Raw genomic sequence first — 72,089 nt, forward strand, 5'->3', positions numbered from 1 at the left:
GATCCAAGGTGTCGAAAAATATGATATTTCGACGAAGACAAACTTTCAATTACGTGCTGCGTTGATATGGACCATTAACAACCTTTTTGCGTATAGGATATTATTAGGTTGATCCACTCAGAGCCGTCTGGCATGTTCATTTATATAGATGATACAAAGGCATTTTGGTTGACCAATAGTGGTAAGAATTCGTTGTTTGATTGCCATCAAAGATTCCTCAATATGGATCATCCTTCTTGGTGTAACAAAGACTCGTTCAAAAAAGAATAAACTGAACTCCAAGAGGCACCCGCAAAGATGAGTGGTAGACAAGTTTGGCATCGTGTCAGTAGAATCCCAAAGATCATCGAAAATGGGGCAGGTTTGAGATGTCTGGGATATGGCAGGGAGCATAATTGGACTAAATAGAGTATATTTTGGGAGTTACCTTTTTGGAGAGACAACTTGGTTCGACGTTGTCTTGATGTGAAGCACATTGAGAAAAACGTGTTCGATAATATCATGCACACAGTAATGGACGATAAGCAAACAAAGGATAACAATAAGGCAAGGTTAGAGTTGATGGACATTTGTAGGCGACCAGATCTGAACATAGGGAGACTTGATATCGGGCGGTGGGCTAAACCATAGACGATGTTTTCTCTAACAAAGGAATAAAGGCAAAATATTTGTAAGTGGATTAAGGGATTGAGGTTTTCTAATGGTTATGTCTTTAACTTGAGCAAGTGTGCAAACGTGTCACAGAGTAGGCTTGCTAGGTTGAAGAGCTATGATTGTTACATTTTCATGGAGTCTTTGATTCCGGTCGCGTTCAGAGAACTTCTAACCAACATCTGAAAACCCCTCACCGAAATAAGTGAGTTTTTTAGGGAGTTATGTGCTACCAAACTTAACATTAATGATCTCACAGTCATGGACGAGAATATTTCCATCATACTTTATAAGTTAGAGAAGATATTTCCTCCATTCTTTTTGACATTCTGGAATATTTAGCAGTCTACCTACCATTTGAAACATTACTATCTGGGTTGGTTCAATTTCGGTTGATGTACCCATTAAAGGAGGATGGTTGATTCATTTAAGCGCACCGTGAAGAACAGGGTTCGATTTGAGGGCATCATCTGTGAAGCATTAGCTAAGAAAACATTTGTATTTTGCTCATTCTATTTTCCGCCTCATATTGAGTCATGTTGAACAAGGGTTGCAAGAAACGATGAGAGAGGAAAATCATCATCGGGTGGAAAACATACCCAATCTTTGCTCTGGAAGGAGCTGCAATAGGTGCAGACAGTGATTATTGGTTAGAGCAGAAGGAGATCGATGCCGTACATCTGCATGTGTTGCTTAACTGTGACCAGATTTCACCATACTTCATGTAAATTTATTAAATACTCATAAATATTGCAATAATTAACATTCTAACTTCTTAATGTAATCAAAACTTCTTTATCCTACTCTATAATATAGGTTATTTCAAGTGGAAAATTCTGATACATCATTGAACAACTTTTCACATTAGTTTAGAGAATATGTCAGCGTACATCTATCTCACACAATAGATTTAGAACTATTTGCGCTTAGTTAGAGCCCTAAGGCCACTAGCTACCCGAGATACAATGTTAATGGATATCAGTTCCATACCTTACAGTGGTTGATAAGGAAGAAAACAAATAACACCGAATTTTGGGTTTGTGGAGATTCAGATGGTGGTCATTCTGATTAGTTTAGTATGTTACACAACAAAATTGAATTAGAATATTTTTGCCGCACTACGTACAAGGTGTGTGTGTTTAAATGTGAATGGTATGATCCTAGCTCATGACAAGGAACACGAAAGCACAGGGACCATGATATTATCGAAGTTAATTTAACTAGGAAATATAGGCACTACGATATTTTTTACTTTACTTCAAAATGCATGACAGATATACTTTTTGCCTTACCCGGGTTCATGCAAGTCTAGTTGGGTGGTTGCGGTTACGACTAAACCAAGAGGCCGCATCGAGTCTGATGATATGATAGAGGGTTAGGAACCTTACTAAATTGATGACCCAACTCCTTTGGAAATAGTGCTTGATACTGTTGAGCTGATCTCCCTTAGATCTACTGTAATGGATGATGACATCATTGACTTTGGACTACATACGAATGCACTTCGACCAGAGGATAATGATCTTCAAGAAGAAGATGGGGTCGATGGCGATGAAGAAGAGGAAGACAAGTTCAATGATAATCAGGAAACTACATTAGAAGAGGAGGATGATGAACCAGAGGAAGAAGATGATGAATCTGATTAGGGTTAATGTAAACATAGTTCTGTTATATGTATTTCTTTAAGAAACTTTGCGTATTTGTAATATATGTTTTGGTGAATGTAAACATAGTTCTGTGAATGTAATATAGTTAGCATTGTTTTAGATATTTCAGTTTCCATCATTCGGTATTTGTAATTTAATTTTTTCGTACTTCACATCAGGTTTGAAGCACTATTTCAATTGTTAAATATTGGGACACACTAGAAATGGAAAGGAAAAGATAATTAAAAAAAAAATAAAAACTCTACAGTCAGAATTACCATCAGAATATTTCGACGGTAACATTATTTTTGAAAAAAACTTTACATCACATTTCCGTCGGTTTTACCGTTGGATGAATCCGCGGGTAATATGGCGGAAAAACAAAGAACTGGGGCAAAATGTTACCGTCGGATTATTCATCAAGATCTGTTTTTGTATTCACCATATTTCGTTATGACGGTAATTACCGTTGGATGAAAAAATCTGACGGTAACCATTTACCTGTAATGTTTATACTAGCTGATGATTTTTGACGATAAATCTGACGATACTCAATATTTTTCTTGTAGTGAAAGGTAACATTGTAAAATAATTATACCTGGGTGTAACATTGGTAACATGAATGTTGCAAAATTGATAGAAATAAACCCCAGATTCTTCCAGAATACCTTTGTTACACACATAAACAGAGGTCTACCAAGGACCATGCTCAACTATCTCTGCAATTTTTGCAAGCACAACAAAAGTTCCGCCCTAAAAAAATTACCAAGAGTACAAAGTAACCATGTTATGACCAAACACAATAGTATTTACAAAATAAAACTAAAATAGTAGAAAGAAATAATAACACAAATAAAAATGATCAAAGACTAAAGGATTAACATGGTTTCAAAACACAGTAGTATTTGCAAAATAAAACTAAAATAGTAAAAAAAATAACACAAAAAAAAATATCAAAGAATAAAGGAGAAAAAAGGATTAACATAGTTCCCACCCTGTTGTTATCGTCAAGCGACTTCACAGTACATCTAGGTGTCAACTTCATAAAGTCTTCTTTCATCCCAACATTTTTTCCAGAACCAACAATACCAATGGGTTGAGATGCACTAATCCGTTTGGAATAGAACTATTAACAGATAGAACAACAAATAAAATATCTAAAAAATGGCAAAAAAAAAATGAAGACCATAGGACAAATGAACTTATATACCTCTTCCGAAAAGATGCCACCTCTAGGATGTCAAGATTGAATCCAAGCTTTGATGCAACATAACATTCTAAAGTTGTAAAACCCTAAAAATTAATAAAAAATAATTAACTAATTAATTAATTATGAGAAAAAAACTTAGGAAATTAAATTTATAAGTTGAAGAAGAAAAAATATTTAAAATACGAATTTAAATACTAATTTTAAAGATTTTAGCTCGAAACCGGACTAACGGGTTGAACTGGTTGAATTGGGCCCGTATTGGACCCAAGGTTCCTACTTATATATATATATATATATATATATATATATATATATATACAGCCTTCTCTTCCTTTGTTTCATAAAGAAACCCACTAAAGAGAAGAAGCAAAGCATCAAACCTAACCACAATTCCAATTCAATTTTCGATCCCTCGTAACTTTCAATATGGAGCTCCGATCGCCGCACCGTTTGCGGACATGCGACTGTCTCGCCAAGCTCTTCAAATCCATCTGAATAAAGTGGTAAGAAATTTGAATTTCTCACCCAGTTCTCCACCTATTTCATTTTTGTGATTTTGGTTTATGGGTGTTGAGAATTTCGGTGTTTTGATGGTTTAGAGTCGAACTAGCTTGGGGGTAGTCATTGGGTTTCATCCAATTATTTAGGGCGTAAAGGTAAGGAACCGCTGAACCATTTGTTAATTAGTAAACTAGTGAAACCTTGCATTGATTATAGTGAACTTTTGTGAAATTAGATTGAATTTCATGTTGATTTGGAGCCAAATTGGTGAAATGGGACAAAATTATGGTGGTTGAAGTTTGTTGAGTTGATTTGGAGATTTAGAAGCTTGTGGACAATGGATTTTGTAGTGCTTTGTGGCTTAGGGAGGAATTGGCCAAGGTATGGTTTTGGTTTCCAGTAGTTAATACTTAATGTTGCGTGAAAACTTAGGTTAATTACCATAAGATAGGCTTAAATGCTTTGAATTGTTGGATTTAGTGGATCAAAATTGTATAAATGTGAAGTTGATGATGATTGATGAATTTGGTGGAAATATATATGAAAATTGTTTGAATGAATTGATGAATTTAGGTGTTGAAGTAATTGTGAATTAGATAACGAGTTTGTTATATTTTGTAGGAATAATTGGTGTTGAATTGGTTATGATTTGGTTGGTTTTAGATTGAAAATTTTTGAAAACTAGAGGATTTGAACTTTTGGTAAAAAATAAATTTTTGACCAACTTCGGCGGGTCATAACTTGGCTCCCCGACCTTCAAATCTTGTGAAACTTATTTTGAATAAAAATTGGGTCTGAGAAGTTTATAACGTTTTAAAAATAGACTAAAAATGATTTTTAACGAGTAAGTTATGTGCATTTGAAGTTTCGTATGAAAAATTAAATTTTCGAACTTAACAACTTTTTGGCAAAATTGATATGGTTGCATATGCGACAGTGTCATGCGTATGCAAGTATTGGGCTTTGGCAACACACTCGCGTACGCGGCATGTATCGTGCGTATGCTGGACTCTTTCTTTGCCCACTATACTCGCGTACGCGGACAGTGGATGCGTACGCGAAACTCTCTTTTTACAAATTCTCGCGTACGCGGTAGGTGGCTTGCGTATGCATGATCCCTGTTTTGTTGAAAAGTGCAATTTTTGAGTTTTTAACCATTTCTCTAGCTTTCCAAACCACTGTAATCTCTGTTTTAGGTCTGATAGCTAGTGTTAGATTACAAGAGAAGAGCAAACCCATTAAGGGAGTTAGTTGATATTGAGGAAGAGTTGTGAAGTGAATAACTGAATTAACGATGCATGGATAATGTTGTATGAGATGTGAATAAGGAAGATAACGATAATGATGAATTGTGATGATGATATTGATGATTGATATTGATGATATGAAAGATCCATTTGGCTTATGCATTTAAACTATCTGAGACACGAGTTTTCTTGGGTAGATGCAGTGGCTTGTCACCACTTGCTCCAGGTTGAGACTCGATACTCTGTTGACCCTCCATCATAAGATGTGATCGGGCACTTTAACTCTCCGGATTTCCCCCGATGAGATGATGAATGAATGAATATATATATGCATAGACTATTGGAAATGCGTGCACACAAGGACTGTCCAAGGTTTGCTATTGGACTGTCCAAGGTTTGCTATTGGACATGTCGGGTTTGGCTGAATAATCGACAGATGAGACTCATCGGCCATAAAGCAGGCATGCATCATATGTACTTGTATGTTTTGTTTGAGAATGCATATGTTTTGGTTTGCCTAGTTGCTTAACTGTAATTAACTGCTACCTGGTCTATTTGCTGTAACTACTATCTATACTTGTGCTTTTCTTGTCTGTTTTGCCTGTATTTGTTTCTGAGAGATCCCTCTAGCGGGTGGAGGAGGTGCTGAGGGTTGTTCTACTTAGATTTTATAGGATTAGAACCCTTATGTATAATCACCATATTTTTGGTTTTGTGAAAATTTAGGATACAAATATGGGTTGTTGGAGTTTTCGAATGCCTCTGGCTTTCTGGGACATTATTTATTATCTATATGGGCACCTTTACCATACTGAGAACTCTCAGTTCTCATTCCATACATATATTATTGTATATGTATATAACTAGTATTCTCCATCTTGTACATAACTTATATTTTATCTTTCTTAGAGGTTGAATTCAGAGATACATGATTTATATTTTTGTCTTTTGGATATATTTGGGTTATATTTATGTATATCTATACTTTGGCCAGCCTTTTCTTTGTAGGTCGAATTAAGAGCTTTGTACTTGTATCTTTTTGGAACTCCATATATATATGTACATTATCTTTACTATATGCTGTTATCTATCCCTTTTACGCTTAACCGTTTCAAGTGCGATGCATTTTCTGTTTGTTTTGTTCAACTTTTTCTTCAAGACTCCTAGTTAAACTTCTTTTCATATATGTCTATGTACGTATTTTTACTTTTAAAGGTCATAATACTCCACCACCTCTAATTTACGAACTTAAGCGTAAAGCTCTGTATGGTAAGGTATTACAAAAGTCCAACTTTATCTGAAAATAGAAATTACAAACATTGGTTACACGAATCTAGCATTAAAACCCAAGAAAATCAGATAAATCTACCAAAAGAAAGCATGGTACATTATACGAACCTCTAGAAACTTTAACTTTGGCAAGTTGCAAAAGGGCAACTAGCTGTTCAGCATACCTAGAAGACAGAGATCAATTAATTTTATCAACATATTTACTAAAGAAGGCACGTCGTATCCTACAACTAAAAACAAACAACAAAACCACCAACATTCTTAGAAACTGGACTATAAAAAGGCACAAAAAAATATAGCTATAAGACAAGGAGACAGAAATGATAAAAGAATAACTCATTTTCAGCAAGCTCCATCACAGCTATTTTCAGGTTCTTTCCATCCTTATCATATTCTTTCTCCTCAAACATAGACATCAACAGACCCAACACATCTAAAAGAAATAGAAAAAATAGTATTAGAAAATAATGATAACAAAGTGAGATTCTATAAATTATAACAAAATGAAACTGGATTCATTTTGCACCAGAAAAAAAATAAGGAAATAGCATAATATACCAACTAAGAAATCGGAATCTTCCTTGGTCTCCAACAATTCAGTGAAGGGAATGATTGTAAGGCCAAGTTTTGGGATAAAATTAGATATATCAACCCTGACAGTGGTCCGAAACTAGAAAATCAGCTTGAACTGATGCTTAGTGGCCCTATATGATCCTTGATTTGGAAGAGCTTTATGACATATACTTGACCCTTAGACAACATTTCTTTGTACCTATGAATTGTAGGCTGCCTAATAGTAGCTTGTATCTTTTACCCCTGTCAATCCACAAAACAAATTGTATCAAATTGGACATCACCGACCAAGGAAATAAAATGTATAATTCATACACATTAAATGAGATAACAGTAAAAAAAAAGTGGTATTATTCACCTTAACTTCCTCAAAAGCTTCTTCTCCCAAGCCAGGACCTACTCTACAATGGAAGAAGGGGCAAGTAAAAAAAAAATCTAAATAACATCAAAGTAAAACTCAAGTGGTGTACAATTATATATATAAGGATATACCCCATTCACAACATCAGTGCTTATTATACAAATGGCATCTGGTTATTAAGCTAAAACACATAATTTTAATTAGAAGAAAAAAAATTAAAGGCACAAAGCTAAACCTAACTATAAATTTCTTTCTGTACAAAAATTCAGAAAAAGAAAAATGTTCATTATACTTATCAAATCAACACAGACCTCATATAGAAATAACAATCCTCTTTATTTACCACCACTGAAATAGAAAAAAAAATCATTGAATCAAGAAATAAAGAAATGAAGAAAAGAGAGCAAGGCCCACAAACAATAACAAAAAAATAACTATAAAGATATAGAAGATATCAATAACCAATATAAAATTTTTATACATAATGTCAACACTACAAAAAAAATCATGAAATAGCACAACAAACAGCTAAAGACAAATATCCAACACTTTCAATTTTAGACCAACTCATTATATTCATAGTTTTCAGATAAAAAAAGGCGCACCCTAATTATTTTATCTAATTTACGCTAAAAGACGGGTCAGATAAAAAAAAATACAATAGAGTAATCAATATCAAAACAAAAACTAATCGTACTTACTCAGTGTCACCTTTGTTGAATTCGCCTTTCCATTTTGCACCTTTCGTGATGGGAACTACAATTAAAGCAATCAGGTTATTTTTCTAAGCATAAAATCAACAGAAACAACAAAAATCACGAACAATTACTAACTATTGAAAATAAATACAAAACACCCAAAAAAATAAACAATCACCACTAGAAAAAAAAACTAATAGCACTCAAATATAGGATGTGTCAGATTGGCAGTTGAACCGACAAGTGATATCACAACCAATAGGACATGCATTTATCATGTGCATCTTCTAAGTGTTTGCTTGCTTTGCTTACCTACATTCAATGCCTAAATGTATAACGTGCTTACTTGCTTCCAGAATTACTTGCTATAAGTGTATATTACCTGTGTTTTACTTGCTTGCAATTATCTGCATTTTCTGCTGGGATTGAAGAGGTTCGGTAGGCAGAGGCGATGGGATCACATGGAGGATAGGATGGTGAAGTGGTGCACGAAATAGTGATCATCAATGGCGCCAACAACTTGGTACGCACAATTGTAATCTAAACTCTTTATCACAACTTCGCACAACTAACCAGCAAGTGTACTGGGTCGTCCAAGTAATAAACCTTACGTGAGTAAGAGTCGATCCCACAGAGATTGTCGGCCTGAAGCAAGCTATGGTCACCTTGTAAATCTCAGTCAGGCGAATTCAAATGGTTATGGTGAATTGATAATAAAAACATAAATAAAATATAAACTGGGATAGAGATATTTATGTAATTTATTGGTGAAAATTTCAGATAAGCGTATAGAGATGCTTTCGTTCCTCCTGAACCTCTGCTTTCTTGCTGTCTTCATCCAATCATTCCTACTCCTTTCCATGGCAAGCTTTATGTAGGGCATCACCGTTGTCAATGGCTACATCCCATCCTCTCTGTGAAAATGGTCCAATCGCTGTCACTGCATGGCTAATCATCTGTCGGTTCTCGATCATATTGGAGTAGGATTTACTATCCTTTTGCGTCTGTCACTACGTCCAGCACTCGTGAGTTTGAAGCTCGTCACAACCATCCCTTCCCAGATCCTACTCAGAATACCACAGACAAGGTTTAGACTTTTTGGATCTCAGGAATGGCTGTCCATGGGTTCTAACTTATACCACGAAGATTCTAATATCTTGGACTCGGTCCTCTATATTAGATATCTAAGAGATATTCATTCTAGCTTGTTTGCATGTAGAACGAAAGTGTTTGTCAAGCACGCGTTCATAAGTGAGAATGATGATGAGCGTCATATAATCATCACATTCATCATGTTCTTGGATGCGAATGGATATCTTAGAATAGGAATAAGCTTGAATTGAATAGAAAAACAATAGTACTTTGCATTAATTCATGAGGAACAGCAGAGCTCCACACCTTAATCTATGGTGTGTAGAAAATATACCGTTGAAAATACATAAGTGATGAAGGTCCAGGCATGGCCGAATGGCCAGCCCCCATAAAGGTCTAAGATAGCATAAAACAGATCAAAGATCTGATCCGAAGATCTAAATACAATAGTAAAAAGTCCTATTTATACTAAACTTGTTACTAGGGTTTACAAAAATGAGTAAATGATGCAGAAATCTACTTCTGGGGCCCACTTGGTGTGTGCTTGGGCTGTGCATTGAGATTTACACAGGTAGAGGCTTCTCTTGGAGTTGAACGCCAGTTTGTAACCTATTTCTGGCGTTTAACTCCACTTTGCAACCTGTTTCTGGTGTTTAACTCCAGAATACAGCATGGAACTGGCATTGAATGCCAGTTTGCGTCGTCTAAACTCGGGTAAAATATGAACTATTATATATTTCTGGAAAGCCCTGGATGTCTACTTTCAAACGCAATTGAGATCGCGCCATTTGGAGTTCTGTAGCTCCAGAAAATCCACTTTGAGTGCAGAGAGATATGAATCCAACAGCATCTGCAGTCCTTCTTCAACCTCTGAATCTGATTTTTGCTCAAGTCCCTCAATTTCAGCCAGAAAATACCTGAAATTACAGAAAAACACACAAACTCATAGTAAAGTCCAGAAATGTGAATTTTAATTAAAAACTAATAAAAATATACTAAAAACTAACTAAATTATACTGAAAACTATGTAAAAACAATGCCAAAAAGCGTATAAATTATCCGCTCATCACAACACCAAACTTAAATTGTTGCTTGTCCCCAAGCAAATGAAAATCAAATAGGATGAAAAGAAGAGAATATACTATAAATTCCAAAATATCAATGAAACTTAGCTCCAATCAGATGAGCGGGACTTGTAGCTTTTTGCCTCTTGAATAGTTTTGGCATCTCACTTTATCCATTGCAGTTCAGAATGATTGGCATCTATAGAAACTTAGAATTCAGATAGTGTTACTGATTCTCCTAGTTTAGTATTTTGATTCTTGAACACAGCTACTTTATGAGTCTTGGCCGTGGCCCTAAGCACTTTGTTTTCCAGTATTACCACCGGATACATAAATGCCACAGACACATAACTGGGTGAACCTTTTCAGATTGTGACTCAGCTTTGCTAAAGTCCCCAATTAGAGGTGTCTAGGGTTCTTAAGCACATTCTGTTTTTGCTTTGGACCTCGACTTTAACCACTCAGTCTCAAGTTTTCACTTGACACCTTCACGCCACAAGCACATGGTTAGGGACAGCTTGGTTTAGCTACTTAGGCCAGGATTTTATTCCTTTAGGCCCTCCTATCCACTGATGCTCAAAGCCTTGGATCCTTTTTATTTACCCTTGCCTTTTTGGTTTTAAGGGCTATTGGCTTTTTCTGCTTGCTTTTTCTTTTTCTTTTTCTCTTTTTTTTTCGCATTTATTTTCTGCAAGCTTTTGTATTCACTGCTTTTTCTTGCTTCAAGAATCATTTTTATGATTTTTCAGATTATCAAATAACATGTCTCCTTTTTCCTTATTCTTCAAGAGCCAACATATTTAACATTCATACACATCAACTTCAAAAGACATATGCACTGTTCAAGCATTCATTCAGAAAACAAAAAGTATTGTCACCACATCAAAATAATTAAACTAGTTTCAAGGATGAATTCGAAACCATGTACTTCTTGTTCTTTTGTAATTAAAACATTTTTCATTCAAGAGAGGTGATGGATTCATATTCATAACTTTAAGGCATAGACACTTAGACACTAATGATCATGTAGTAAAGGCACAAACATAAATAACACATAAGGCTCAAAAACCGAAAAACAGAAAATAAATAGATAAGGAGATTAAGGAATGAGTCCACCTTAGTGAGGGTGGCGTCTTCCTCTCCTTGAAGAACCAATGGTGCTCTTGAGCTCCTCTATGTCTCTTCCTTGTCTTTTTTGCTCCTCCTTCATAGCTCTTTGATCTTCTCTAATTTCATGGAGGATGATGGAGTGCTCTTGATGCTCCACCCTTAGTTGTCCCATGTTGGAACTTAATTCTCCTAGAGAAGTGTTGATTTGCTCTCAATAATTCTGTGGAGGAAAGTGCATTCCCTGAGGCATCTCAGGGATTTCATGGTGAGGAATTTCCTCATACTCTTGTTGAGGTCCATGATCTCTTGTTTGCTCCATCCTTTTCTTAGTGATGGGCTTGTCCTCTTCAATGAGGATGTCTCCGGCCTTAGGTGCCATAAATGGTTATGGAAAAACAAAAAAGTAATGCTTTTTCCACACCAAACTTAAAATGGTTGCTCGTCCTCGAGCAAAAGAAGAAAGAAAGGATGAGAAGAAGAAGAAATGGAGAAGATGGAAGTGTGTGAATGGTATTTGTGGAAGAGAGTTATGAAAAGGTGTGAAGAGGAGAGAAGAAGTGGTGGGGATCCTGTGGGGTCCACAGATCCAGTTGGGCCAAGGACTTAACATCCCTGCTCCAATTAGGCGTGTAAAACGCCTTTGCTGTGCAATCCTGGCGTTTAATGCCAGACTGCTGCCTGTTTCTGGCATTAAACGCCCAAATGTAGCTTGTTTCTGGCGTTTAACGCCAGGCATATGCTTGTTTCTGGCGTTAAACGCCAGCTTGGTGCCTGTTTCTGTCGTTAAACGCCAGACAGATGCTTGTTTCTGGCGTTTAAACGCCAGACAGATGCTTGTTTCTGGCGTTTAAACGCCAGACTACTCTCCTCCAGTGTGTGCTATTTTCAATGCTATTTTTCATTCTGTTTTTGATTTTTCAGTAGTTTTTGTGACTTCACATGATCATCAACCTAATAAAACACGAAATAACAAAAAGAAAATAAAATAGATATGATTAAATAACATTGGGTTGCCTCCCAACAAGCGCTTTTTTAATGTCAATAGCTTGACAGTGAGCTCTCATGGAGCCTCAAAGATAATCAGAGCAAGGTTGGAACCTCCCAACAGCAAACTTAGAGTTTGGGTGTAGGGGTTCAACACCAAACTTAGAGTTTGACTGTGGGGGCTTTGGTTGACTCTGCAGTGAGAGAAGCTTTTCATGCTTCCTCTCCATGGTTACAGAAGGAGATCCTTGAGTTTCAAACACAAGGTTGTCCTCATTCAGTTGGAGGATCAATTCTCCTCTGTCCACATCAATCACAGCTCTTGCTGTGGCTAGGAAGGGTCTTCCAAGGATGATGGATTCATCCTCATCCTTCCCAGTGTCTAGGATTATGAAATTAGCAGCGATGTAAAGGCCTTCAACCTTTACTAACACGTCCTCTACTTGGCCAAAAGCCTATTTTCTTGAGTTGTCTGCCATCTCTAATGAGATTCTAGCAGCTTGCACCTAAAAGATCCCAAGTTTCTCCATTACGGAGAGTGGCATTAAGTTTATTCCTGACCCCAGGTCACACAGATCTTTCTCAAAGTTCATGGTGCCTATGTTACAGGGAATTAGGAATTTACCAGGATCCTGTTTCTTTTGAGGTAATTTCTGCCTATCCAATGCATTCAGTTCATTGGTGAGCAAAGGAGGTTCATCTTCCCAAGTCTCATTACCAAATAATTTGGCATTCAGCTTCATGATTTCACCAATGTACTTGGCAACTTGCTCTTCAGTAATGTCTTCATTCTCTTCAGAAGAAGAGTACTCATCAGAGCTCATGAAGGGCAGAAGGAGGTTCAATAGAATCTCTATGGTCTCTAGATGAGCCTCAGATTCCTTTAGGTCCTCATTGAGGAACCCCTTATTGATCATTGAGCGTCCCAGGAGGTCTTCCTCACTGGGATTCGCATCCTCTCCTTCCCTTGTAGGTTCGGCCATGATGGTTAAATCTATGGCCTTGCACTCTCTCTTTGGATTCTCTTCTGTATTGCTTGGGAGAGTACTATGAGGGATTTCAGTGACTCTTTTACTCAGCTAGCCCACTTGTGCCTCCAAATTTCTAATGGAGGACCTTGTTTCATTCATGAAACTCAAAGTGGCCTTAGATAGATCAGAGACTATATTTGCCAAGCTAGATGGATTCTGCTCAGAATTCTCTATCTGTTGCTGAGTGGATGATGGAAAAGGTTTACTATTGTTAAACCTGTTTCTTCCACCATTATTAAAGCCTTGTTGAGGCTTTTGTTGATCCTTCCATGAGAAATTTGGATGATTTCTCCATGAGGGATTATAGGTGTTTCTATAGGGTTCACCCATGTAATTCACCTCTGCTATTGCAGGGTTCTCAGGATCATAAGCTTCTTCTTCAGAAGAGGCCTCTTTAGTACTGTTGGATGATTCCTTCAATCCATTCAGACTCTGAGAGATCATATTGACTTGCTGAGTCAATATTTTATTCTGAGCCAATATGGCGTTCAGAGTATCAATTTCAAGAACTCCCTTCTTTTGAGGCGTCCCATTACTTACAGGATTCCTCTCAGAAGTGTACATGAACTGGTTATTAGCAACCATGTCAATGAGTTCTTGAGCTTCTGCAGACGTTTTCTTTAGGTGAATGGATCCACCTGCAGAATGGTCCAATGACATTTTAGATAATTCAGACAGACCATCATAGAATATATCCAGGATGGTCCATTCTGAAAGCATGTCAGAAGGACACTTGTTGGTCAGTTCCTTGTATCTCTCCCAAGCTTCATAGAGGGATTCACCTTCCTTTTGTCTGAAGGTTTGAATATCCACTCTAAGCTTGCTAAGCTTTTGAGGAGGAAAGAACTTGGCTAAGAAAGCCGTGACCAGCTTATCCCAAGAGTTCAGGCTGTCTTTAGGTTGAGAGTCCAACCATATTCTAGCTTTGTCTCTTACAGCAAATGGGAAAAGCATAAGCCTGTAGACCTTGGGATCAACCCCATTGGTCTTAACAGTATCATAGATCTGCAAGAATTCAGTTAAGAACTGAAAAGGATCTTCGGATGGAAGTCCATAAAACTTGCAATTCTGTTGCATCAGAGCAACTAATTGAGGTTTCAGCTCAAAATTATTTGCTCCAATGGCAGGGATTGAGATGCTTCTTCCATGTAAATTGGAATTAGGTTCCGTAAAGTCACCAAGCATCTTCCTTGCATTGTTATTATTTTCGGCCATTCCTCCTTCTTTTTCGAAAATTTTTGTCAGATTTTCTCCAGAGAGTTGTGCTTTAGCTTCCCTTAGCTTCCTCTTTAGAGTTCTTTCAGGTTCAGGATCAGCTTCAACAAGAATGTTCTTGTCCTTGTTCCTGCTCATATGTAAAAGAAGAGAACAGAAAATATGGAATCCTCTATGTCACAGTATAGAGATTCCTTTATGTGAGTAGAAGAAGAAGAGAAATTCGAACACAGAAAGAGAGAGAGGGTTCAAATTTTTAAGAAGAAGAGAAGTGTTAATAGATAAATAAATAATTAGAAGGAGATGAAAGAGAAGAATTTTCGAAAAATAAACTAAAATAAAAAATATTTTTGTTTTTAATTTAAAATAAAAATTAGAATTCAAAAATTAAGAAAGGAAAATTGAATCAAATTAAATTAAATTTAAAACAATTAGTTAATTTAAAAAGGAATTTTGAAAAAGAGGAAGGTGATTTTTGAAAATTAGAGAGAGAATTAGTTAGGTAGTTTTGAAAAAGATAAGAATCAAACAAAAAGATAAGATTGATTGAAAAAGATTTGAAACTTAATTTTTGAAAAGATAAGAAGTTAGAAAAGAAGTTAGAAAATATTTTGAAATTGATTTTGAAAAAGATGCGATTGAAACTTATTTTGAAAAAGATTTGAAAAGGAAATTTAAAAAGATTTGATTTTGAAAATTAAAGTTGATTACTTGACTAACAAGAAACTAAAAAGATATGATTCTAGAGTTTAAAGATTGAACCTTTCTTACTAGGCAAGTAACAAACTTAAAATTTTTTTTGAATCAATCACATTAATTGTTAGCATAAATTTCGAAAATATGAAACAAAATAAGAAAAACATTTTTGAAAATTATTTTGAAATTGTCGAAAATCATAAAAGAAAAATGAGGAAGATTTGATTTTTTAAAAAGATTTGAAAAAGATAGAATTTTTTAAATTGAAAATTTGATTTGACTCATAAGAAACAACTAGATTTTAAAGTTTTTGAAAAAGTCAACTCAAATTTTCGAATTTTATGAGATGAAAAAGGGAAAGATATTTTTTTAGATTTTTGAATTTTTAATAAGGAAAGAGAAAAACATCAAAAAGACTCAAGACATAAAAATTTTGGATCAAAACAAAGAAAACATGCAAGAACACTTTGAATGCAAAGATGAACACCAAGAACACTTTGAAGATCATGATGAACATCAAGTATGTATTTTTGAAAAAATTTTTAAGAAAAGAAAAACATGCAAGACACCCAACTTAAAAATTTTTATTCTCTAGACACTAATAATTCAAGAATGCATATGAAAAACAAGAAAAGACACAAAACAAGAAAATATGAAGATTAAACAAGAAGTCTTGTCAAGAACAACTTGAAGATCATGAAGAACAAATGCATGAGTTTTCGAAAATTTTAAGAAAAATTAAAAAGATGCAATTAACACCAAACTTAAAATTTGACACAAGACTCAAACAAGAAACACAATATTTTTGGTTTTTATGATTTTATTAATTTTTTCTCTTGGATTTTTTTCGAAAATTATTTTCAGAAGAATAAAAAAGAAGGAAATTTTTTTTGTATTTTTCGAAAATAAGAAATAAAAGCTTAAAATTAAAATAAAATTACCTAATGTGAGCAACAAGATGAACCGTCAGTTGTCCAAACTCGAACAATCCCCGGCAACGGCGCCAAAAACTTGGTGCACGAAATTGTGATCATTAATGGTGCCAACAACTTGGTACGCACAATTGTAATCTCAACTCTTTATCACAACTTCGCACAACTAACCAACAAGTGCACTGGGTCGTCCAAGTAATAAACCTTATGTGAGTAAGGGTCGATCCCACTGAGATTGTCAGCCTGAAGCAAGCTATGGTCACCTTGTAAATCTCAGTCAGGCGGATTCAAATGGTTATGGTGAATTGATAATAAAAACATAAATAAAATATAAACTAGGATAGAGATACTTATGTAATTTATTGGTGAGAATTTCAGATAAGCGTATAGAGATGCTTTCGTTCCTCCTGAACCTCTACTTTCTTGCTGTCTTCATCCAATCATTCCTACTCCTTTCCATGGCAAGCTTTATGTAGGGCATCACCGTTGTCAATGGCTACATCCCATCCTCTCTGTGAAAATGGTCCAATGCGCTGTCACTGCATGGCTAATCATCTGTCGGTTCTCGATCATACTGGAATAGGATTTACTATCCTTTTGCGTCTGTCGCTACGCCCAGCACTCGCGAGTTTGAAGCTCGTCACAGCCATCCCTTCCCAGATCCTACTCGAAATACCACATACAAGGTTTAGACTTTCCGGATCTCAGGAATGGCTGTCCATGGGTTCTAACTTCTACCACGAAGATTCTAATATCTTGGACTCGGTCCTCTGTATTAGATATCTAAGAGATATTCATTCTAGCTTGTTTGCATGTAGAACGGAAGTGTTTGTCAGGCACGCATTTATAAGTGAGAATGATGATGAGCGTCACATAATCATCACATTCATCATGTTCTTGGGTGCGAATGGATATCTTAGAATAGGAATAAGCTTGAATTGAATAGAAAAACAATAGTACTTTGCATTAATTCATGAGGAACAGCAGAGCTCCACACCTTAATCTATGGTGTGTAGAAACTCTACCGTTGAAAATACATAAGTGATGAAGGTCAAAGAATGGCCGAATGGCCAGCCCCCATAAAGGTCTAAGATAGCATAAAACTGATCAAAGATCTGATCCGAAGATCTAAATACAATAGTAAAAAGTCCAATTTATACTAAACTAGTTACTAGGGTTTACAGAAATGAGTAAATGATGCAGAAATCCACTTCTGGGGCCCACTTGGTGTGTGCTTGGGCTAAGCATTGAGCTTTACACGTGTCGAGGCTTCTCTTGGAGTTGAACGCCAGTTTGTAACCTGTTTCTGGCGTTTAACTCCACTTTGCAACCTGTTTCTGGCGTTTAACTCCAGAATGCAGCATGAAACTGGCATTAAACGCTAGTTTGCGTCATCTAAACTCGGGCAAAGTATGGACTATTATATATTGCTGGAAAGCCCTGGATGTCTAATTTCCAACGCAATTAAGAGCGCGCCCTTTGGAGTTCTGTAGCTCCAGAAAATCTACTTTGAGTGCAGGGAGGTCAGAATCCAACAGCATCTGCAGTCCTTCTTCAACCTCTGAATTTGATTTTTGCTCAAGTCCCTCAATTTCAGCCAGAAAATATCTGAAATCACAGAAAAACACACAAACTCATAGTAAAGTCCAGAAATGTGAATTTTAATTAAAAACTAATAAAAATATACTAAAAACTAACTAAATTATACTGAAAACTATGTAAAAACAATGCCAAAAAGCGTATAAATTATCCGCTCATCACGAAGGCTATAGGACAAAAGTGTTTTTGTTAGTTTAGAATTTCCTTAAGTTAGATTACCCTGTTTACCAAACGTGTAAAGGTGAGAAAAGGGTCATAGATATGAGATAAACAAGAGTATATATATATATATATATATATATATATATATATATATATATATATATATATATATACCCAAAAGAGAGCTAGACATAACTTGCGGAGTTTAGGATGTTGCTATTTTATTCCAAAACACTATGATGTATTCAGTTTGAGCTAGCCGGCTTAAACTCCGCAGGCTGTGTCTAGTTCTCTTTTGTATATTATGTATGTATGTATGTATGTATGTATGTATGTATGTATGTATGTATGTATGTATGTATGTATGTATGTATGTATGTATATATATATATACACTCTTGTTTATCATGTATCTGTGATCCTTCTCTTATCTTTACACTTTAGTTATCGTGTGTAATGCTTCGCGCTTTTGTAATCTAGTTCTAAAGCTTAGACATATATATGGAAGAAAGTAATAATACTAGAAGTCCAATGAAGAAATAAAGCTCAAAAACAAAAAAAACAGAAATACAAAAGTACGAAGTGTTACACACGATAACTAAAGCATAAAGATAAGAAGAGGATCATAGATACAAGATAAACAAGAGTACATATATATATATATATATATATGTATATATTTGTATATATACATAGTATACAAAAGAGAACTAGACATAGCCTACAGAGTTTAGGCTGGCTAGCTCAAACAGAATACAATAGAATTATTGGAATAAAACAGCAACATCTTAACTTTCAAAGTAGCCTCTAAAGCAACAAGTACAATATACAAAAGTGAGAGAATACTAAAGCAAAATAAGCAAAATACAAAGAGATAACAAGTGATCCTCTGCTCTGTCACCACCCCGCAAACTCACTGAGATGGGTTGTGACCAGCATCTGAAAAATATCAACAACATATTGTATGAGAACCGAAGGTTCTCAGTATAGTAACAGTGCCCAATAGATAAGATATAAGGTTCCGGGATGCCAAAGGCAATCCTAGAACTTCTTATCAATCCAATTATTCAAGCTTAAACATATATATAATAAACTGTAAACTGGGTAATCTAACTTACGGGATTTCTACTCTAACAGAAACACCGCTGTCCCACAATCTTTTCCAACCTAACCTTCATACGTTTCTATTGCCACTGCTTACTGTACCTCTTCAATCTCAGCAGAAAACACAAGTAGATGCAAACAAGTAAAGCACATATAATATACATTTATAGCAGGTATTTCAGGAAGCAAGTAAGCATGTTACACATTTAGGCAAAAGATTGCAAGCAAAGCAAGCAATCAGATAGAAGATGCACATAATGAGTGCCTGTCCTATTGTCTGTGATATCACGTGTCGGTTCAACTGCCAACCTGACACATCCCCTCGGGATGTCGCCTTTCTATCACGTATATAAATATGGCCCCTAGGATATAGTGCCCTAACACACTCTTACGGGATATAGTGCCTGAGCACCCTCTTTTGACCAGAAAGGATGCAAGCGAGATACTCTGCCTCATACCATACATCTCAACATAAGCGGGATTAACCACCATCCATACGACAGCGCCGCAACCTCGACAAGCGGGATTAACCACTGTCTTTGCCAGGCGCATAGCGACTTATCAAATACTAGCATATCAATAGCATAAAAACCAGTCTCAGTGATCGCTGCTCATATAGCACAAGTCCATTAATACTCATCTCATCAATCTCATTAACCAAAATCAATCATTTTCAAGTTCTAAACTCATCATTAGTTCTCAATCTATTATCATCTCGACTCTCCGACAATCCATTCAAGTCATTCCATCCATAGTTCATCCTAAGCCTAAGTCTTCGTCTCTATCTCATAATAGAAAATAACCACTTAAATTCACTTATTGTTACCATAACTCATAAAAATAGCTCAATCAATTGTAGCCCAAATTATAAAAAATAAATAACTAAAACTAAATAGCATCCAAGCACAATTCAAGTAATGTAGAATAATATAAACAAGGATAAGCTGCTTACTAATTTTATTTCTAAAAAAAAGATGTATTTATAAAATAAATACTCAAAAAAATAAAAAAACAATAATATCAGAGAAACAAAAAAAGAACAAAATAAATATTAGTAACAAAACACATCACGACTTTCTAAAATACAAATTAAAGAAACCAGTAGCTGAAATTGCACCCTGCAAACCTTGCAAAATTAGCGAATAATTAGTCAATGAATTAATTTTTAATAAAAAAATTAAGATTGTGAATCTTATGGTTTAATAAGATAGAGCTAATTGAAACAAGAATTTTGACACTAATTTCAAAGAATTTGGCCTAAGATTGGACCGAACGGGCCAAACCGGTCGAACTGGGCCCAACCAATCCATCACACTTAATGAGCTTCAGCTCATTCTCTTCCCCATTTCACATGCAACACGCTACTGAGGAGGAACAAAAGGGAAGAGAGGGGGAAAGTTCCAATTGGGTATGTTAGAAGCTTAATTGGAAACTTGAAGTGAGATCTAGTTGCTGAATTTTGGTGATTGAGGTTTGCAATTTTACCTAGTGGGTTGTCTTGGGTTATACGAGGAAATCAGCCAAGGTATGGTTTTGGTTTCTCGTATTTAATATATAATGTCTTGTGAAAACTTAGGCTAGATGACCATAGGATAGGAATGAATGCATGAGTATGTTAATTGTTTAGTACCTTTGATGATATTTGTGATGTGGGTTGAGCATTTGTTGATGTTTGTTGATTATGATGGAAATATAATGATAAATGATGGTTTGATGATGATTGATAAGTTGGTAATAACGAGTATATATGTATGATTGTATATTGAAGGTTATTGGTATAATTGTGAAGTTATATATCGTAGTTTTATGAAAGTGAAGTATGGTGGTTGATGAAAGGGGGTGGTATTGTGTTGATGGTGTGTTGTAGTGCTGATTATATGTGTAGGATGTTGAGGTTTGAGTTTGATTTTTAATGAAAATAGAGGTTGAGGATTTTTGTGAAAAACTAATTTTTGGTCGAACTTTGGAAAACCACAACTCAGCTTCCAGATCCCCAAATTATTTCAAAGTTATTTTATATGAAAATTGGGTCCGTGAAGGTTACACTGTTTGAAGAACGGATGAAAAATGTTTTGAAACGAAAAAGTTATGCGCGTCGGAAGTTTGGAGTGCAACACTGAAAATTCTGAAGCATTCAGCATTTTTGTTATTTTGAATAGCTCGCGTACGCGAGCATGGAAAAATGTATGCCCACGCGTACGTGTGACGTCTCAATATTGCACTCCCATGCGTACGCGTGGCCCCTGCTTCAGCAAACACAAATTTTGTGTTTTAAAGTATAATTTTGAACCCCTAAAACCTCTATTTTTACTCTTTTAGCCCCTAAATTTTAGTTGGATATTTAGTGATGAGATGAAGTTAGGAAGGGGTAGTAACTTGGAAGTGAAGCAAGTTGTGGAGTAATGAATTATGATTTGTGAAGTGGTGATTTTGAGCTTAAGAAGTGATAACTGAACTAATATAATTATGAGGATGATAATAATGAATTTTAATTGAATGAGAGATGAGTTGATGATAATAATGACCTTAAGGTGTAATGGATGATTGAATTTGAATGAATAATAAGGATGATGAGATTAAATTCGATTGTAATATACCTCTGGGTAAGACACAATGGTGCTATCCACCAGCTCCAGATAAGAGGCGAGAATGTCGGGTAAGATGTAGTGGTGTTACCCACTTGCTCTGGGTATGAATTGAGAATGAATGGATGAATGATTGAATGGTAATGATAATGAAAGTGTGTTTCTGTATGTGACTTCAGGTAAGATGCAGTGGCGTTATCCACTTGTTCCCGGTAAGAGTCAATAAGCCGAGTAAGATGCAGTGGTGTTATCCACTTGCTCCAGGAAAGTTCAAGGCTTCGAGTAAGACGTAAGGGCTGTGTTCTGTTGCTGCTTGCTCCAGGTCGAGAAATGTAACACTGCCTAGGTAAGAGGTAGGGTAAAGTTGTTCCCTGCTCCGGGTACACGGGTAAGATGCAAGAGTTGTGGCGTTGTCCCACTTGCTCCTCGTTTAGTGTTCTGTCCAGGGTTAGCTACCGGATATGTCAGGTTTGGCTTTATAACCAACAGATGAGACTCATCAGCCATAGGACAGACATGCATCATATGCATATTGTTTGAATTGCTTGCTTGTGTATTAATTGGGATTGCCTAAGTGATTTTAATATGCTATTTGTTATATTTGCTTTATGTATTACTTGTATCCTACCTGTGTTTGCCATTGTCTATTTGTTTGTCTTTGTAATTTCACCGGAGATGGAGGAACGGAGGGAAGGCTGAGAGGTTTAGGGTATTAGTAAAGTTTTAATTGGATTTAAGGAATTGGTCAAGTTTAGAAAGCCTTGGAAAACCACCTTGATTCTTGGTTTCTGTTTCAGTTCTTTAAGTTTTATAATTTGAGTGTCGCGTTTTAGGATTGCCTCTGGCATTCTCAGGACCTTATATCTTATGTATGCAGCACCTTTACCATGCTGAGAACCCCCCGATTCTCATTCCATATGGATATTTATGGTTTTCAGATGCAGGACAGGTGGCACTTCGCTGAGGCATACTGGAAGCTTCTGATAGCGGAGATCATTGTCTTTGGGTTTATATATATATATATATATATATATATATATATATATATATATATATATATATATATGTAGACTCTTTTATATCCACCGCTTATGTATTTGATGTATTAACTTCCTCTTAGAGTCTATTTTGGAGAAATAGGTTCTATAACTTTGTATTTTGGGCTTATTTTGGATTCTCCTATATATATGTATATATACTTATGTGCTCAGGCCGGTTTGGCTTCGCGATCCGAGTCTTGAGCTTTGATATTTGTACCTTGGAACTCTCTTTTATAATATCTATGTCAGTTTCTCTTATCTTTTCCGTTTATCGTTTATGTGTCGTGAGTGTTGCGCTTTTCTGTTTAACGCTTTGCTTTAAACTTTCTTTCCAAGGCTCCTAGATAAATCTTCTCTTCAACTATATTATGTATATTTAAATTTTATTTTTAAAGGTCGTAGCGCCTTGCCACCTCTGTTTTACATCCTAGGTGTAAAGCTCTATGTTGTAGGGTGTTACATTATGGTATCAGAGCAGTTCGTTCCTGTAGAGCCTGAGGGACAGATTGACTATGCTTCTGGGCATACTCTGGATGTCTGTACATGCTAAATTAAGATATCTAACTGATATATGTGGCATGAACGTTCATAAAAATGAATTTGGGACTGTGAAGCACTAGACTTACGATATTGAGACTGATCTCCTTGATATCGTTTTGGTGTGTATAGGAACCAGATGGCGACTGGTGGATGCGGTCGCAGTCGAGGGAGAGAGAGGGCTAGTAACACGGAACCTGAGACGACTAAGAATAATCCCACAAACTTTATGACTGCCCTGGAGAACATGGCTACTGCCATGCAGGCTACGACATTGGGGAATCAAGTCAGTAATGGGAATGGTGATGACAGAGAAAATAGGCCAATGACCTTAGCAACCTTTCTGAAGGTAAACTCGCGCATCTTTAGAGGGATTACAAACCCCACAGAGGCATACAACTGGTTTCGAGCAATGGAACAGGCGTTACAAGCACAACAAGTCCCTGAAAATCAACGTGTTGAGTTTGCAACTTATTAGTTAACGGGTGAAGCCCAGTATTGGTGGAAAGGTACACGATGCCTGTTGCAGCAAGACAACATTGCAATAACTTGGGATGCCTTTTAGTTGGAATTCTACAAAAAGTACTTTCCCAATTTGGTTAAGACAGCTAAGGAGCTTGAATTGTTGCAACTAAAGCAGGGTCAAATGTCTGTAGCCGAATATACAAACAAGTTAGAGGAGTTATATCAATTTTCCAAGATTTTTTGATGGTGTATTTTTGGAAAATGAATTCCAACACCTAAAACTAACCGGCAAGTGTACCGGGTCGCATCAAGTAATAATAACTCACATGAGTGAGGTCGATCCCACAGGGATTGAAGGATTGAGCAATTTTAGTTTAGTGGTTGATTTAGTCAAGCGAATCAAGTGTTGATTTAAGTGGTTTGTAATTGACAGAAGCTAAATGGCATGAAATGTAAAGGGAGAGGGGAAGAATTGCAGTAAATTAAAGAGAACAGAAAGTAAAAGTGCTGAATCTTAAGGAACAAGTAAATTAAATTGCAGAAGCTTAGATTGCAAGAAATGTAAATGACTGAATCTTAAAGTGCAAGGAAGGTAAATTGCTTGAATTATAAAAGGGTTCAGGGAGCTGGGATTGCAGAAATTAAACAAGCAGAAGTGAAATGCAACAAATAGAAGCGCAAAAGATGAATTAAATTGAAGTAGATCTCAAATAGAAAAGTAAAAATGCTTGAAGAATTAAAACAGAGAGTAAATGTAGCTTAATTGCAGAAGTTAAAAGAGAAATTGAAGATCTCAGGAGTGGAAGAGACTAGAAAACAAGTCTAGATCTCAAATCCTTCCTTGATCCAACAAAAACAATTGCAAAAGAAAATGGAAAAGTAAATTGTAGAAGAAGTAGAAGAGTGAAAGCAGTAAACAGAATTTGAAATGTAAATCAAAGTTTCTAAAATTTTGCAGGAAGATGAACAAAGAGATCTCAAGGTGAGATTGAAACAGAATTTCTTCAATTCTCCACCCAAGATCCAAGACAAGAAGTAAAGGGTGCTCAAGCAAGAACAAGGAAGAAGAGAGATCAATTCTCCTTCCAAATTCTCCAAGATCCAAATTCAAAGTAAAACTCTCAAAATTCTAAAAATGAAAATTCTCAAAGAAGCAAAGGTCCTAACTAAATCAAACTAGCTTCTATTTATACACTTTCTATTCTTGGATTTTAGAATTTGGATGGACTTTTTAATTTGGTGAAGAATTGAATTAAATTAGATTTTTAATTGACTTTTCAGCCCATATGTTACTCCCAGTGGAGTGCTCTGCTCTTGTGGGGAGCGGAGCATCAATGCTTGTGTTGGAGCTCTTTGTTGCGTGCCAAGTTGGGGAGCATTCAGGATAGCGCTCCTCTTGTGGGGAGCGGAGCATTGTGGCTTGTGTTGGCATGTCTTGCGCGCATCAAGTCCTCCTGGCCGTGTCAAGTTGTGCGCTCCAAGCTTCCCTGGCCGTGTCAAGCTTGTGCAAGGAATGAAGAGAGTAGCGCTCTGCTCTCCTTGGGAGTGGAGCATTGGCACTTCCAAGGGAAGGTCCTTGGTTCGATTCTTGCTGGAGGCATGCTGGCTCTTTTTCTTTATGAAGGAAACAAGGGTGGTGCATGCATTGAGTGGGAGTGTCTTGGGTTCGAAACTTGGGGATGCCTTTGGCCAATTTTTGGCTTATTTCCTTTGTGAGTAGCGCTCCCCCACTCCCCCTTGCTCATGAGTTCGAGCCTTGTAGCCTTCACTAGCAAACTTCTTCCTTGAATTTATTTTTGAGTGAAGCCCTATAATGCTCTTAGAAAGAGCGGAGCATCATTCTTCTCCCCTCTCTTTCTTGGTTCATAATTGTGCTCCACTCTCAAGGAGAGCGTAGCATCCAAGCTTGCTTCCTTGGTTCTTTGTTGTGCTCCCAGTAGAGTGTTGTGGCTTGCCTCCTTCATTGTGCCACGCCTCTTTGTTTCTTTTTCCACATTCTTCTCTTCTTTGTGCCACGCTCTTTAGGCCACGCTTTCTTATTTTCTTCTTTTCTTCACCTACAAGTAATCAAAACAACCAATCAAAGTATCACCAAATTCACAAGGTTTATAAATCATTTAAATATCAATTAAATTTAGCTTAAATCTCATGATTTAGTATTAATTAAATGGTGGTTAATTGATTCAAAGAAACCATGCAATTCCATTCCAAATTACTTACTTACAATGCAAGAAAAGTGCATGAAACCTAATAAAAACAAAGAAATAGACTAGTAAAACTAGGCTAAGATGACTTGTCATCATTTGTCAGGGTGCTTCGAGAGACTTTGAGGAATGGAAGAACATCAAATATGAAGGAGGACTCCGGAGTGATATTCTGAGTTCAGTAGATCTGATGGAGATCAGAATTTTCTCAGACATGGTGAACAAGAGCAGTGTTGCAGAAGAATGTTTAAAGAAGGCTACTATAGAAAGGAATGATAGCCGGAAACCGAAGGGAACATAATCAGAACTTCGTACTAAGGGGCCAAGAATTCAAGAGAAGAGGGAACGCACAACAACTTCCCCAAGGTCAGAATAATTCCAGAATAAATGATGATCGCTATGGAAATGTTAGAGGAAAACAGTCAGCGACTGCTTCAGATGATTCAAGTTGCCAGAGGTGCGGAAGCTATCACCCGAATAGCCCGTGTCATTTTGGTTCGGGCTTATGTTACAAGTGCGCTCTTCCGGAGCATATAACCTGGAACTGTGATGACATGTCATCATGTCATGTTTTTTTATGCTTTTTCATAAAAGAAATTGATGATTAGTGCTTAAATATTGAATGCTTTTGTGCTTAAATGGTATATTTCTTTGACCTTTTGATTTTATAAACTTTGTAGGAAATAAGAAGAAAAAGAAGCAAAAAAAAAAGCACAAAATAAGCTCAAAAGAAGAAAAGAAGAATTTTGGGGCTCACTTTGAAGTTTGAGCACGCTTTGGAGCCTTAGGCCATGCTTTTAAAAGCGTGGCCCATGACAAAATCAAGGAAGCGTGCTCTATTTTCACAATCAGCACTCGTTTGCAAAGAGAGTGCTAAGTTAACTAAAGGAGCGTTTTCGGGCAAATATGAATTTGGGATTGAAGAATTGGTATCGATGCGCACGCGTACATGATACGCACTCGTCGAAATTGCAACTTTGGAAGGCCACGCGTATGCATACATCACGTGTATGCATGGAAGTGTCATTTCAAAAGACCACGTGTACGCGTAGGTGACGTGTACGGGTGGGACAGCGTTGTCAAAGCGAACGCTACGTTCAAAAATTGAACGCTGATATGGACGCGCACGCGTATAGCAAGCATACGCATCACAAGCTAAAAATCTGAAGGTCACGCGCACGCGTATAGCAAGCATACGTATTGCAATTTCTTGGTAATACTCCCAGCCACCATTAGAATAATGACTTGAATCATTTTGTGGTAGAGGGAAATATCCCATATGGTTCTCTTTCTCATCTTGTGTTTCTAAAGCAAATCTCCATGGATTGGAGTGCTTAGAATTTGTATTTTCTTGGTGATATTTCCAGCCACCATTAAAAATTGGTGGTGGTGGGTAATATCCCATAAAATTTTGTTTGACCATAAGATGAGTTGAACTCCATTTGAATTTTGTAAAAGGCAACATCAATAAAATTTGAAATTCATGTCATAGAGAAAGAATTTCTTAGTGAGGCAATAGCTCAAACACCTTGCTATCAACTTAAAACAGAGAACAAAAACAAAGAAAATACTTGATCTAGACTTCTCACCCACTTAATCATTTTTTATCTAAATCAATCCCCGGCAACGGTGCCAAAAACATGATGGTTTGAAAACGTAATTCCAACACCAAAACTCATCTGCAAGTGTATCGGGTCGCAGCAAGTAGTAAAACTCACTTAGAGTGAGGTCGATCCCACAGGGATTGATGGATCAAGCAACTTTAGTGGGTGATTAGTTTAGTCAAGCTAACATTGAGTGAATTGTGTGAAGTTGATCAACAAAAAGTAAATTGCAAGAATTATAAATTGCAGAAACTTAAAGAGCAAGAAATGTAAATTACAGAAACTTAAATGACAAGAAATGTAAATTGCAGTGAATGTAAAGGGGAGTGTGTGCTGGAAATAAAAGAAAGCAATAGATCAAGCAACTGGAAATTTAAATTGCAGGAAGAATAAATTGGGAGCAATGTAAACAGAGAAGCAAAATTGCAGTGAATAAGAACTTAGAGCAATTGCAGGAATTGTAAATTGCAGAAAAATAAATCAAGATCACAGCAAGCTCAAATGGAAAATGTAGAAAGTGAATTTGCAAGTAGGCAGAGAATTTAAATTGCTTTGAAAGCAAACTCAGCTCAAAGTGCAGAAAAAGAAATTGCAAAAGAGAAGAAAAGTAAAAACAGCAAATGTAAATTTGAATTATGCAGAAGGAGGACAAAGATGATTTCAGAGTAAGAATTGAAACAGAATTCCTTCAATTCTCAATCCAAAATTCGAAAACAGAAAGTAAGAAAATGCAAAAGTAAGAACCAGGATGAAGAGAACTCAGCTCTCAATCCCAATTCCCCCTAGTTCTCTCTAGTAGAGCTAGCCTCCCTAACAAGGATGAAAATGATGCCTTATATAGGCTTTACAAAATGAAAATGAAAATGAAAGTGAAAAAAAGCTACAACTAAATAAAATTCCTATTCTAACTTGTTCTTGTGCCTTTGAGTGATGATGTGGGCTTTGCTTACTTTGGATTTGAAGAGAGATGGGTCCAGTTGGCCTTAGTTCAATTGGTGAAGAATTGAATTAATTTAGAATTTTGGTTGAATTTTTGGGCTATGGGTCACACTCCCAGGATCAAGCTCGGTTCATGGGGAGAGCCTAGCTTCCATGTTGCTTGTGTGTTGCGCACCAAGCTCCTTGCCGTGTCAAGCATTGCGCACCAAGCCTTCCCTGGCCGTGTCACACATTGCTAGCGTGACAAGCTATAGCGCTCGGTTCATGGCAAGAGATGAACGCTCCTTGCTTGGTCATGGGGTCCCAGTTTCGAACCTTAGTAGAGGCATTTGGTGGCCCCTTTCTTTTTGTGCACAAAGTGGCGCCTCTCTCCTTGCTTCCTTGAGATGCATGGTTCGAATCCCAGGGAATGCACTTAAGCCAATTTTGGCTTATTTCCTTGCAAGAGTAGCGCTTCCCTTCTTCCCCAGGCTCATGAGTTCGAACCTTGGTGTCCTCACTTAGCAAAATTTTTCTTTGAATTTTTCTTGGGGATGCCCGATAAAGCTCTTGGCAAGAGCTGAGCTTTGAAGTTTTGCCTTGTTTTCGTGTCACATTGTAGCGCTCGGTTCACAAGGAGAGCATAGCTTTCCTTTTGCTTGGCCTTGGTTGGTTTTATTAATTAAGTTTCTTTCATGCATAAGCATTAATAATCATATGCATGCTTTAATTCATTCATACATAAATTAACGCCTTAGCATTCATTCATTTCTTTACTAATTATATGCATGCTTTCATTGGCCGTAGCATTCATTCATACTAGGCGTTGATAATTAACGTTGCATGTATTTATTTAATAAAGCCAATGTAGCATTCATTTAATTCATGCATGCATGCTTTAATAATGCCGCTTAATGAACACCATGGTTCATTGGTCTTGAATGCATGCATAAGGCTTTATCATGCCATGGCTTTATGGTCATGGGCCACGCTTTTAAAAGCGTGGCCTAGGGTTCCAAAGCGTGCTCAATCTTTAAGGCATGCCTAAAATTCTTCTTTTCTTCTTTTTACCTTATTTTGTGCTCTTTTGCTTCTTTTTCTTCTTATTTCCTACAAAATTTATAAAATCAAAAGATCAAGGAAATATACCACTTAAGCACCAAAGAATGCAATATTTAAGCACTAATTATCAATATCTTGTATGAAAAAGCATAGAAAAACATGACATGATGGCATGTCATCACAACACCAAACTTAAACCTTGCTTGTCCCCAAGCAAGAAAAGAATCATGTAGTAAAGATTCACAATCCAAGGTAAGAAGAATAGCAATTCAATGTTCATGGTAGGCTAGTTTTCTATGCATGCTACAATCACAAAAGAAATGTAAATGATTGATGCTTCTATCTAGCTCATTTTATGAAATCTTTTCCTTATATTTCTTCCTTGAAACAAGCTTTTGATTTTCTTATTAGCTTCTCCTTTTGGGTGCTTTGCCCCATGAGTTGATAACAAAGCTACGACTCTAAATGCTTTGTTTTCAAGTATTACCACTTGATACATAAGCACCACAAGCATTTAATTAGAGGACTTTATTAAGCTCATTTGTTTCTTTTCTTAACTCTCTTATCATTGATGCTCAGAGCCTTGAGCTTTGAGGGAGTGCATTTGCACTTTGAGCCTAACCTTGACTCTAAGTGTTTTGTTTTCAAGCTTTTTGCTTGATACATAAACACCACAAGTACTTAACAATTGAATTGTCATTGGTACTCAGAGCCTTCAACTTTTTCATTCTTTCCCTTTTTCTTTTCTTGCTTTAATTGTATTTGCTTTTTCAAGGTTTTCATGATTTCCAAAGATTTCACAAAATGTACTAGATGAAAACTTCAATTAAATAAAATCTATTGCATTGAGCAACAATTAATCATACTAGCTTTCAAGTATTTTTATGCACATGCTAATTTCTTCTTTAATGCCTTGTTTGTTTATGATCATGATACTTTACTGCTTTTGAATTCACAAAACTCAAGTTGATAGTCATAATGGCATGGCAACATGTTACAAATCAAGATTTAGGCTATGCTTATTCATACCACACATGTATATAGAGAAGATAAAGACAATCATGCAATGTAAAGTGCTGGAAACAAAGAAGAGGAAAAAGAACTTTACAACCTTGTGATTCATCTTCTCTATTTTTGTCCTTCTCCTCCCATTCTTCCCTTTCCCTTTGCCAAACTCAGAATGCTTGCTCATCTTCAAGCAACAATTAGAACAATGGCTATGGGGCTAACATGGATCATGAATGTCTTACACAATGAAATGTTAGTAACACGTGTTTTAAGCAAGCAAAATTAAAGATAACAATCAAGGCACAAGAGACAGAGACATTGCAAACTTAAGAAGGTGTGCATAATACATTGCATAAAAGATAAGTGGCACACCAAACTTAGTGTGACACTTTCACTTGGAATTAATGCAAGTATCTAGTAAAAATTGGAAGCAAATTTTGTTGCATAGCAACACCAAACATAGAATGCAATCCTATGTCCATTTTATTTGAAACAAGACTAAATGAAACTGTTGTATGTTAAATACAATCACCAAGTAAAGAATCTGTCATGAATAAGGATCTCTTGGTAATGTATTAACAAAAATAGTTAATAAGGAAATAAATGAAAGCATTTAAAAATAGAAAAATGACTAAAGAAGGTAGAATGAAAAAGTGTCAAATCAAAAGAGAAAAATAAAACTGCAGAGGCATTATGATTATGCAAACAAGTAGTATTGCTTGAATAAATTGCATAGAAAAATAAGTGGCACACCAAACTTAGAATCTTAGTGTGACACTTCCATGTAGAATCGATGAAATCATTCAAAGAGATTAAAAACAATTTGTTGCAGGGTAACACCAAACCAAGAATGTAACCATATGCCAATTTATTGAATTTTAAACAAAGCACAGAAAGAAAACAAAGCAGAGAAGAGCAATTATACCTACGGTTGACATGTTGTTCACTTTCTTCCTCTTTTTCCATTTTGTTAAGAGGAATGACCTCAAGGGGGAGAAGATTCAGCTAGTGTCCCTGTCTTGGCCTCTCCTCAGCAAGCTTTCTTTTGTTAATGGCGTGATTGAGCTTGCTTGCTGGATTAGGGACAGAATTGGTGCTCTCGCTAGTTGCCTTCACTTCTTTGTATTCAAGACTTGGTTGCTGTGTGATTATTGGAGTTTTATCTTCATCCAAGGCCTTCTGAGTTGGTGGTTCAATGTGCCCTTCCCTTATGCACTCTTCTGCTTCAATTGATTGTGACTTCTCTTGCTTGGCTTCCTCCCCTTCTTTTACATGATCTTCCATTAAGTCTTTTAGGAGTGAAGTTTTATGTTCCTCTATCACCTCAATTAGATTCTGTGAATATGGACCCATAGGTTCAAACACCTCCACAACTTCCTTCTCCATTGAAATTTCACTTGACACAGAGGCTTCCTCATCTTGCCCTTCCTCTTTCTTCTTTGCACTCAACAATTAAGCTACCAGCACTTCCAATTTTTTGAGGGAGTTTTCTTGTTCTTTCCAGGATTTCTTTGTCTCCTCCACATATCTGTTGAACATGGACTCAAGCTTTGAGAGTCTTTGGCTCGTGGAAGTTTGTGTTGCTTGTGAGTCTTGGGAAGGATTTTGTGTTGAGGCATAGTTAGGTGATGAAGAATTTTCAAATGTAAAAATGAGAGGTGAGGTTGGACAATCTCTCATGTGAATTGATTGCTCAGAATTTGTAATTTCTTGGTAATACTCCTAGCCACCATTAGAATAATGAATTGAATCATTTTGTGGTAGAGGGTAATATCCCATATGGTTCTCTTTCTCATCTTGTGTTTCTAAAGCAAATCTCTATAGATTGGAGTGCTTAGAATTTGTATTTTCCTGGTGACATTCTCAGCGACCATTAGAAATTGGTGGTGGTGGGTAATATCCCATAAAATTTTGTTTGACCATAAGATGAGTTGAACTACATTTGAATTTTGTAAAAGGCAACATCAATGAAATTTGAAATTCATGTCACAGAGAAAGAATTTCTTAGTGAGGCAATAACTCAAACACCTTGCTATCAACTTAAAATAGAGAACAAAAACAAAGAAAATGCTTGATCTAGACTTCTCACCCACTTAATCATTGTTGATCTAAATCAATCCCCGGCAACGGCGCCAAAAACTTGAAGGGTTGAAAACGAAATTCCAACACCAAAACTCACCTGCAAGTGTACCGGGTCGCATCAAGTAGTAAAAATCACTTAGAGTGAGGTCGATCCACAGAGATTGATGGATCAAGCAACTTTAGTGGGTGATTAGTTTAGTCAAGCTAACATTGAGTGAATTGTGTGAAGTTGATCAACAAAAAGTAAATTGCAAGAATTATAAATTGCAGAAACTTAAAGAGCAAGAAATGTAAATTACAGAAACTTAAATGACAAGAAATGTAAATTGCAGTGAATGTAAAGGGGAGTGTGTGCTGGAAATAAAAGAAAGCAATAGATCAAGCAACTGGAAATTTAAATTGCAGGAAGAATAAATTGGGAGCAATGTAAACAGAGAAGCAAAATTGCAGTGAATAAGAACTTAGAGCAATTGCAGGAATTGTAAATTGCAGGAAAATAAATCAAGATCACAGCAAGCTCAAATGGAAAATGTAGAAAGTGAATTAGCAAGGAGGCAGAGAATTTAAATTGCTTTGAAAGCAAACTCAGCTCAAAATGCAGAAAAAGAAATTGCAAAAGAGAAGAAAAGTAAAAACAGCAAATGTAAATTTGAATTATGCAGAAGGAGGACAAAGATGATTTCAGAGTAAGAATTGAAACAGAATTCCTTCAATTCTCAATCCAAAATTCGAAAACAGAAAGTAAGAAAATGCAAAAGTAAGAACCAGGATGAAGAGAACTCAGCTCTCAATCCCAATTCCCCCTAGTTCTCTCTAGTAGAGCTAGCCTCCCTAACAAAGATGAAAATGATGCCTTATATAGGCTTTACAAAATGAAAATGAAAATGAAAGTGAAAAAAAGCTACAACTAAATGAAATTCCTATTCTAACTTGTTCTTGTGCCTTTGAGTGATGATGTGGGCTTTGCTTACTTTGGATTTGAAGAGAGATGGGTCCAGTTGGCCTTAGTTCAATTGGTGAAGAATTGAATTAATTTAGAATTTTGGTTGAATTTTTGGGCTATGGGTCACACTCCCAGGATCAAGCTCGGTTCATGGGGAGAGCCTAGCTTCCATGTTGCTTGTGTGTTGCGCACCAAGCTCCTTGCCGTGTCAAGCATTGCGCACCAAGCCTTCCCTGGCCATGTCACACATTGCTAGCGTGACAAGCTATAGCACTCGGTTCATGGCAAGAGATGAACGCTCCTTGCTTGGTCATGGGGTCCCAGTTTCGAACCTTAGTGGAGGCATTTGGTGGCCCCTTTCTTTTGTGCACAAAGTGGCGCCTCTCTCCTTGCTTCCTTGAGATGCATGGTTCGAATCCCAGGGAATGCACTTAAGCCAATTTTGGCTTATTTCCTTGCAAGAGTAGCGCTTCCCTTCTTCCCCAGGCTCATTAGTTCGAACCTTGGTGTCCTCACTTAGCAAAATTTTTCTTTGAATTTTTCTTGGGGATGCCCGATAAAGCTCTTGGCAAGAGCTGAGCTTTGAAGTTTTGCCTTGTTTCCATGTCACATTGTAGCGCTCAGTTCACAAGGAGAGCTTAGCTTTCCTTTTGCTTGGCCTTGGTTGGTTTTATTAATTAAGTTTCTTTCATGCATAAGCATTAATAATCATATGCAAGCTTTAATTCATTCATACATAAATTAACGCCTTAGCATTCATTCATTTCTTTACTAATTAAATGCATGCTTTCATTGGCCGTAGCATTCATTCATACTAGGCATTGATAATTAACGTTGCATGCATTTATTTAATAAAGCCAATGTAGCATTCATTTAATTCATGCATGCATGCTTTAATAATGCCGCTTAATGAACACCATGGTTCATTGGTCTTGAATGCATGCATAAGGCTTTATCATGCCATGGCTTTATGGTCATGGGCCACGCCTTTAAAAGCGTGGCCTAGTGTTCCAAAGCGTGCTCAATCTTTAAGGCGTGCCTAAAATTCTTTTTTCCTTCTTTTTAGCTTATTTTGTGCTCTTTTACTTCTTTTTCTTCTTATTTCCAACAAAATTTATAAAATCAAAAGATCAAGGAAATATACCACTTAAGCACCAAATAATGCAATATTTAAGCACTAATTATCAATATCTTGTATGAAAAAGCATAGAAAAATATGACATGATGGCATGTCATCACAACACAAAACTTAAACCTTGCTTGTCCCCAAGCAAGAAAAGAATCATGCAGTAAAGATTGACAATCCAAGGTAAGAAGAATAGCAATTCAATGTTCATGGTAGGCTAGTTTTCTATGCTTGCTACAATCTCAAAAGAAATGTAAATGATTGATGCTTCTATCTAGCTCATTTTATGAAATCTTTTCCTTATATTTCTTCCTTGAAACAAGCTTTTGATTTTCTTATTAGCTTCTCCTTTTGGGTGCTTTGCCCCATGAGTTGATAACAAAGCTACGACTCTAAATGTTTTATTTTCAAGTATTACCACTTGATATATAAGCACCACAAGCATTTAATTAGAGGACTTCATTAAGCTCATTTGTTTCTTTTCTTAACTCTCTTATCATTGATGCTCAGAGCCTTGAGCTTTGAGGGAGTGCATTTGCACTTTGAGCCTAACCTTGACTCTAAGTGTTTTGTTTTCAAACTTTTTGCTTGATACATAAACACCACAAGTACTTAACAATTGAATTGTCATTGGTACTCAGAGCCTTCAGCTTTTTCATTCTTTTCCTTTTTCTTTTCTTGCTTTAATTGTATTTGCTTTTTCAAGGTTTTCATGATTTCCAAAGATTTCACAAAATGTACTAGATGAAAACTTCAATTAAATAAAATCTAATGCAATTGAGCAACAATTAATCATACTAGCTTTCCAATATTTTTATGCACATGCTAATTTCTTCTTTAATGCCTTGTTTGTTTATGATCATGATACTTTACTGCTTTTGAATTCACAAAACTCAAGTTGATAGTCATAATGGCATGGCAACATGTTACAAATCAAGATTTAGGCTATGCTTATTCATACCACACATGTATACAGAGAAGATAAAGACAATCATGCAATGTAAAGTGCTGGAAACAAAGGAGAGGAAAAAGAACTTTACAACCTTGTGATTCATCTTCTCTATTGTTGTCCTTCTCCTCCCATTCTTCCCTTTCCCTTTGCCAAACTCAGAATGCTTGCTCATCTTCAAGCAACAATTAGAACAATGACTATGGGGTTAACATGGATCATGAATGTCTTACACAATGAAATGTTAGTAACACATGTGTTTTAAGCAAGCAAAATTAAAGATAACAATCAAGGCACAAGAGACAGAGACATTGCAAACTTAAGAAGGTGTGCATAATACATTGCATAAAAGATAAGTGGCATACCAAACTTAGTGTGACACTTTCACTTGGAATTAATGCAAGTATCTAGTAAAGATTGGAAGCAAATTTTGTTGCATAGCAACACCGAACTTAGAATGCAATCCTATGTCCATTTTATTTGAAACAAGACTAAATGAAACTGTTGTATGTTAAATACAATCACCAAGCAAAGAATCTGTGATGAATAAGGATCTCTTGGTAATGTATTAACAAAAACAGTTAATATGCAAATAAATGAAAGCATTTAAAAATAGAAAAATGACTAAAGAAGGTAGAATGAAAAAGTGTCAAATCAAAATAGAAAAATAAAACTGCAGAGGCATTATGATTATGCAAACAAGTAGTGTTGCTTGAATAAATTGCATAGAAAAATAAGTGGCACACCAAACTTGGAATCTTAGTGTGACACTTCCATGTAGAATCGATGAAATCATTCAAAGGGATTAAAAACAATTTGTTGCAGGGAAACACCAAACTTAGAATGTAACTATATGCCAATTTATTGAATTTTAAATAAAGCACAGAAAGAAAATAAAGAAGAGAAGAGCAATTATACCTACGGTTGACATGTTGTTCACTTTCTTCCTCTTCTTCCAGTTTGTTAAGAGGAATGACCTCAAGGGGGGAGAAGATTCAGCTAGTGTCTCGTGTCTTGGCCTCTCCTCAGCAAGCTTTCTTTTGTTAATGGCTTGATTGAGCTTGCTTGCTGGATTAGGGATAGAATTGGTGCTCTCGCTAGTTGCCTTCACTTCTTTGGATTCAAGACTTGGTTGCTGTGTGATTATTGGAGTTTTATCTTCATCCAAGGCCTTCTGAGTTGTTGGTTCAATGAGCCCTTCCCCTATGCACTCTTCTTCTTCAATTGATTGTGACTTCTCTTGCTTGGCTTCCTCCCCTTCTTTTACATGATCTTCCATTAAGTCTTTTAGGAGTGAAGTTTTATGTTCCTCTATCACCTCAATTAGATTCTGTGAATATGGACCCACAGGTTCAAATACCTCCACAACTTCCTTCTCCATTGAAATTTCACTTGACACAGAGGCTTCCTCATGTTGCCCTTCCTCTTTCTTCTTTGCACTCAACAATTAAGCTACCAGCACTTCCAATTTTTTGAGGGAGTTTTCTTCTTCTTTCCAGGATTTCTTTGTCTTCTCCACATATCTATTGAACATGGACTCAAGCTTTGAGAGTCTTTGGCTTGTGGAGGTTTGTGGTGGTTGTGAGTCTTGGGATGGATTTTGTGTTGAGGCATAGTTAGGTGATGAAGAATTTTCAATTGTAAAAATGAGAGGTGAGGTTGGACAATCTCTCATGTGAATTGACTGCTCAAAATTTGCAATTTCTTGGTAATACTCCTAGCCACCATTAGAATAATGACTTGAATCATTTTGTGGTAGAGGGAAATATCCCATATGGTTCTCTTTCTCATCTTGTGTTTCTAAAGCAAATCTCTATGGATTGGAGTGCTTAGAATTTGTATTTTCTTGGTGATATTCCCATCCACCATTAGAATTTGTATTTTCTTAGTAATATCCCATAAAATTTTGTTTGACCATAAGATGAGTTGAACTCTATTTGAATTTTGTAAAAGGCAACATCAATAACATTTGAAATTCATGTCACAGAGAAAGAATTTCTTAGTGAGGCAATAGCTCAAACACCTTGCTATCAACTTAAAACAGAGAACAAAAACAAAGAAAATGCTTGATCTAGACTTCTCACCCACTTAATCATTGTTGATCTAAATCAATCCCTGGCAACGGCGCCAAAAACTTGATGGGTTGAAAACGAAATTCCAACACCAAAACTCACCTGCAAGTGTACTGGGTCGCATCAAGTAGTAAAACTCACTTAGAGTGAGGTCGATCCCACAGGGATTGATGGATCAAGCAACTTTAGTGGGTGATTAGTTTAGTCAAGCTAACATTGAGTGAATTGTGTGAAGTTGATCAATAGAAAGTAAATTGCAAGAACTATAAATTGCAGAAATTTAAAGAGAAAGAAATGTAAATTGCAGTGAATGTAAAGGGGAGTGGGTGCTGGAAATAAAAGAAAACAATAGATCAAGCAACTGGAAATTTAAATTGCAGGAAAAATAAATTGGGAGCAATGTAAACAGAGAAGCAAAATTGCAGTGAATAAGAACTTAGAGCAATTGCAGGAATTGTAAATTACAGGAAAATAAATTAAGATCACAGCAAGCTCAAATGGAAAATGTAGAAAGTGAATTAGCAAGGAGGCAGAGAATTTAAGTTGCTTTGAAAGCAAACTCAGCTCAAAGTGCAGAAAAAGAAATTGCAAAAGAGAAGAAAAGTAAAAACAGCAAATGTAAATTTGAATTATGCAGAAGGAGGACAAAGATGATTTCAGAGTAAGAATTGAAACAGAATTCCTTCAATTCTCAATCCAAAATTCGAAAACAGAAAGTAAGAAAATGCAAAAGTAAGAACCAGGATGAAGAGAACTCAGCTCTCAATCCCAATTCCCCCTAGTTCTCTCTAGTAGAGCTAGCCTCCCTAACAAAGATGAAAATGATGCCTTATATAGGCTTTACAAAATGAAAATGAAAATGAAAGTGAAAAAAACTACAACTAAATGAAATTCCTATTCTAACTTGTTCTTGTGCCTTTGAGTGATGATGTGGGCTTTGCTTACTTTGGATTTGAAGAGAGATGGGTCCAGTTGGCCTTGGTTCAATTGGTGAAGAATTGAATTAATTTAGAATTTTGGTTGAATTTTTGGGTTATGGGTCACACTCCCAGGATCAAGCTCGGTTCATGGGGAGAGCCTAGCTTCCATGTTGCTTCTGTGTTGCGCACCAAGCTCCTTGCGGTGTCAAGCGTTACGCACCAAGCCTTCCCTGGCCGTGTCACACATTGCTAGCGTGACAAGCTATAGCGCTCGGTTCATGGCAAGAGCTGAGTGCTCCTTGCTTGGTCATGGGGTCCCAGTTTCGAACCTTAATGGAGGCATTTGGTGGCTCTTTTCTTTTTGTGCACAAAGTGGCGCCTCTCTCCTTGCTTCCTTGAGGTGCATGGTTCAAATCCCAGCATTACAAGATAAATACCCATTCAGCCACACTTTTTTTAAACTACATTTGAAAAGCATAGCCTATTCTATGAATAGGCTACGCTTTTCTCCGTGTTGCCTTTTTATAAGAGAAAAGAATACACAATTATGGCATCATTTAAAAAGTGTAGCCTTAGGTATTATAGAAATCACTTATAAAGCGTAGCCGTAGATTGATACCTACAGATTCACTTTTCGTATCAAAGGGAACGCTTTTAGAGGGTAGCCTATTTATTATGTTTTGGGTGCGTTTTAAAAGTGATGCCTAATGTATCAAGAACTAAAAACTTAACACTTGTAAATTTTTTCCCTCTTAACTTTTTATCCAGCTCACACTTAGTGAAAATTTTCTCTCCAAGAGAAGAAAACCATTTCACCTTTCACAAAGAAAACCCTCAGCTCACACTCAGCTCACAAAGAAAACTATTTCACCCTTTTAGAAGAAAACCCTCGTCATCACCCTCAGCTCATCATCACCCTCAGCTCGTCATCACCCTCAGAAAACCCTCCTCCATCGTGAATCGAAAACCCCAGTCACCACTAACCCCCACTCACCACTCACCGCCACACACCACTCACCACTAACCACTGACTGTCGCTCCAAGATAAGTCGCCCTCTTGCACTGATCGTAGCGCGCCGCCCAGACCGTTCATCTACCTTCGTAGTCTCTGCTCTCACCATCACTGGTCACCATCGTCGTATCTGCGCTCACTGTCGCCGCTCAACCTAGTTGTCTCTGCTCTCACCGTTGCATCTCACCCTTGTTGTCTCTGTGCCAACTGTTGCCACGCGCTTAGCATCATCGTTCTCTCTGCTCACCATTGTCGAGAAGGTATGTATAGATTTTCATTTGGTTCTGAAATTAGAGGTTTAGGGTTCTGATTTAGGGTTTTTAATTTGGGGTTTGGTACACTAATTGCCTGTTATCGGTGAAATCTGAAGTTTGGTTTAGTTCAAGTGATTCAGTTGTTGTTTACTGAAATCTGAATTAAGTAGAGGTTGCTTGTTGTTTTAAACCATATTTGTTTGGGTAATAGAAAAATAAAATGCAATCATTGCCATCACATGGAACTAATTGGTTATGATTCTTTATTGCTTCCTTAATTGCCTCCGGTAAGGCAAGAAAATCGAGATTCCTTAATATATTTTTGTCACGAATAATTCTATGAATCAAGGTATCTTCTGTATAGAAAAAATCATTGAATAATTCTTCTGCATAGAAATTAAAAGTAGTATTTTCATGGTTGGTTTTTTCATTAGCTTATTCATTGATACTGAATCCTTGCCAGAAATATCATTTAATTTTTTTTCCTTTAATCAAAACTCTCAACTTTTAATTCTAGTATCTTTAAAATGCAATAGTTAGTTGATGTTAAATTACTAAAATTCCGGGTCAGGTAAGGATTAGGATTCCTAAGATCACAACATGATCTTTTGCAGAAGAATTACTAACTAGATCCTAATTTTGAATGAGTTCAACCATGGTAAGACTTTGACCTATTGAAGCTTAGTCCATGGTAAGACATCAAGCCACAATTTTTTCTAGTTTCCTAAGGAATGCTTGAGCACAATGTTGGTGGGTTTCGATTTGACCAGAGAGAGGTAGTTCATAGTTGCAAGCTTGATCCTTGTGTTCAGAGAGTTTTATCAGTATGTTAAACTTGTATTCCATGTGATTGTATTTGTATTTCTCTTACTTGTTTATTTTGAGTTTTTGACCTTAATTATGTGATGAATGTTGTAGGCAAGATGAGCTTTAAGGGCGTTGAGGGCAGTGGTGAGGCTACAGACTATATTTCGCGGAAGGCTAGTGAGGAAGCAAGCTGCTGTTACTCTAAGGTGCATGCAGGCTCTTGTTCGAGTTCAAGCTCGCGTCCGCGCTGGGAATGTGAGGAACTCTCCAGAAGGGAAAGCTGTGCAGACACTATTAGATCAATACCGCAACCAAGTTGATCCTATTAAGGAGGCTGAGGTATTGTAAAAGCTTTTTAAATTCCTCCCCCCAAAAAAAGATTCTCTAATGGAGAAAAATACTCATGTCATCCAAAGATATATACATAACATTCAAGTTAGTCCTGCACTGATCTTAAATGTCATTGTAGTCTCTCTTTTTTGAAATTGATATAAATTTTTAGTTCTCTTAGACATCAATATGTATCATTGCCAACTTGCTCATTCTGGTAAACCTTTTTTTTTTAATTTTCCCCATTTAAATCACCTCAAGTGAAGATATTTCTGGTGCTTTTTCCAATTTTAATCTGTACCCCATACTGGGTATTTCAATTTGATTAATTTATGTATTTTTCTTATATTAATATAATAATAATAATAATAATAATAATAGTTTTTTTTATTATGGTTATGAAATATGGGTTCTGATTTTTTGGTCTTCTGAAGGATGTGTGTGTGTGTGTGTGTGGCTTTTTTCTGAATTACTTAAAATGCACAAGTGTTAGCTTGGATCTATGTCTTTTGGTTGGTCATCCTAATAAATGGGGTTGCTTGGTGGTTTAGTATTGAGGGTTGTTCTACCTGCTTTGTTTAACTATTTTGAGGGTACGTTTTATAATATTAGGAGTATGAGGGTGGTTGTTGTTCTGTCTTTGCTGAGGTTGATGGTGCACCTGTGTCACTTAATTAGAACATGTTGCTACAACACTATGCCATTGCCCATGCTTTATTTTTCTATTTTTTCTGTGTTTTAAAAAGTAGAATTTAAAACGTATTTTATAAGAAACAGGCTGAGTTGGCCAGTTGGAATTTGAAGTAGAATAAAGTTCAAACTAATCAAAGTTGGGTTAGGTTAATTAACCTTTTAAAAACAATTTAGCCAAATCAAACCAAGCCAATCTAAAATATACTGGTCAATGGTCAATTAAGCTTTCAAGCAAGGGCCATGCATGTTGAAATGTCTTGTTCTGCATGCCAGTTACATCTTTCCAACACTGAAATGTCTATTTTCTTATTATCACTTTCTTCATATAGCCCAATGCCCTTTTTCATCTGTTTTCCTTTATTCACAAATTCAATATGTGATAAACGAAATTCTAATTAATAGCCATATTTATACACTTAAAATTTTGTTGTTTTGCCGTTATCTGTTGAATAATTTAATTGCTGCTGCTGCTGCTGGGTCCCAAATCTGTTTGATTATATCAATTTAATTCTTGCTAAATGATGATTGTGCTAAATTCGTGGTTAAATGGTTGGATATGGCAATTACAATTTTTTTGTCTGTAATTTTTACAGTTATTCGTGGTTAAGATTGAAGGCGAAAGTTTTTGGTTAAGGTCTTCCAAGAAGATTTTGTCAAAACGTTGATCGTGTCATGGCAAGGTACAATGCATACTTTAATTCTTTTGATTTGTTAGTTTTGAAGTTTCAATTTAACTTATTATATTTGTACTATAAATTTTATGTTTCTCTTTATTTGTTTTACCTCAATGGGTTTCTAGAGAATTACTTCTAAGACTAGGAACTGTTTCCCAACCTAGTTACAAGTCTTTGAATGTCCTTTTCGTTGCCCATTCCCTTTGTAGCGAATAACACCCTGCCTCCTATATTCTTCTAATCTTCACTTTGCGACCTCTTATAAATTTTTTGCCTAAAAAATTTAATAATTATCGATTAGGTTTAGTGATATGCCAAAGGATTGGATGGATCTACTGAGGTATAGCGAAGAGTATATCAATGGTGTTATTAGTTTTTTAGACTTTGCATACTCTGAGGGAGAACCGGATGGACGACAAATTCAATGTCCTTGTAAGAGGTGTTGTAACATTAATTGGTATAGAAGAGATGTGGTATTTGACCATTTAGTAGCCGACAGATTTGTTAAGGGATATAGAACATGGATTAATCATGGCGAATGGGCAATCCCGATGGCGGTTGACGATGACACGGATGATGAAGAAGGTGCACGCGATGACATCGAAGGACTGCTTAATGATGCATTTGAAGATGTATCTCATGATGAGGGTGTTACTGTAGGTCAAAATGAAGAGGCTAAAAAGTTTTACAATTTAATAGATGGGGCAAGTTAAGAGTTATACCCGGGTTGCAAGAAATTTTCTACATTATCTTTTACCATCCGTCTGTACTTGTTAAAGTGTTTGCATGGTTGGAGCAATGCCTCCTTCACTTCACTTCTTGAGCTATTGAAAGAGGCAATGCCTGACATTAACATACCTTCATCTTTCCATAAGACAAAGGCTATGATAAGAGATTTAGGTCTGGATTATAAAAAAATTGATGCTTGTCCTAATGATTGCCTCATGTATAGGAAAGAACTAAAGGATGAAAAATAAGGTCGTGTGTGTGTAACTTCTCGATATACTAAAAATTTCAGTGATAATAGCGAGAACCAACCTGACAAGAAAGGTCGTCCTATTCCTGCAAAGACTCTGAGAAACTTTCCTATAATTCCAAGACTTCAGAGATTATTTATGTGTTCAAAGACGGCAGCTAGTCTGAGGTGGCATGATGAAGAGCGCATAAAAGATGGGACGTTAAAGCATCCTGCTGATGGCTTGGCATGGAATAACCTTGATGAAATGGATGAAGAATTTGCAAAAGAATCTCGCAATATTAGACTAGGCTTGTCAAGTGATGGGTTCAACCCATTTTGTAGCATGAACATTTCATGGAGCACGTGGCCCGTGATGCTGATGGTATACAACTTGCCTCTGTGGACGTGCATGAAACCCAAATATTGTATGCTTTCTTTGCTTATTTCTGGGCCACAATCACCTGGTAAATACATTGATGTGTATCTACAACCATTGATAGAAGACTTGAAGTTGTTGTGTGAAAAAGGGGTCGAAACCTATGATGCGTCAAAGAATGAGACCTTTCAAATGCAGGCAGCTCTTTTGTGGACAATCAACGATTTTCCTGCTTATTCTATGTTGTTTGGGTGGAGTACAAAGGGAAAGTTAGCTTGCCCTTGTTGCAACAAAAATACCAGTAGCTTACAACTAAAACACAGTCGGAAGATAGTTTATATGGACCATCGTGTCTTTTTACCCATGGATCATCCATGGAGAACCAATACAAGGTCTTTTAATGGGAAGCAAGAATTAAGACCCCCTCCACCTGTTATAGAAGGACCCGAAATTTTTGAGATGCTACAAAATGCTGAGAATGTCTTTGGAAAGAAGCAAAGTACATCAAATAGTTTCCCATGGAATTGGAAAAAAAGATCAATTTTCTTTGAATTGCCTTACTGGCACAAGAACCCACTGCGTCACAACTTAGATGTCATGCACATAGAGAAGAATATACTTGACAGTGTATTTAGAACTCTCTTGGATATCCCAGGCAAGACAAAGGACCATTTGAATGCTCGATATGACTTAAAAGATTTGGATATCTGGAAAAATCTTCAACCAAAGGAGGTGAATAATGGCAAGAAAACAAAGTTGGTAAAGGCATGATTTTCTATGACTGTTGCAGAGAAGTCAGTTTTTTGTGGTGTTTTGAAGACAACAAAGCTACCTGATGGCAGTGCTTCGAATATATCACGCTGTGTACATCTAGGAAAAAGAAAAGTTTCTGGGTATAAGACCCACGATGCTCACTTTATGTTTCACTATTTACTACCAATACTGATTAAAAGCATCCTTCCTGATCATGTGGTCATTCCGTTGATTCGACTAAGTTCCTTTTTTCGTCGCTTGTGCAAAAAAGTTCATCACACTAGAAGAGATAGATTTACTGGAGTTAGAGATTGTGGAAATATTATGCCAGCTTGAGAGGATCTTTCCCCCTATTTTTTTGGACATAATGGTTCATCTTCCCATTCATTTAGCAAATAAGGTGAGATTGGGAGGTCCGGTGCAGTTTCGTTGGATGTATCCTCCGGAAAGGTACATGTGTACATTAAAGTCATATGTTCGCAACAGAAGTCGGCCCGAAGGTTCTATTACAGAGGCATATCTGGCTGAGGAGTGCTTAACTTTCTGCTCCAGATACTTGCATGGAGGTGTGCAAACAAGACTTAATAAGCGGCCTCGGAATAATGATGATCCTAACGAAGACGAAGTTGTGCCATCAAAGTTGTTTTCTAACAAAGGTCGTTCGTTAGGCATGGAAAATGGAGAACCAATTAATCTAGATGACATATCAATTGCTCAAGCCCATGTGTATGTATTACACAATTGTGAAGAAGTGGCAGATTATGTTAGGTAACTTAATTAAACTTTTTTTTATTCCGATCAAGTTCACCCATATTTTTTAGATCAAACCTAACTATTATTAATTATAGAGAGCATGAGGAAGAGGTTAATAATCAGTGGGGAACGAAATGGAGAAAAGCAAAAGTTCACAATAAAACGTTCACGCAGTCGTTTGAAACTCGTGCGAGGGATCCAAATGTGCCTTTTTGGCTAAAAGAATTATCTCGAGGTCCAAGCTCTATTGCAAGAAGATTTTCTGGATATGTAATTAATGGATACAGGTTTCACACGGCGGAACGTGAGGCAAGGAGAAAAACACAAAACAGTGGTGTCACATTAACTGCTTTAGCTTCAAGCTTTGCAAGTGCTAAAGATCAAAGTCCAATCCAAGACAATGTAGCTTATTATGGCAGGTTGTTTGAGATAGTAGAGTTAGACTATTTTGGGCGTTTTAAGGTTGTCTTATTTTAGTGTGAGTGGTACGATGCTGGGAGAGATAAGTATGGTCTTACATTCATTCACTTCCATAAGAAATGCTTCCAGGATGAACCTTTTATACTAGCATCTCAAGCACATTAGTGTTTTTATGTGCAAGATCCATATGAACATAACAAACATTATGTTATGGAAACTATCCCAAGAGACTTATTTAAAACAAGCGATGAATCTGAGTCTGAGGCCCGTCAAACACACTATAGTGAACAACACGAGCGTATAACGAGCCCTGCCATACCAGCTGATGATGGTGAACTTATTCTGGAGAGGACTGATTTACGACCCACGGTTATTGAAACGGTTCCCCAAGTGATTTCTGCCGAAGAATATGAGGCAGAATTCATTGGAGATTCTGATTCTGATTGGTCATCCTAAGCAATTTATTGCTTGATATGTACATATGTATACTTAAGTTTTCTTCTTCACATTTTTATTTGTAATTAATACTTATTTTTTGTTAATTTGTCAGTCTCTTACATTTTTCTTATATTGATTTTGATGGGTAAATTGACTCTACTTAACTAATTTATTTGTGTAAGAATAAGGAATTTATTGATCTTAAAGCTACATCAAGTAAGAATTTGCTTAGACAATTCGAGGCTAAGAGACAAAGGATTGTAACTGAACGCAAGAAATATGAAATGGAAGTTGTAGCTGCTAATGACAAAGAGAAATCTGAGCGAAGGGTGGATGAACCAGAAAGTCAATTGGAGATGCGTGCAACCAAAGGGCAGAAGAAATCCACGTCAAAGAAGCTGGATTTTAGTCATCTGCAAAGCACATTCGATTCTATTAGCAAAAGGACTAACTCTATGCCTACCACCTTGGAAGTACAGCCAAATATTCCACCGCAACAGCCAGAAAATAAAAAGAGAAAGGAGCTATTGACTATGCCTACTGCTGAGAAAGTCAAGAATGGAGTGCAGGGTGGAAAATCAACACAAGGCTTGAAGAAGTCTAAGCCTACAAACATGGAGGCAGATGAACTTACAAGGAAGCTCGAAGCGATTCGTAAAATGAACAACAACGTGTCAACAAGTCTAAGCCAAGAGCGGAGTTGTCCAAGTTCTACTCAACTCACAATCAACCAAGGGCAGCAGCAGAATACTCAACTCACAGATGAAGAGACTCAAATAGGGCAAGATGACACATCTTTGCCTTCTCCTGAAACTATCCCATAAAATGAAAGTGCAATGTTGGAGCAAGGAATATCACCAAAGGGTAAGAGGATGCTAGGAGTAAAGGCTACAACAATTGACAAATTCTTAAAGGAAAATGGGATAGATGTGGAAATTGAAGGACCAAGCACTGAACTAAGTGAGGACGGGGAAGAAAGCATGGCACTTGATAAAGACTATTATCAACATGTGATGGAGGACATTGATGATGAAGAAGGTACTGTTTTGCTCTGTTTCTATTGATGATAAATATTTATTTTTTTTAAATTGTTATAGAAAAACTGGACTGGTAGATCTAGTTGTTTGAAGCTGGTAAATATAGTGTTAGTTGATTCGAAGTTTGTGTGCTATGATTGATCTAATTATTGAGGTTGTGAAATTAAGATTTCTTTCGATTTTGAACTTTGTTTAAGAATATCGGTCAGCTTGATGAGCATAGAGGATAGTTCAGTGTTGTCAATGAGTTTGGGTGCATTGGTTGGTCCAAGAATTGAGGGCTGGTGGAGTTAGCGTTATTTGAATAGAAGCTTGTCTGTTATTTGATTGATCCAATTGTTGTGGTTTTGCTATGGTAGTTTAGTGAATTTGTTGAAGTGGTTAAGTCAACTGAAGTTTTATGTGCCTTGATGGATGCAATTGATGTAGTTTTGCAATGCGTAATTCAGTGAAGTCCATGATGTGGAATGAACTTAAAAGTTGTGTGCTTTGATCGATCTCTAGAATAGCTAAAAGTTGTCCATTTTATGGTATCAACTACATAGGTCAGATTTATAATTTTTATAATTTTTATTTGTGTACTTGTTTGCTTTATATGCTTGTTGAGCTCGAGTTAATCAAGCATAATCTGATGTTGACCAATGAATGAAACTAGGAGAGCCAAAGAAGAAGAAAACCCGTGGAAAAACAACTTGCAAGGAGATTTATGCAAGGACTATGGAACAGCGGAAAGAAGTCACTTTTGATCTTGGACAGCCCGTAGGACCAACCGACCAAAGTGTTTCTAATTTAACTAGTTTTGTTGGCACTATTGGTAGAAATAAAAGATTTGTTAGTCTTTTGTAAACTAGTTGGCATGCTGTTCCCCCTAAAGCTAAGAAGTTCATGTGGGACTATGTTAACGTAAGACACTTGGTAATTATTGATTTCAGTTTTTTTATTCAGCACAAGAGCATATAACAATTACTTATAATCATGCAGATCAAGTTTTTCCTCCCAGACAGTGGAGAATAGTGGGTAATAAAAGCGATTCGAGATGCTTGGAAGCGGTTCAAAGGAAAGATTAAGCAAAAGCACTTCGTTCCCTATGATACTATTGAAGATATGGTGAAGAATCGACCCCCACAAGTACCAGAAAGTGGTTTCATAAAATTGATCTATTATTGGAGTCATCCTCTAATCCAGGTAAAAGACTATATATGTCAAATTTTCTAGTGAAACTATTTGACTATTGAAAGAGTAATATGGTATATAAATATTGAAACTATATTATTTTTTATCTAAAAGTTATATGCATAGCTTCTTTCAAGTGATGCTTCTGATTAGCTAAACTCGAATCGTCAAACTCAACTTATAAACTTGAGTTGGGGACCTAAATTTGGATACTCATGAACTTTCTAGTGAGTTAAGAGTTTGTGAACTCAACCCTGATTCTTTAAGCCTTTAATCTGGAAACAGTTATATATTTGATACAGTTCTGCATAGGATTCAACTGATATAACACTAATTGTGGTGTGGACTACTTGGAAAAATTGAATTATCCATAGGTTTTGGTTGCTTCTGTAAATAGTTGTGGTTGAAAACCTTTGTATAGTCATCTATCAAGTTCTATTTTTCAATGTGATATAACACTTTCTGCCAAATTATTTTTTTTATTTAATTTGAGTAATAGATTTTCTCATGAAAACCACATCTGAATTTTGCTTTTAGTGGATTGACTTATATTCATGTATACTTTGTTTCTTGTGTTATGTGTATAATTTTTTGTAGATCTCATAGCTATGTAGTTTTGTTCCATTCATATGTGCTTCTATAGGCTTAAGCTTGAGAATCTAAGAGTTGTTATTTGGTTACTAGAGTCTTAAAATACAAGGAGGATTGCGAGTGTTCTTATCACAAGGAGAATGCGCACACTGACCTATAATTTCATTAATTTGAGCCATTTAAACCTAAGAACTTCGTAACCCATGTAAATATAGATTAGCATGTGCATACTTGTCAACTTAGTTAATGTAAATTTTTAGTGTTAATCATGAAAAATGTGAATGGATTTTTTCGGTTATAAAATTTACTTGATCATGTGAAGTATGAATTTTTACAATTGTGAAAAAACTGAACAAGTGCTCCAATGTATCATAAATAGATCTTTTATGCTTGCTTTTGGGTATTGTTCAGTGCTTTAGCTTAATAATGCAGCCTTGCTAGTAGATTTTCCTAACTCATTATGCTGCACGTTTTAGTAACTGTATGCTAACTTTTATTCACTTCCAGTCAATAAGTCAAAGAAACAAGCAACACAAGGAAAAATAGAAGTTTCCACATCGCATGGGGCCAATCAATTTTGGAAGAGTACGAGTGGCTATGGTAAATAGTAGATTTATATTTATTAGAATTTATATTTGTATAAATTGAAGGAAGAAATTGAAGTATGATCTTGTTTTGCAGTGAGCAACAAAGGAAACAAACGAGGAACCAAGAAGGTTTGAGATGTTCATTGCTACCCGAACAAGTCGGAAGAGGAAAGAAGTGGATGAGGAAACACAAACTACTGTTGTAAGAGTTCATTGAATCATTCATAATTACATTTCAAATTTAGGATACGGTAACTAACTCAATTTTAAATGTTTCTTCTATGCAGGAAGACTTCCAACACCGCCAAGCTGCTGGTGAAACAGAAGAGGAAGCATTTGAGGCCTTATTTGGGAAAGAACAACCAGGTCGGGTAAGGTTGTATGGAAGATCTGTGACAAAGACTGACTTAAAAAAACATGCTGAAATTAATGAAATCAAGAATCAGCACAAAGAGGAAGTGTCTAGTCTGAAGGATAAACTTGGACACATGGAGGCCCAACAGCAAAAACAAGAGGCCAAACAGCAAAAACAAGACGAAGAGATTCATAGGTTGCGAAATATGATCAAGTTATTACTGTAGCGATCGGAACCTGGAATGAGGCCAGAAGAACTAGAAGCTTTATTACAAGACGCCCAACAGTCTCCTATTGATGCGAATAACGGCCATGGATCAACACATTTTCCGAACTTAGATGTGGTATGTCCTTATCTATTCTTTGTTCCATAGTTTTTTACTTGCATTTACATTAATTGCTATGGCTGAAAATGTTTGTTGGCTTTATTAACACTGAAGTTGTATTGCTATGGCTGAAATTTATTTGTGTAATTCTGGTGGTTGTATTTTTGATTTTGTGCACTTGGTACATATGAATTTGTCCCTATATCTAATTCAAGTGTGAAAGTCTGGTTAATTAGTGCATGAAAAATGCTATAGGGACATATCAGGATTGTGTTAAAGGAAATGGAAGAAAGAAACACCTGTAGATTTTCATGGTTTGAATGAAACAAGATAATACATAATTCCTTGAATTCACATCTTCTGCCGTGACCATGTTATTTTTTTTAGTATATACTTTCTTGGTTTACTATGACTACGTGTTCTATTTAATTTTTATAATTACGAATGTCATTATGAATATTTTTTTAACTACTTTTCTATATAATTATGCAGGGTAACAATGAAGATTAAGCAATGAAGATTAAGCTGACTATTATTGTGGTTTATTGGCTAAGATAGAGTGCTATTTAGAATCTTTACATGTATGGTTAACTAATGATTTTTATTAGAAGATACTTTTATTGGCTAAGTGATATTATGGTTTTGATATGACTATGCTTACTTTAGTTTGAGTTGTATGAATTTTTACAGTTAGAGACAATTTTGGATCAATGTTATAAATATATTTTGGTTAGAGACAGTTTTTATTATATAAAAAAATTATTTAGTATAATTATGTATTTATTTTATTTTGTAATATTCAACTCATTTATACATGTAATCATATTAACTATTATGTTGTATTAATAATTATTATATATATATATATATATATATATATATATATATATATATATATACAAAAAAAAAGACCTAAGGCTACACTTATATGTACAGTAGCTATATCATAAAAAAAAAACGAGACCTAAGGCTACACTTATATATAGTAGCTATAGTATACAAAAAAAAAAAAAAAAAAACGAGACCTATGGCTACACTTATATACAGTAGCTATAGTTTAAAAAAAAAAGAGGGACCTAAGGCTACGCTTATAAAAAGTAGCTATGGTATACAATGTGGCTATACTTTACAAGTGATGCAGTAGCGTTGAAAAGCGTAGCCTATTCTGGAAGAATGAAAGCTGAAAAGCGTAGCCTTTGGTCCTGGACAGCATCACTTGAAAAGCGTAGCATATTCCCAAACGCCAAAAGCGTAGCCCTTGGTCATCACATGCAATTTACTCTCTGTTAGTTAAATTTCACCCAGTTCACAACTGTCAGCTCAACTAGACTAATCACCTCACTAAAGTTGCTTGATCCATCAATCCCTGACAGATCGACCTCACTCCTGTCAGTTATTACTACTTGATGCGACCCGGTACACTTGCCGGTGAGTTTGTGTGCAATCGTTTTTCCCTCATCAAGCTTTTGGTGCTGTTGCTGGGGATTGATATAGATCAACAATGATTAAGTAGGTGATAAGTCTAGATTAAGCATTTTCTTTTTTTTTTTTGTTATTTTAATTTTCTGTTTTAGGTTGTGATGATGATGTTCAAAAGCATAGGTTTGGATTTTCATACTAAAAGTAGAAATTGTCCGTTGTATGTATAGTCCAAACCCAACAATTGATCATCAATCAAATATTAAATTCAAATCAAAACATATAACCGAGAGTATTTAGCCCCCGGGTCGTTCTCCATAGGAATGCAAATGAAATGTTACACTTTCGGTTGTTAAGGGGACAAAGGGGGGTTTTGCAATCAAGGAACGAAAGATTAAAAGAACTAAGCAATAAAAGAACTAAGGAATGCTCAAAATTGGAAATTAATGCAAGCAAGGGTGAATAGGATCGAAACTAGTGAAAATGCTATAAATGCAATAAAAAGCCTTGACTTGGGAATGGGTATCCAAGGAATCCTATCATCGCCATAACCACAACTATGGTAATTATCATAAGTCAATCTCGCCTAGTCAACCCCAACCATTGAGGAGTAAGTCAAGCAAGCATAATTGACCTTAATCCATAAGTCCTAACCAACTTACCAAACTAGTTGATAAAAGGCTAGCGTCAATGGAGACAAGAGTCAACTAACTACACAAGAATTACCACTAAATATCGGACATTATGACTCTAGTATCCTAGGAACTCAAACCATAAGCCAAGGTGGGAAAATCTACTCAAAATATAGAGTTGGCATTTTCACGAACACCTTGTGTGCATGAAAGTAAAACATGGAAAATTTCAAAGTAAAATGGAAAGCTATAATCAATTATCAACAAAACCAAATATAAACAAGCAATCAAACATAAAGAAGGCATGAAACATAAAATTCATTAATCAAAATTTCAAGTAACACAAAATTGCAAATATGAACAAGTAACTTGAACCAAGAGGAAATGAAGGTAAAAGTGCTTGAATTAAAGAGGAAATTGAGATTACTTACAATTGAAGAAGTAAAAGTCCAAAATCAAAGATTGCAATAAAATGCTACAATGGAAATTGATAAACCCTAGGAAAGCTTTCTACTCTACACTACTCCTACTCCTATGGAAGCTTCCTGATACTAAGAAAAACCAAAACTAAAACCTAATGTAAGCTAATGTTTTGATATGTGTTGATTCTCCCCTCATATAGCACTTTAAAATTACCATCCAAGCCTTCCAAAATGGACCAAAAGGCCTCAGAATTCGAGAAGCACATGCATCATTAATGAAGTCACGTGTTGGGACCTATGCGGACGCACAGATGCGTGCGTCCGCACACATGGCTGAATGTTGACCTGTGCGTACGCACAGATGCGTGCGTCTGCACACATGGAAATTCTCGCTTGTGCACGTGCACGCAGGGCTGTGCGCACGCACACTTCGCTGTGTGTGCTTTTCCTTGTTTTCTTCATGTTTTCTCCCTTGTACATGCTTTCTTCCACTTTTGGCTATCCATTCTTTCCTCCAAGGCCTGAAATCACTCACAAACCATATCACGGCATTGAATGACATAAAAGTGGAATTAAAAATCACTAATCTGAGCATTAAAATACATGTTTTCACATTAAGATCATATCGGGGATCAAACACAAAAAGTATGCTATTTGAGTGCTTTAAGTGTGAGTTCATGTGCTAGAATCCGTCCAAATCAAGCTAAAATACATCGGAAAATATGGACTCATCAGGCTGATACCAAGGTGTTTGAGTTATTGCCTCACTAAGAAATTCTCATCTGTGACATGAATTTCGATTTTCATTGGTCATTGTGTTTTACAAAATTCAAATGGACTTCAACTCATCTTTTGATCAAACAAATTTCATGAGATATTGCCCACCATCACAATATGATTCAAGTCATTATCCTAATGTTGGATGGGAATATCACAAAGAAATCACATATTCTAAGCAACCCAATCAATGGAGATATTCTTCAGAGCCACAAGATGAGCAAGACAATTCCATAGGATACTACCCAACACCAAAAAATGATTCATGTCATTATGCTAATGGTGGATGGGAGTATCAACAAGGAATGAAACAGTATGAACAATCAAGTGAAATGAGCTACCTCCCAGAGCCACAAAGTAACCCAAATTGTTATGATACTTACTTAAACTATGGCTAGGAAGAGAATTTCAATGATTCATATTCTAATCATTCAGAGACATTATCACTTGACCATGCTGTCAATACATACATGGAAGATTGCTCCCCAGAGCCACAAAATGATTTACACTGTGATGAATTCAACAATGATTCAAGTTGTGGTTGGGAGGACCAAAATCAGAGAGTATTTGACAATTCATACTCCATTTATCAAGAGCCATCATCACTTGAGCATACCTTCAGTTTATTTATGCAAAATTTTCCAACCTCACCTCCCAGTTCCTCATTTGAAAATTCTTCATCATTTGATTATGCCTCAACACAAAGTTTCCTCCAAAATCAATACAAATCATTTCTCCAACCACAGAATTCATTTCACCACACAGAAAACTCATTTCAATATTCACAAAATTTATTCCATACCCCTCAAAACAACTCCACCACAACACATCCATGTCCATAAGATTACTCTCAACCTTCATCTCTTGAGCTAGCAGAGGATCTCCTTCAAAAGTCCAGAGAATTATTGGAAAGACAGGAAAAATCCTGGAAAAGGTAAGAAATCCTCTTCAAGAAGATGGATAGGCGCTTAGAGAAAATAAAGCGAAACTTAGGAGTGCCAAGCATTAAGGATGAATTTGTGAAGGAGTAAGTAGAAGAACAAGATGAAAAGGCCCCTGTGTCAAATAAAATTTCAATGAAGAATGAGGTTGTGGAGGTATATGAGCCCAGGATTTCATATCCACAGAGGCTAATTGGGGTGATAGAAGACCATGAGGACTCACTCCCAAAGAACTTAATGGAAGATCATCAGGGAAGTCCACACTCAAGTGAAGCAGAAAATTACATAGAGGAAGGGTTCATTGAACCATCAATACAAGAAGGTTTTGATGAAGAAATCACTCCAACAATCACACAACCACCAAGTATTGAAATCAAAGAAGTGAAGGCAACTAACAACAACACCGAGAAGAGGATTGTGACCAAGCCACAATTGATCATATCCATGAAGAAGAAAATGTCAACTACAAGCAATCCAACCCCTGAACCACCAGCAAGCAAGCTCAATCAAGCCATTTACAAAAGGAAGCTTGCTGAGAGGAGACCAAGAAAGGGGACACTGACTGGTTCTTCTCTCCCCTTGAGGTCATTCCTCTTAACAAACTCGAAGAAGAGGAAGAAAGTTGAGAACAACATGTCAAGCTAATGACACTAAAAGAGCACTTGTTGGGAGGCAACCAAACCTTAGGTAAAATTTCATTTCTCTACTTTGTTTATTTTATCTCTTTGCTTTATTTAATTTCAATAAAGTGGTATATAATTACATTATAAGTTTGGTGTTTCCCTGCAACAATCTGTTTTCAATATTTATGGATGATTGCATCAATTCTAAATTGAAAGTGTCACACTAAGTTTCTAAGTTTGGCGTGCCACTTAATTTTCTATGCAATAAATCCAGCAACACCACTTGTCTGCATAATCATAATGCCTTTACAGTGTTATCTTTCTTTTATTTTTACACTTTATTATTCTCTTTGTTTTTAGCCATTTCCTTGTTTTTAATGCTTTCTTTTATTCTGCTCCTTAACTGTTTTTGTTAATTCCTCACCAAGAAATCCTTATTCATGATAGATTCCTTGCTTGGTGAGTGTATTTAACATATAATAGTTTTATTTGCTGAGTTTTATTTCAAATAAATTGACATGTGATTGCATTCTAAGTTTGGTGTTGCTATGCAACAAAAATTTGTTCCCAATCTCTACTGGATACTTGCATCAATTCCAAGTGAAAGTGTCACAATAAGTTTGGTGTGCCACTTATCTTTTATGCAATCTATCATATACACCCTCTTATTTTTACAATCATAACGTCTCTGTTTCCTATGCCTTCATTGTTATTTCTCATTTAGCTTGCTTAAGCACATGTACTGCTGACATTTTATTGTGTAAGACACTCATGGTCCATTCTAGACCCCATCACCATTGTTCTAATTGTTGCTTGAGGATGAACAAACACTCTAAGTTGGTATGGGAAGGGGAAGAATAGGAGGAAAATGACAACAACAGTGAAGATGAACTACAAGGTGGTAATGTTCCTTTTCCTCCTACTTATTTCCAGTACTTTAAATTGCATGATTGTCTTTATCTTCTCTGTATGCATGTGTGCTATGAATAAGCATAGTTTGATTGCTAAATTGTAACATGTTGTTGTGATATTATGACTACCATCTTGAATTTTGTGAGTTCAAAAGCAATAAAGCATCATGATCATAAACAAACAAGGTCATTAAAGAAGAATTTAGCATGAGCATACACGTATTGGAAGGCTAGTATGATTAATTGTAGCTCAATTGCATTTGAATTTATTTAATTGAAGTTTTCATCTAGGACATTTTATGAAATTTTTGAAATCATGAAAACCTTGAAGAAGCAATTGCAAATTAAGGCAAGAAAAGAAAAAGGGAAAGAATGAGAAAGCTGAAAGCTCTGAGTACCAATGACAATTCAATTGTTAAGTACTTGTGGTGTTTATGTATCAGGCAAAAAGTTTGAAAACAAAACACTTAGAATCAAGGCTAGGCTCAAGTGCAAAATGCACTCCCTCAAAGCTCAAGGCTCTGAGCATCAATGATTAGAGAGTAAAAAAAAAGAAACAAATGAGCTTAAAGAAGTCCTCTAATTAAATGCTTGTGGTGCTTATGTATCAAGTGGTAATACTTGAAAACAAAGCATTTAGAGTCGTAGCTTTGTTATCAACTCATGGGGCAAAGCACCCAAAAGGATAAGCTAATAAAAGAATGAAAAGCTTGTTTCAAGGAAGAAATATAAGGAAAAGATTTCATAAAATGAGCTAAATAGAAGCATCAATCATTTATATTTCTTCTGTGATTGTAGCATGCATAGAAAACTAGCCCACCATGAACATCAACCAACTATTCTTCTCATCTTGGGTTGCCAAAACTTACTGCATGATTCTTTTCTTTCTTGGAGACAAGCAAGGTTTAAGTTTGGTGTTGTGATGATATGTCATCATGCCATATTTTTCTATGCTTTTTCATACAAGAAATTGATGATTAGTGCTTAAATATTGAATGCTTTTGTGCTTAAATGGTATATTTCTTTGATCTTTTGATTTTATGAACTTTGTAGGATATAAGAAGAAAAAGAACCAAAAAAAAGCACAAAATAAGCTCAAAAGAAGAAAAGAAGAATTTTGGGGCACACTTTGAAGTTTGAGCACGATTTGGAGCCTTAGGACATGCTTTTAAAAGCGTGGGCCATGACTAAATCAAGGAAGCGTGCTCTTTTTTCACAATTAGCACTCATTTGCAAAGAGAGCACTAAGTTAACTAAAGGAGCATTTTTAGGAAAATCTGAATTCGGGATTGAAGAATTGGTATCGACGCGCACGTGTACATGACGCGCACGCGTACATGATGCGCACGCATCGAAATTGCAACTTTGGAAGGCCACGTGTACACATGCATGACGCGTACGCATGGAAGTGGCATTTCAGAAGACCACGCGTACACGTAGGTGACGCGTACGCATGGGACAATGTTGTCAAAGCGAACGCTACGTTCACAAAGTGAACGCTGATATGGATGCGCACGCGTATAGCAAGCGTACGCATCACAAGCTAAAAATCTGAAGGTCACACGTACGCGTAGGTGACGCGTAGGTGTGGATGAGCGAAAACGGAAAAGCATGCACAAGCGTAGAGGAGGCGTACGCGTGGGTGAATGAACGCTGCGCTCAATTTGAAAACGCTCCATTCTCTTGGAAGCTGCAACTCTGGCTCAATTAATCTGATTCAAAGCCCATTGAAAATTAAAAGCAAGCAGAGCCCATTGTCATCACTCAAAGGCACAAGATACAGTTAGAATAGGAATTTCATTTTATTTGTAATTGGTTTGCAATTTCATTTTCATTTTGTATAGCCTATATAAAGGCATCAGTTTCATTTCATGAGAGCTCTCACAGACAATAGGCTGCATTAGTAGTAGGTAGCGGTATGAGTAGGTGTAGGAGTAGGAGTAGAATGGAAGATTCTCTTGAAACACTTTTGTTTTTCTGCACTTTTACATTTCAGTATTGAATTCAATTTAGCTTATGCAATTTCAGTTTTTGATAATTCTCTTCTGCAAATTTTCCTTTTTGCAATTTTACAATTCAGTTTACATTGAGCTTGATTTACCTTCCTACAATTCTGTTTCTCTGCAATTTTACATTCGAGTTTGCTGTGAGCTTGAATTACATTTCTATGCAATTTAAATTTCCCTGCACCCAATTTCCTTTACATTTGCTTCAATTTAGGTTTCTTGCTCTTTAAGATTCTGCCAATTTACTTTTTGCAATTTACAATTCTTGCAATTTACTCTCTGTTAGTTAAATTTCACCCAATTCACAACTGTCAACTCAACTAGACTAATCACCTCACTAAAGTTGTTTGATCCATCAATCCCTGAGGGATCGACCTCACCCCTGTGAGTTATTACTACTTGATGCGACCCAGTACACTTGCCGGTGAGTTTGTGTGGAATCGTTTTTCCCTCATCAAACTGTCCATGTAAGGGGACTTAGGATGCCAGACGGTCCTAACAAGGTGGAGGTAACTATGAAATTGATAGTTAAATACTAATTGTCTTATGTAATATTGAAATGTTGCATTTATTCATAGTTAAAACGGAAATGATGAAAACTTAAGACTGAACCTAGATTGCGCCGTATGGAGTAATACTGTTAGAGCTTGCACAGTTTAAGGAAGTTAGTGGGTGATGTAGAGCGAATGATTGAACTTTTAGGGGCAAATGAAATCTGAGTGATGCAGCAGGAGTAGGTTGAGAGTTGTGCAAGACTATTGCTCAGAACCTAGTGATGGGGAACTACGAGGATGAGGTATGACGCGATTTAACCTTTAACCTCTAATCAGTTAGGTGTCGAAAGGGGGGAGTAAGTGGTGATAGAATTAGTGCCAAAGACTAAATCATTTTTTATTACCTTATGTACAAAGACACTGTTAGGATCGGTAGAACTTAGGAGTTAGATGAATTGAGTAATAGAAACGAAATCCGTTCAATAACGTGTTCCCGGTAAGAAGCATCGATTATGTTGAAGTAGGAGTGAAATAACAATAGGGGGATTTATATGAGCGGGAGCATGTTAACGAACCTTTGCAAGTTAACTTAACCTTTCTTTTGTGACTCGCATTGGGATTTCCATCTTGAATTCTGAGTGGGTCACCTTTCCAATTCTATTTTTACTGGCATGAATCTCGTTTCTTCCGGTATGTGCCTGAACCTATCTTGACATAATCGTACAAATTAATGAAATTTAGGGGTCTTAATACAGATGGAGTTACCCTCTTTCGTGAAATTTCACTTCTTGAGTATCAGCTAACATGTATTTAATTCGGTGCGCTTTGTTCTCTTCCTATCAGTGTTTGATCTCAAAATTTTTCCCTTGGTATGCACCTCAATTATTCTTCTTGTGCATCTTTCTGTTTCCTAGGACTTAGTCAATCACCATACTAGACCTCCTTTTATTTGTTAGCAAACACTGTTTAAATGGTTTGATTGCCTTTGAGCTTAGTATCCTTTCGAAACATCAGCCCGAGCTTAATTATCACCTCGTTCTATTCATAGATATAACCACCAAGACGGTAGTTCCTTAAAGCAAAATGTCAGGACACAAAAGAAGGAGTGCGTAATGATGCAGTCTCAAGAAGAGTTATAGAACTTTAATTCTTATTGGCCACATTATCTGTGATCAAGTCGACGCGTTAGGATGTACCGTTTGTTTAGATGTCTAAGTGCGACGAGTTTTCAAACCTTAAGAGAAAGGGTAACCTCTTTACCGATATTTGTGACACTTGAATCTGAAGAACTAATTGGAAATTCTACACATGCACTAGCCAAGGGCTTGGGATGTGAGCGGATACGACATCATGACAGCGTGATGACGCCTCGCTAGAAATACTCCGAGTAATGATCAAGGGATGTAATGCCATTAGGTAATCATGAATCAAATGATGAGTTCAACTACTTTTCGCCTATCAGAGGAGACTAATTTATCAAAGAAAATTGTAAGGTTGCGTGGTGCATTGATCACCCTTACGCTATAATAACCCGAGAGTATTAGGTATTCTAAGTCCCAAGTTGAGAGCGGAGGCTTAACTGTGCAAGTCCCACAAATAAGTCATGCATTCTTAAGAGCTACTTCAATAGACTAGAATCGGTGAGTAATCAAGACCAAGGAAGAAAAATCGAGATGTATTAAACCGTTTGAATTATTAAGATAGATTCGGGACCGGTGAGGTATCTAGCAGCTTTTCAGCTGTATCTTTTGAACCTGTGCGACATTTTCACATTCCACAATGCTGATGATATACCTCTAAGATAAGCCACATTTTACGGCTTGAGTTAGTTATCCAAAAAGGGGATTTGACGTATTGAGTAATTTTGGTTGAGGTTGACAATACCGGTGTTAAACGATTAAGAAGAAGAGTTGTATTGTTAATCAGGGCGGGATTGAAGAACACATTTGTGAACCTGAATCGGATATGCGAACAGACTACCCACACCTCTTTTTAGGTAACTGAATCTAAATTTTGAGGGCAAAATTCTTAATTAGGTGGGTAGGATGTAAACCCCGCAAAATTAGTGAATAATTAGTCAATAAATTAATTTTCAATAAAAGAAATTAAAATTGTGAATTTTATGGTTTAATAAGATAGAGCTAATTGAAATAAGAATTTTAACACTAATTTCAAAGAATTTGGCTCAAGATTAGACCGAACGAGCCAAACTGGTCGAATCGGGCCTGTGGGACCAACCAATCCATCACACTTAATGAGCTTCATCTCATTCTCTTCCCCATTTCACATGCAACACGCTGCTGAGGAGGAAGAAAAGGGAAGAGAGGGGGAAAGTTCCAAAACCCTTGGTTCCAATTCAATCTTCCATAACTTCTAACTCCGAGCTCCGATTGCCGTATCATTTGCGGCCACGCATCCACAGTGATGAGCTCTACAAATCCTAGTAAATTATGAGGTGAGGGAATCATATTTTCAGTTCCTAATCTCTCTTCTTTAGTTCGAAAATGTCAAGTGTAAGAATCGTGATTAATTAACCGCTTAATTAATTAAATTAATTGCCCAAAATAGGATCCAAAAATTTAGAATGTGAATTAGAGAATTTAAATATGATATTTGGACTCAGTAGATTTTTCTGAGTTGGAAAATATAATTTTCTTCGGAAAATTGCGTAAAAATGCATACCGGTAAATTAACCGGCAGTACCGACTTATATCTGTTTGGTACTATACGAGAATAATTAAAAACAGTAGAAATAGTTAGGAAAATAATTAAAGTTTAAAACTGGGTACTAAGTTTAAAGGTTTGGCTCGAAATTGGGCCAAACTGGCCAAAAATGCTAACTGGTTGGACTGGGCCTAAGTTGGGTCCAAGTCCAACATAGATATCATTCTTCATTAAACAACACACACATCAGTAGCTGAAATGAGGAGAAGAAGAGATAAAAGTTACTATTCACATCCACATTCAATCGATCATATCTCGAGCTACAATGCTTTGATTCGCATGCCGTCAGCGGCTACACAAAGCTATCGCCGAGCCCATCACTTCTAGCTAGGTATTGTGGTAAGATGTTTACTCATATCTGCCCAGTTTACTTCCCTAAGAATTTCGAGTTTGGGGGTTTTAGTTTTGAGTGAAATCTTGTGTTATTGGGTGTTTAGGTACACTCTAGCACTTGATTCCTATTGGGTTTGGACTCAATCAACATTGGGTGAGGTGAGTTTATTCTTAACCCTTGTAAAATTGTGATTATGATAAACCCTAGGTTGATTAGCTATGAATTATGTGTATATATCTTAAATTGGTGTTATATGGAGAATGTTGGTGACTTGAAAGTGGACTTGGTAGCTTGATTGAGTTTGAGAGCTTGTGAAAGCTTGGTGGAGGTCAATTTGGTGATTTAGTGCATATTGAGAATTGGCCAAGGTATGGTTTCGGCTTCTATGTAATATATAATATTTCTGGACACCTAGGCTAGTGACCCATAGGATAGGATTGGATTAATATGGTTGTTGAATTGTTGAATGATAATGTATAATAATTTGATGATTTTGGGATGTTTTGATGAATTTTGATGTTGATGTTGATAAAATGGTGTTGAAGATTGAGATTGAGATTGATCATGATTGATCGTTGGTGATATAATGATGATGAATGATTGTGTTGGTTGAGAAATGTTATAGTGTGAAATAATTAATAATTGAGGTTGAGGAATATGTAATGTGAAGGGAAATTGGTGTAAATGGTAATTTGTGACACAAAGGGTAAGTTATGAGGTACATTGGAGTTGGGTGTGATTTTAAGTTGGTTATGGTTTAGTTTTGGTTGAAAATTTTGGTAAGTTGAGAATTTAGTGAACTTGGGTAAAAATAGATTTTTAATAAACTTCAACAGATCATATCTTGAGCTACCATTTTTGAAATAGAATGAATTTTATATCAAATCAAAGATAATTTAAAGAGCTTTAAAATGGTATTAATTTTGTAGAAATCCAAATTTTGTAGAGAAAGATTTGATTGTTGCAAGTTGGTGTCTGAAATCTGAATTCTGTGAATGCTGCAGAATTTGTGATTTCTGGTTTGTGTGCGCATGCACAGAAGGAGATGTGGTTGCTGTTGGGAGCGCTAGCACGCTCTGTGCGCACACACAAACAACGAAGTTTTGCAAGCTGTGCACACGCACACGCTGGAAGGTGCATTCTGTTGAGGGCGTTCGCATGCATCGTGCGTATGAGCTGAATGAAAATTTTTACTTACTGTGCATACGCACACCTCTATGCGTACGCACACTTCTTGAAAATTCCTATGGGCGTGCGTACGCACAACCCTATGCATACGCACACTACCCTGTTTTTCAATAAAAACCTTATTTTTAAATGTTTCACCTTCCCAGCAAGCTTGTAATCTTCCGTGACACTTATATCAGACTCTTTGGCTTGTTTTTGGGTGTCAAAACATAGAAAAGGTCCTAGGAGATCTAATTCAGTATTTCCATTAAAAAGTTTGAGAACGGAGGCTTAGGTTTTTGGAGTATTGGGGATAGTTTTGGTTGAATGAGAAGGTAGCATATGGTATTGGTGATTATTGATAATGAATTGTGAAAGTGGTGAACTGATGAGTTATGAATGAATTGTGAAAGTGGTGAACTGATGAGTTCTGAATAAATTGTGAACTGATAAATGATTTTTGAAAACCACTGATGAAATATTTTAATGAGATTGTTGAGATGCTATGCGCCTGGCAGGGACGGTAGGTTAATCTCGCCTGTCGAGGTCGCGATGATATATTATTTAATGAGATTGATATTGAGACGCTATGCGCCTAGGAGGGACGGTAGGTTAATCCCGCCTGTCGAGGTCGCAGCGGTGGCATAAGAACGGTAGATTTATCCCGTTTACGCTGAGATGTGAGGTCTGTGGCAAGAGCATCCCGCTCGCATCCCTTCAGAATCACTATAGTGTGCAGGCACTGACATCCCATTATGAGACTGAAGGGAGACATCTCCATGGAGAACTATTGGGTTGGAAGTTAAACCGACAATGTAATATCACAGCCAATAGCACAGGCATTTATCATGTGCATCTTTTATCTGTTTGCTTACTTTGCTGACTTGTATTGCTTGCCTAATTGTCTATTTAAATTACTTGACATATATGCTTATACTTGTGCTTTACTTGCATTGAATTAATTGTGTATTCTACTGGGATTAAGAAGGTTCGGAAGGCGGTGGCAATGGGATCGCATGGAGGATAGGTTGGTGAAGGCTGTGGGACAACGGAGAGTTGTTAGTTTAGAAATCCACTAGGTTAGATTACCATTTATCATTATTGTTTTAAGTGATGTTTTAATGTTTTAGTTATGCTTTAAGTTAAATCTTGTGATGGATATAAAGTTCTAGGATTGCCTCTGGCATCCTGGAGTCTTATATCTTACATCACTGGGCACTGTTACCATATTGAGAACCTCCGATTCTCATACTATATTCTGTTGTTGTTTTTCATATGCAGGTCGCAACTCACCTCGGTGAGTTGCTTGGTGGTGACAGAGCGGAGGATCTCTATCCCGTTTTGAAGTCTTTTTGATTATTTTGCTTAGTTCTCTCATCTTTTGTATTTATTTTGCCTAAAGGCTTGCTTTGAGAGGAAGTTTGTATAAGCTGTTTTACTTTCAAAACTCTGTATGTGTGTATATAACTAGCCGGCTTAAACTCTGCGAGTGGCGGCTAGATCTTTATAACTATTCTCCTTTGATATATATATATATATATGTTGCTACCTGTACGCTTATCTTTTGCTTCGTTTAGTATAGCTTTGTGAGTACGTTTTACGCTTTTCAAACTCTGTTTTTGAGCTTAATTCTTCATCAGGCTTTTAGAATATATTAATTCTTTCTATATTATATGTATGAGCATTAGAATTGTCGTAACCTTTGATTAACCTTTGCTTTACGATACGAGGTGAGGCTTAGGGTAATTAGGGTGTTACATTTAGTGGTATCAGAGTGGTTTGTCCTCGTGAGCCTGAGGGATGGACCGATTGTGCTTCATTGCATACTCTGTGTCTTTTTCTTTCATGCTATTTAGGTTATCTGCCTGATATATGTATACCATGCTTGTTTGTTAGTGCCTTTTTGGGATAATTGAAGCACTAGACGTTTGATATTAAGACTGATCACTTTGATATCGATTGTTTGGTGTGGACAGGACCCTGAATGGCATCTCGCGAACAAGGTCAGTCACGTTGAACTCGTGGCGGCAATGACTAACTTAGTTAACATGATTCAAGCGAACACTGCTATAACTACTCATGCTATGCAGCAGACAAGGCAATCAGTTAGAAACGAAAGTGGAGAGGGTGCTGAGGATTGCTTAGATGGTGTTCCAAGAACTCTAGCTGCTTTTCTGAAAGTTGACCTACCAATTTTCAATGGATCGACAAACCCTACTGAAGCAGGCAACTGGTTCCAAGCTGTGGAGCGTGCACTGCGAACTCAATATGTACCGTATGACCAGTTCGTGGAATATGCAGCTTATCATCTAGTGGGAGAAGCTCAGCAATGGTGGCAAAGAGAGCGCCGACAGCTACACCAACAAAATATGGACATTACATGGACGTTATTCCAGGAAGCTTTCTACAAGAAGTACTTTCATGAGTCAATAAAGGAGGCCAGAGAATTGGAATTCTTATGGTTAAAGCAAGGGTATGTTAGTTGTTTAGTACCTTTGATGATATTTGTGATGTGGGTTGAGCATTTGTTGATGTTTGTTGATTATGATGGAAATAGAATGATAAATGATGGTTTGATGATAATTGATAAGTTGGTAATAATGAGTAGGTATGTATGATTGTATATTGAAGGTTGTTGGTATAATTATATATGGTAGTTTTGTGAAAGTGAAGTATGGTGGTTGATGAAAGGGGGTGGTATTGTGTTGATGGTGTGTTGTAGCGTTGATTATATGTGTAGGATGTTGAGGTTTGAGTTTGATTTTTAATGAAAATAGAGGTTGAGAATTTTTGTAAAAAACTGATTTTTGGTTGAACTTCGGCAAACCATAACTCGGCTTCTGGACTCCCAAATTGTTTCAAACTTATTTTATATGAAAATTGTGTCTGTGAAGTTTACGCCGTTCAAAGAACGGATGAAAAATATTTTGAAACAAAAAAGTTATGCGTGCGGAAGCTCAGAGAGGAAAACTGAAAATTTTGTAGCATTCAGCATTTTTGCTGTTCTGCACAGCCCGCGTACGCGACCACTATACGCGACGCGACCAACCTTTTTGGGTTGGGCATCTCACATACGCGAGTAGAGAGCTTGTGTACACGAGCATGGAAAAATGTACGCCCACGCATACCCGTGGCCCACGCGTACGTTTGACGTCTCAGTATAGAACTCCCACGCGTACGCGTGACCTCCTTTTTAGCAAACACAAATTTTGTGTTTTAAAGTGTAATTTTGAACCCCAAAAACTTCTACTTTTACTCTTTTAGCCCCTAAATTTAAGTTGGATACTTAGTGATGAGATGAAGTTAGAAAAGGGTAGTAACTTGGGAGTGAAGCAAGTTGTGGAGTAATGAATTATGATTTGGGAAGTGGTGATTTTGAGCTTGAGAACTGATAATTGAACTAATATAATTATGAGGATGATAATAATGAATTTTAATTGAGTGAGAGATGAGTTGATGATAATAATGACCTCAAGGTGTAATGGATGATTGAATTTGAATGAATAATAATGATGATGAGATTGAATTTGATTGTAATATACCTCCGGGTAAGACGCAGTGGTGCTATCCACGTGCTTCTAATAAGAGGCGAGAATATCAGGTAAGATGCAGTGGTATTATCCATTTGCTCCGGGTATGAATTGAGAATGAATGGATGAATGAATGAATGGTAATGATAATGAAAGTGTGTTTCTGTATGTGACTCCGGGTAAGATGCAGTGGTGTTATCCACTTGCTTCGGGTAAGAGTCAATAAGCTGGGTAAGATGCAGTGGTGTTATTCACTTGCTCCGGGAAAGTTCAACGCTTTAAGTAAGATGCAAGGGCTGTGTTCTATTACCGCTTGCTCCTGATCAAGAACTGTAACACTGCCTAGGTAAGAGGTAGGGTGAAGTTGTCCGTTACTCCGGGTACGCGGGTAAGATGCAAGAGTTGCGGCGTTGTCGCACTTGCTCTGTGTTTGGTGTTCTTTCCAGGGTTAGTGATAAACCCCATTTTTAGGGTTTATCTTGTGCTTAATTGAATGGATTTTATCCACTAAACTCACTCTTATTCATATAATTCGCATGGTTTTACAAATCCTTCCTAATTTTTTGCTATGATTGAAAACATGCTTCTTTGCCCTTAAATTTGCTATGTTTAATCCTCTCTTATTACCATTCGATGTCGTGATATGTGTGTTAAGTGTTTTCAGGGTTTATATAGCAGGAATGGCTTAGAGGATGGAAAGGAAGCATGCAAAAGTGGAAGGAATACAAGAAATTGAAGGAATTGCTAAGCTGTCAACCCTGACCTCTTCGTACTAAATCCACCATAAATTGAGCTACAGAGGTCCGAATGAGGCGGTTCCAGTTGCGTTGGAAAGCTAACATCCGGGGGCTTCAAAATTATATGCAATTTGCCATAGTTTCCATGCAGTTAGGCGATGCTCATGCGTGGATCACGCGTACGCTTGACCTTGCGAAAGTTCATCGACGCGTACACGTGGGCGACGCATACGCGTGACACAGCCACGTGCTGGATGTATCAGAAATCATTTGGAGCAATTTCTGGGCTATTTTTGACCCATTTCTAAGCCCGAAAACATAGATTAGAGGCTACAGAGTGGGGGAATCATTCATACAACATTCATTCACATAATTTTAGGTTTTAGATGTAGTTTTCTAGAGAGAGAGGCTCTCTCCTCTCTCTAGGTTTTAGGGTTCTTAGTTTTTTATTCCTTTTTAATTTCTGAACACTATCTTATTTCTACTTATTTCTCTTCTACTTTTATTTGTTCTAGTATTCCAGTTTATTTATTTCCTTTGTTGATTACTTTGTGTTGCTAATTTAGTTTATGAATTCTCATGTTAGATTTGATTTTCCTTTTAATGCAATTTGAGGTATTTCATGTTTATTACTTCTTCCTTTATTTGTTATCATTGATGCTTGTAATTGTTGTTTTTTTTATTTTACATTCTCTATTATTTTTCTATGCTTTTATTTTATGCCCACCAAGTGTTTGATAAATACTTGGTTGGATTTTAAATTAGCTTTTTATGTTCTTAGCTTAAATTGAGTAATTAGAGACTCTTGAATTGTGAAAGTCTCTTGTTGGTTGGTGATTGAAACTTGATAGTTGGCTTGAGCTTCACTAACTCTAGTATTTGATTAGGACTTGTGAATTCAAGTTGATTTTGTCACTTGACTTACCTTCAATTGTTAGAGGTTAACTAAGTGATAGTAAAAGGCAATTACCATCACAAGTGACTATGATAATGGGGATAGGACTTCTAATTATCAATCTTTGCTAGGACTTTTCTTAATTATTATTTTATTTTCTTGTTATTTACATTACTTGTTCCACATTTCAAAAACCTAAAAAGATACAATCTCATAACCAATTATAAGTACACTTCCCTGCAATTCCTTGAGAGACAACCCGAAATTTAAATACTTCGATTTATTTTTATTGGGTTTGCTTTAGTGACAAACAAATTAAATTTGATTGAGATATAATTGTCGGTTTAGATCTATACTTGTAACGCGATTATTTTTGTGAAATTCTTTACCGACGATTTTTCCCCCATCAATTAGCTACCGGACATGTCGGGTTTGGCTTTATAACTGATAGATGAGACTCATCAGCCATAGGACAGGCATGCATCATATGAATATTGTTTGAATTTCTTGCTTGTGCATTAATTGAGATTGCCTAAGTGATTATAATATGATATTTGTTATATTTGCTTTATGTATTACTTGTATCCTACCTGTGTTTGCCATTGTCTGTTTGTTTGTCTTTGTAATTTTACCGGAGATGGAAGAACGGAGGGAAGGCAGAGAGATTTAGGGTGTTAGTCAAGTTTTAATTGGATTTAAGGAATTGGTTAAGTTTAGAAAGCCTTAGAGAACCACCCTGATTCTTGGTTTCTGTCTCAGTTCTTTAAGTTTTATAATCTGAGTGTCGGCATTCTAGGATTGCCTCTGACATTTCCAAGACCTTATATCTTATGTACGTGGTACCTTTATCATGCTGAGAACCCCTGGTTCTCATTTCATATGGATATTTGTGGTTTTTAAAAGCAGGACAAGTGGCATCTCACTGAGGCATACTGGAAGCTTCTGATAGCGAAGATCACTGTCTTTGGGTTTTATTTTGGATATATGTATATATGTAGACTCTTTTATCTCCACCGCTTATGTATTTGATGTATTAACTTCCTCTTAGAGGCTATTTTGGAGAAATAGGTTCTGTAACTTTGTATTTTGGGCTTATTTTGGGTTCTCCTATATATATGTATATATAGTTATGTGCTCAGGCCGGTTTAAGTTCGTGATCCGAGTCTTGAGCTTTGATATTTGTACCTTAGAACTCTCTTTGGATATATCTATATCAGTTTCTCTTATCTTTTTCGTTTATCGTTTATGTGTCGTGAGTGTTGCGCTTTTCTGTTTAACTCTTTGCTTTAAACTTTCTTTCCAAGGCTCCTAGATAAACCTTCTCTTCAACTATATTATGTATATTTAAATTTTATTTTTAGAGGTCGTAGCGCCTTGCCACCTCTGTTTTACATCCTAAGTGTAAAGCTCTGTGTGGTAGGGTGTTACACACCCTATGAATGTATTGACTTGTTTATTATAGAATATTAGAGAGAATATTTCTTATAAAAATTAAAGAAACTTATAGAGAGAAGGTTCGTTGCATTAATTCTTATAGAATATTTCTCTTTTTGCCAAAGAAGAAGCTTTTTAAAATTAAATATATAAAAATGTATCACTTGTCAAAATTATTCAAATTTTTTCAAAAACTTTTCTTAAAACAATATTAAGATAAGATAGAAGTAAATAATCATTCACACAGAATCAGTTAAAAAAATAAATAAAGAAATAAAAAAGATGAAAATAAAATAAAACAACGCTAAAAAAAACCCAGAAAAGCAATTGTCCCAATGAAACTAAACTTTTTTTAAGTAGCCCGTAAGAGAGGATTAGAAGTAAATATGTATTTTCACTTATCATCAAAAAATAAATATTATAAAACCATATAAAAAAGAATAAATTAAACATAATTTATATAAAAATAAGTAAGAAGTTGTATTATTTACCCTAACTTCCTCAAAAAGCTTCTTTTTTCAAGTCAAAAGTTGCTCCACAATCATTACTAGAATTTAGATATTTACTAACACTTTTTATCTAACATTTTTTAAAATGTTAGCTATACTAATAAAATTATACTTTGAGTAACATTTGTAAAATAAATGTTAGAAAATATAATTTTTATTTTTAAAGAAAAATAAAAATAATATACAAATGTTACCAAATACGCAAGGGGTGTTCATTTTTCCCCAATTTCACGTGTCTGAATGTCGTTTTCACTCCCACTCTCGAAGCTACTCTCACTCCTCATCTTTGATCTCTCACTCCGCCTCCTCGACCTCACAGTTTGCGAATTGAAACCACAATCCAGTATTCTCACTCTCACTCCAGCTTGAGTTGTCTCGCCTCTGGTTTGTCTTCTCGTCTGCACTACTGTCTTCTCACCTTCACCGCCGTCTTCTCGCCAGTTCCATCGTCTGCTCGTCCTACGGCCTGTTAAGTTCCAGTTCTCTTGTTTAGTTAGTTTCTTGCTCCTTCAATCCTCTTTATCTTTATGTAATAATTAATTTGATGTATAATTATTAGTTGATTTAAGTTTTTAATTGGTTATTTAGTAGTTAGGTTTTGAATTTAGGTTTCATTTACCGATCTCAAAACATGTTTATTTGCTTATTAAGTTGTTAAAAACCATACACTATTAGGTTTTTGTATCCTCTGTTTTCTAGTTGATTTTTCTTACTAACTTGGATTCTTATTTCTAATTTCTGTTTTGTTTGATATTGCCAATTGAAAAAACTCATATTGATTCTAGATGAAATTGTTATATAGAGTATTAATTTGATACAAAATAAGAAGATTTAAAAAGATTTTATGATAACAATTCTAGTTCAAATGAAATCAGACATGTTTGATTCTTAAAATAATTTTTTTCGTTGGAACCACATTTCTTGCTGCAAAAAAGGGCTTGAAGTTGCAATATGAACAGAACCTGAGTGATTTTTTCTTCTATATGAGTGTAAATGTAAAGTAAGAATCAAAGATCAAAATTAAAGTAGTATATGTGAATATACAATAACTGTCATTGAATAATAATTTGTTTGATAGTAGTAGATACAGTGGGTCACATATAGCCATTAAAACTCACAAATGTAACATTGTTCAGATGATTGCTAAATCTTGTGCAGTAAAATTTGGTACAGATATATTAATACTTTCAAAAGTGGGTTACATTGGTGAAATTAGTGAAGTTTTTTATGAAGAAGTAACCTTGATGCTTTGCTTTCTGATCAAGCGAGTTCAATTCCTGCCATGGTTTCTGTGATGCATGACAACTTTTTCTCTCTTCAGAATTGGGATTATGTAAGTTACTAGTTGAATACGCTATTGCATCTTCACTTTTCTCCTTTGAATCTTCCCCTTTTTTAATTGTAAAATAATAATGTTCTACCCACTATAATTGATGCGAGGAATTTGATTCTTCTTCAAGACTCTTTAGATAATTTATAAGCAAAATTATTAGTTGTACACAAAAATTCAGTCATCAAATTAATTATGTATTTATATATAAATATATCTATTGTTTAATTTTTTTTAAAATATATTTTATATTTTAATATGTATTTTATGCTTAATTAATCTGTCTCTCTCTCTGTCTATAGATATATATATTCGTTTTCCATTATTGAGTATTAAAAAGAATTATATACAAAATGTGCCATATTGCTGGAAAATTCATGACAGTTAGTAGTGGGATTTGAAATATATCATAAAGTCATATGCTTCATCTGAATTTTTGTTATAGTAGTAATTAATAATGATTAAGAGATGAGTAACCAAAGTACTTAAAGATGTTTGCTTTAGTTGGATAGAAAGGGGAATAATATTTTCTTACATTGCTGGATGGACAAGGTATTGTCACATTGTAGAATGACACTCATAACAAGCAATGCTTCTATCAAATAAATAATAATAAAGAGATAATCATTTTGTTGTGCTTAATAATCTCTACATAAGAAACTGAACCACTTTCCTTGCTTCTCTTCTTTTCTCTTCTCTCTAAGCAAAAGAAGTCCAATGCCTTCATTGAATTTATCAGGTCTTAATTAAAGTAATATTTCAATTAGTTAACACACATCCCTATCTGTACTGTATGGTCCATTAATAAAGTTCTATGAATTTGATTTGCGAAAGTAATCAATAGGCTAAGTATTCTTTATTGATTTTTTCATGGCATTTTTGACAAGTGTAGATTTAGTAATAAAAGTTCTTTCTGAGGCAACTAGTAAGACAGTTACAGAGTGGAAGGTCTGGAATATAGAGCTGCATTTCCCGTGCAAAAACCAC

At 36.1% G+C, this 72,089-nt stretch overlaps 1 non-coding gene across 1 annotated transcript; it reads left to right on the top strand.

The window, feature by feature from the left end:
* The first annotated feature begins 14,172 nt into the window (after window positions 1–14,172).
* On the top strand, window positions 14,173–14,280 carry LOC112725893 (small nucleolar RNA R71). Its single transcript, XR_003164973.1, has one exon. It is a non-coding gene; the product is annotated as a small nucleolar RNA R71 (small nucleolar RNA).
* Window positions 14,281–72,089: the final 57,809 nt, after the last annotated feature.

This window comes from Arachis hypogaea, chromosome 11 (assembly GCF_003086295.3).
Source record: "Arachis hypogaea cultivar Tifrunner chromosome 11, arahy.Tifrunner.gnm2.J5K5, whole genome shotgun sequence".
Taxonomy (NCBI): Eukaryota; Viridiplantae; Streptophyta; class Magnoliopsida; order Fabales; family Fabaceae; genus Arachis; species Arachis hypogaea.